Here is a 72,089-nt window from a genome sequence, read left to right on the forward strand (position 1 = left end):
TTTACTGTGCAAGCCGGAGCTTTGTTTCACTTGTTTGTAGCAGCTGCTACCGGACCGTTTATTATCTGCCATGTTGTTGTTACCAAAAGAAGTGGAAATGTTGTAATGTTTTTGTAATTTTGTGTCATTGTTTTGGTAATTTTGTGTGTTTTTGAAATATTTTTGTATCTTTTCTTTGGTCATTTTGTGTCTTTTTTAGTAATTTTGTGTATTTTTGGGGTCATCTTGTGTCTTTTTTAAGTAATTTAGTGGGTTTTTTGTCTTTTTGTGTCATTTTGTGTATTTTTTTAAGTAATTTATTTTTTTCTGTCATTTTGTGTCTTTTTGTAATTTTTTGTCTTTTTTTGGTCATTTTGTGTCTTTTTTGGCCTGCAGTGGCCCCCAGGCAATTTGAGTTTGAGACCCCTGGTCTAGAGACATCCTGTTGGCTGAGGAGAACACATGAACCGGCCACTGAGATTCAGATATAAATTTATTTAAAATGTTATTGTTTTTATCATCAATACAGCACTAGCTAGCTTATAGGATCACCAGAAAACAGAGAAATATCCAGCTCTGTGTCATCCACTCATGAATAATAGAATATACTGTTTGTTTGAAGTTATGCCAAGTAGTCAGTGTGTGCAAATTAAAGATCAGAGGTCCAAGAACTGACCCATGTGGAACGCCTAAAAAGTAATATTAGTTTAATCAGATTTAAAACCACTGGAGGAAACATAGAACATCCTGTCATTGAGGAGGAAATAACAGGACCAGATTTTTTTGCTCATTCTAGTTCTGTTATATATTTTGTTTCCTTTCTATATAGACCCTTAATGACAGTAATGTACTGAAACATTTGCTTGAAAGAGCAATTTAAATTATTTTTAGTTATTGTTAGTTGTTGCAGTGTTGTTGTTTTTATCATCAATACAGCACTAGCTAGCTTATAGGATCATCAGAAAACAGAGAAATATCCAGCTCTGTGTCATCCACTCATGAATAATAGAATATACTGTTTGTTTGAAATTACGCCAAGTAGTGAGTGTGTGCAAATTAAAGGTCAGAGGTCCAAGAACTGACCCAAGTGGAACGCCTAAAAAGTATTATTAGTTTAATCAGATTTAAAACCACTGGGGGAAACAGAACATCCTGTCATAGAGGAGGAAATAACAGGACCAGATATTTTTGCTCATTCTAGTTCTGTTATATATTTTGTTTCCTTTCTATATAAACCGTTAATGACAGTAATGTACTGAAACATTTGCTTGAAAGAGCAATTTAAATTATTTGTACTTATTGTTATTTGTTGCAGTGTTGTTGTTTTTATCATCAATACAGCACTAGCTAGCTTATAGTATCATCAGAAAACAGAGAAATATACAGCTCTGTGTCATCCACTCATGAATGATAGAACATAGTGTTTGTTTGAAATTATGCCAAGTAGTGAGTGTGTGCAAATTAAAGATCAGAGGTCCAAGAACTGACCCATGTGGAACGCCTAAAAAGTATTATTAGTTTAATCAGATTTAAAACCACTGGGGGAAACATAGAACATCCTGTCATTGAGGAGGAAATAACAGGACCAGAATTTTTTTTGCTATATCTAGTTCTGTGATATAGTTTGTTTCATTTCTATATAGACCCTTAATACCAGTAACATACTTGAAACATTTGCTTGAAAGAGCAGCAATTTAAATTATTTTTACTTATTGTTAGTTGTTGCAGTGTTGTTGTTTTTATCATCAATACAGCACTAGCTAGCTTATAGGATCATCAGAAAACAGAGAAATATCCAGCTCTGTGTCATCCACTCATGAATAATAAAATATACTGTTTGTTTGAAATAACGGCAAGTAGTGAGTGTGGGCAAATTAAAGATCAGAGGTCCAAGAACTGACCCATGTGGAACGCCTAAAAATGATTATTAGTTTCATCAGATTTAAAACCACTGGTGGAAACATAGAACATCCTGTCATTGAGGGGGAAATAACAGGACCAGATATTTTTGCTCATTCTAGTTCTGTTATATATTTTGTTTCGTTTCTATATAAACCCTTTATGACAGTAATGTACTGAAACATTTGCTTGAAAAAGCAATTTAAATTATTTTTAGTTATTGTTAGTTGTTGAAGTGGGTTGTTTATTTCGTGGATTGCTTTCTGTATACATCTACAGAACAAGTAAACCACTCATCATAACATGTATGTGTGCCACTCCACGGGCATCCTCAAGTTACAAAAAGATGGAAGATGGGAGTCCAATTATATTTGATTTGATAGCATGGAGAGTAGAACTAAAGAAATACAAGGCTGAAATGAGACAGGAAACTCCTGAAAAATAAACAGTGGTGGTACTTGAATATTGTTTTGACATACGTGACTCTCCTTGTGAGTTCATGGAACCTTCAGCACTTTTCATAAGTAAATATTGTACTTTTTGCTCCACCACATTAGTTTAATACATTTTGTTAGCAGTTGGGCTACTTTGTAGATTCAAATTCTTTATTAAAAATATGACACTAATGAATTATAATATGCTTTTTATGGATTAACCTAACCTGTGGTGTATAAAGTGGTTGAAATAAGCTCCACCTTTAACATTAATGATGCTTAAACATTAATGCATGACTCATTTAATTCCAGAAATATCATGTAGATGGTTCTGAATGGCCACTTCTGCAAAACATGCTTTTATTTTTTTTGTTACTTTACATTTGTTTTAATGCTAATGCTTTGGTTATTTTAAAAGCAGGACTTTTAATTGGAATTGAGTATTTCTGCTCCTTTTACCTTTTCACCACTGAACAAAAAGTTGTTTCAAAGATCTCCCATTTTTTAGATGTTTTAGGAAATGAAACTTCAAAAGATTTTGCGACTCCACACCAAATTAAAAAACCTGAAGAAACATATTTTTCGGGACACCATTGAACACACCAGCACATGTATCTAGGCCATGTGAGGTATGTGAAGGCCTCAGTTTGAAGTTCAACAAGTCATGACAAAGCTCTTTGTTCTGCGCTGTTAGTTAATGGTAATCTTGCAGAATTAGATTTGCATTCTTTACCAAATATGCACAAATGTCCTTCAAATGGCTGATGGGTGAATTATTGATGTTTTAGAGGAAAGTGTCAGTGAGCTGCAGCCTGCACGTTGCTCGGGTATTAAACCATCTAAGGGTGCTCCAGTGCAGAGTGCATGCAGACAGCGTGCATATGAAGCTTGGTACATTCGATATATGGAGACGCTGCTTTTTTATTTTTATTTAATTTTTCACAAGGTCCCCTTATGTGCAGCACAAGCTGTTGACTGCTGGACACGATTCTTCCGTTTGCTCAGTAGAGGAGCTGTGACGCGTTTGGATCACCAATGCAATTGAAAAACCTGAAGATGCGTATTTTCAGGACCCCCTTGAACACACCAGCACATGTATCTAGGCCATGTGAGGTATGTGAAGGCCTCAGTTTGAAGTTCAACAAGCCATGACAAAGCTCTTTGTTCTGCGCTGTTAGTTCTCCTTGTTCATGGCTGGAGCGCTGTCCGTGGTGCTGAAACGCAGAGACGTCAATACGATCTGACTGATGCATCATCCATGACTCATGACACAAGTCCACTCACTTGGTGAATTGATGTGAAAAGACTGAATTCAAGTGAACAACTATAAATAAATTGGTCAGTGTGATGGATGATTGTGGATCTCCAAACTATCAGCTGCAAAATAAACCTCCACCAGTGTATTTGCCTGGTCCTTGCCCTTCATTATAATGACAATCTTGCAGAATTAGATTTGCAATCTTTACCAAATATGCACAAATGTCCTTCAAATGGCTGATGGGTGAATTATTGATGTTTTAGAGAGAAGTGTCAGTGAGCTGCAGCCTGCACGTTGCTCCAGTATTAAGCCATCTAAGGGTGGTCCAGTGCAGAGTGCATGCAGACAGCGTGCATATGAAGCTTTGTGCGTTTGATAAATATATGATGCTGCTTTTTTTATTTTTCACAAGGCCCCCGTATGTGCAGCACAAGCTGTTGCCTGCTGGACACGATTCTTCCGTTTGCTCAGTAGAGGAGCTGTGACGCATTTGGATCACCAATGCAATTAAAAAACCTGAAGATCCATATTTTTCGGGCCACCCTTGAACACACCAGCACATGTATCTAGGCCATGTGTGGTATGTGAAGGCCTCAGTTTGAAGTTCAACAAGCCATGACAAAGCTCTTTGTTCTGCGCTGTTAGTTCTCCTTGTTCATGGCTGGAGCGCTGTCCGTGGTGCTGAAACGCAGAGACGTCAATACAATCTGACTGATGCATCATCCATGACTCATGACACAAGTCCACTCACTTGGTGCTCCAGTTAAATTGATGTGAAAAGACTGAATTCAAGTGAACAACTACAAATAAATTGGTCAATGTGACGAATGATTGTGGATCTCCAAACTATCAGCTGCGAAATAAACCTCCACCAGTGTATTCGCCTGGTCCTTGCCCTTCATTACAATGACAATAATGGCAATCTTGCATAATTAGATTTGCTTTCTTTACCAAATATGCACAAATGTCCTTCAAATGGCTGTATTATTGATGTTTTAGAGGAAAGTGTCAGTGAGCTGCAGCCTGCATGTTGCTGGTATTAAGCCATCTAAGGGTGGTCCAGTGCAGAGTGCATGCAGACAGCGTGCATATGAAGCTTGGTACGTTTGATATTTATATGGAGACGCCGCTTTTTTAAATTCATTTTTATTTTTCACAAGGCCCGCTTATGTGCGGTGCAAGCTGTTGACTGCTGGACACGATTCTTCTGTTTGCTCAGTAGAGGAGCTGTGACACGTTTGGATCACCAATGCAAATGAGACTGACCAAATTAAAAAACCTGAAGATCCATATTTTTCGAGACACCCTTGAACACACCAGCACATGTATCTAGGCCATGTGAGGTATGTGAAGGCCTCAGTTTGAAGTTCAACAAGCCATGACAAAGCTCTTTGTTCTGCGCTGTTAGTTCTCCTTGTTCATGGCTGGAGCGCTGTCCGTGGTGCTGAAACACAGAGACGTCAATACAATCTGACTGATGCATCATCCATGACTCATGACACAAGTCCACTCACTTGGTGCTCCAGTTAAATTGATGTGAAAGACTTTCAAGATTCAAGTGAACAACTATAAATAAATTGGTCAGTGTGATGGATGATTGTGGATCTCCAAACTATCAGCTGCGAAATAAACCTCCACCAGTGTACTTGCCTGGTCCTTGCCCTTCATTATAATGACAATCTTGCATAATTAGATTTGCAATCTTTCCCAAATATTCACAAATGTCCTTCAAATGGCTGATGGGTGAATTATTGATGTTTTAGAGGAAAGTGTCAGTGAGCTGCAGCCTGCACGTTGCTCCAGTATTAAGCCATCTAAGGGTGGTCCAGTGCAGAGTGCATGCAGACAGCGTGCATATGAAGCTTGGTACGTTTGATATTTATATGGAGACGCCGCTTTTTTAAATTTCCACAAGGCACCCTTATGTGCAGCGCAAGCTGTTGACTGCTGGACACGATTCTTCCGTTTGCTCAGTAGAGGAGCTGTGACGCGTTTGGATCACCAATGCAAATGAGACTGACTTCCCCTCCTCCTCCTTCTTCTCCCCATCACCTCCTCTCTCTCTCCCTCTCTCCCTCTCCAACACACATTCTGTGCTTTATATCGCCGTGCCAGCCTTTCAGAGCGACGGAGAGAGAGAGCGAGAGCGAGAGAGAGAGCGAGAGAGAGAGAGAGAGAGAGAGAGAGAGCGAGAGAGAGAGTGAGAGAGAGAGAGAGAGAGAGAGCTTATATAACAGCAGCTCTGGGAAATGCTGGAGAGCCGAGGAGACCTTCAGTGGACAGTAAGCGGAGGAAAACAGCGATCGTTAGGGCCATAAACAGATCGGCGGTGATCGGCCGATACGAGGATGCCAGCCGTGCCGATCAGCGGAGAAGGTAAGCCGCATGTCCTCAGCCCCTCTACTGTAAATGGAGGAGGCTCAGTGAGAGGGGGCTTTAAGATGGAAGACCTCGGATTCTTAAATAGGTGATGCGTGTTTACTCTCGCTGTTTATTATTGATTTATATTTCAACATCCACTCCGCGCGCACGGAAACACACCAGGCGTGGATACTGTACTGTCTGGTGATTATGCGTAAAAATAAAAATAGGAGTTGAGGGTAACTTGGGCACTCGGACTTGATCTGAGAGAGACTCATTGTGCAAACTGTTGCTTCTGTATCCTCGGGAGCACTACCGCACCCCTACTTTTTTTGGGTGAAGGAGGGGGTGCACAAGACTGGAGAGCTGGAGAGGCCTGAGATGAAAAGTGGAGAGCTGAAGGGCATGACGGTGTGTGACGGCCACCGAGACATCAAGGCAGTAATGGATCGCATCGGATGTGAAGGAGGAGAGTGTTTCTGTTGTGAGGTGTACACACACGAGACCCTCTATAGGTTGAGAGTACAAACAGCTGTATGGAAGAGAAAAAGGGGTTTGAAAGAGACCATGGTGGCAGAATAACACATGAGAGGGTCACTGCTCCTCTCCTCACTCACACTATCAGCTTTCATGAAACACTGGGGTGCTTTACATCCTAATTATTCACAATATCTCATCTTTGCATGCTTTTTTTTCCTTCTTTTTCTTTTTTTTTTTACTCATCACTTATTCATCTCTCCACAGATCCTGTGTCTGCATACCGCTATGATAATCCCCGTTTCATAAGCGTCCATAATACGCTCTCCAGACACTTTTTTTTATTTATTTTTTTATCACATGATGTCATTTGACAGAGATAACTGAGACTTAGATATTGCCTGTGTTCAAATAAATATAATCTGACAGCGCAGGGATTGGATGAAAGAGGAGTATGTGTAGTAGAGTAGGTGATATGGGGAAATAATCTGTCCTGGTACAGATCATTTCATATTCTGATAACGATATATATCACCATATAGTATATTTTCTAATATACTATATGGCCAATGGTGTGTGTGAATTAAATACTCAGTTATAAGTCATAGTACTATTTTATTTAATTAAGAACTTTAGTGCAAATTAAAGAGTTTGAAGTGAAATTATGGAGAAAAATAAATAAAAATTCTATCCTGATACAGATCATTTCATATCCTGATAACGATATATATCACCATATAGTATATTTTCTAATATACTATATGGCCAATATAACCACAGGGAAAAAACATTTTTTTCTATAGTCCTGTGTGAATTAAATACTTAATTATTAGTAATAGTATTTTTTTTTTATTTAATTAAGAACTTTAGTGCAAAATAAAGAGTTTAAAGTGAAATTATGGAGAAAATAAAAATGATATCCTGATACAGATCATTTCATATCCTGATAACGATATATATCACCATATAGTATATTTTATGGTAATTCAATAAATTGAAATAACCACACGGAATAAAGTAAAAGTATTTTTTTATTTAATTAAGAACTGTAGTGCAAAATACAGATTTTGTAGTGAAATTATGGAGACATTTTTTTTAAATTCTATCCTAATACAGATAATTTTATATCCTGATAACAATATATATCACCATATAGTATATTATCTGGTAATTCAATAAAATTAAATAACCACACGGAAAAAACTATTTTTCTATACTCCTGTGTGAATTAAATACTTAATTATTAGTAATAATATTTATTTTATTTAATTAAGAACTTTAGTGCAAATTAAAGAGTTTGAAGTGAATTTATGGAGAAAAAAATTTCTATCCTGATACAGATCATTTCATATCCTGATAAAGATATATATCATCATATAGTATATTTTCTGGTAATTCAATAAAATTAAATAACCACACGGAAAACCTATTTTTCTATACTCCTGTGTGAATTAAATACTTAATCATTAGTAAAAGTATTTTTTATTTAATCAAAAACTGCAAAAATATGGAGTTTGTAGTGAAATTATATAGAAAAAAATAATCCCAGCTATACACTAACTAATGTGTGATGTACAGACAAAACCACAATCTTAAAATTATATTCCCAATGGTAATATTATCAATGTAGACAATGTTATTGTGTATCATGACATCTCCATGGATATGTTTCCATTGAAAGATGATACATTATCATACTGAACTATTGCCCAGCCCTACATATCGGCCCAAAGGTTGGTGTCATCTCTTAGCTTGCCCTTTCTAAAAGCCATGACTGTAATACAAGAGCACAAACCCAGCACACACGAACAGGAATTAGAGGAATCGCAGAACACAACTCGAGGCAGGGTTTTGAATTAAAAACAAATGGCAGGAATGAACGCAACGAAGCAGCAGACACCGAGGGGATGTGTTGCAAGATGCTGCAAGACAGAAACACAAGCCCATATGTCAACATGAGCTGTGCATCTAATCCGCCAGGCATATAGTTCCCTTCCCCTCGATTGTGCTCACATACAGAGAAACACACTTGTGCTTTAAATCCGAATGCTTGTGTGTTTTTTTTTCTTCCTTTCTCAGCCTCAGCTTTTCCCCAAGGATCATCCAGGAGTCAGTGACCACAGCCTTGGATATTAAGCTCCTCTCTGTTGTGACACTTCCATTGTTCCACTGCTGCTACTGGACAATGAAGGACCAACACACAATGTCTGCAACATTACCCCATGCTGCAGGTTTTTCCAAGATTTCAAAGTTGTAAGTAGGTTGCAGATCTTTTATAGGGCTGGGACTCGATTAAAAAAAATTAATCGAATTAATTAGAGGCTTTTTTTGATTAATTAATCGCATTTTAATCGCATATAAATATTTGACCTGAGAACAGTGAGAAGTATTTTTTCTCACATGGATTTTTAGTATACCATTGAATAATGACTGAATACATAAACTTAAGCAACAAAAATATTGTTTATTTTTGTTCAAGTCCAACAGACCAGTGCAATTTTTGCCATTAAGTGTAGCAATAGCATATTTATAAATATAGTACATTTCATAAATCCAGGTAGCCTATAGGTAGGTAGACCTTCTGTAAACTAGAATACTTTGGTTCTTTAAGTAAAACACAATCCACGCTAACTACCACACTAGCCGCTAGCTGCTATATGTTTAGCATTGAGGTGATACTTGAGGCTGGATGTGCTGCGGTGATATGTTAATTCCTTGTTGCCTAGCAACACAACCATGCTCTTATCGACGCTTCCATCCGTTGGTTTTTAGTAACTAAATGTCCCATCATCCACGGGGCCAACCAAAGGTCTCATCAGCTTCTTCCTTCATGTTCACTGTGGTTTGTTGTTGTCTGAACTCATCAACGCTAGTTGGTGCTCCAGTATAATCGGTCCGCCTGAAACTCATCCAGTGAGAAACGTTCCGCGGTGCAAAAATAAGTGCGATTAAAATGCGTCATTTTTTTTAACGCATTATTTTTTGTGTAATTAATTCATCTTAATTAACGTGTTAAAGTCCCGGCCCTAATCTTTTAACTGGTGGAATGGCTTTCTGCTGAGGCGAGAGACCGTGGACAGGATGGCGGCGCCCCACTACAGACTGCACTGCCTCTTGAAGCGGGCTCAGATGCTGCTGCTGTGCCTGGGCATCGCCTATCTGATGGCAGGCAGCATCCTGCTCCTGCAGCGTTCCAGCATCAGAGTGGCCCAGCCAAACCTCGCCAGCCTGCCGCCTCTGCTGTCCCTCGTAGCGCCTCCTACCGCCCTCAGGACTGCAGGCCTGGGCGTGAGGGCACGTTCCAGATGGGCCGCCGTCCAGTCCGTGTCCGGAGGGGGAGGCAAGGCGGGGCGGCACTGGCCTGCTTCTCAAAGCCTGGGGACCCAACACTTGCACCGCCGCTGGTTTCACAGTCTGCTGCCAGAGAGCCCGGAGCAGAGAGTCTCTCTCCAGAGGAACAGCAGACATAAAGGTAAGTAACCACACAGACTCACAGCTGTTGCTTTGAACACATTCAATACATTCAACCAGGGCTGCACGATGAATTGATAAAAGATCACGTTCTTGATTCGCACATACACGTGATCTCATTTCTACACACATCGATTCTATATCAGTGGTTCCCAACCTTTTTCTTGTGGGATCCACATTTTTACCATTGTAACCTTTGGCAACCCCCCCATTGTCCATTGCTTCTATGAAGCCGAACTCAATGTGACTTTCATGGTACCCTCTCTTTTTCTTTTTGAGATATTCAGCATTTCTGTCTCCCTGACGCTTCGCCATTTTTCCATTAGCTCTGTGTTTCTGTTGTTAGGTGAGGTTACCGCTAGGTGAGGTTACCACTAGGTGAGGTTACCACTAGGTGAGGTTACCTGTGTATACTGCAGGAGGGATGTTACACATGTCCTTATTCTCGTGATATAACCTTTATTTTTAAACATTTCTATGGTGATTTTTCTACATAAATAAATGAATAAACGTTTAATGTAGCCCTTATTTAGTTGTTTTTGTACCACTTATGAATTAAATGCTGACTCATCTATATTTAACACATTAGATTTATTACACCCCTTAAAATGAAGAGGGCTTCGCGACCCCCCGTGGATCTTTGGCGCAACAGGCGCTCATGCCAGTTGCTACCACCAGGCTGTCAATCAATCTCTCATTGGCTGAAAGTCTGAAAATGCCAAACCGAAAGACCTCCTTTAACCCAGAATCGGCAAGAGAACACGGGTTTGTTACAAAAAGTAAGAGGGAGTTTCATTTCTTTTTGTACATTATGTCGAAGCGATGTACATGTGAGCAGCAAAGGCAAAGCAGCTATCAACAGACATGCTAGCACTGACAAGCAGCTAATTGAAGTACAACTCATGAAACTGCATAAAACCAGATCATACCAAACAAATATCTGCTTGCTTGTCCTATGTATGCAAAGTGTCCTCCTTTTTGATGTGAAGGAAATGGCCACCCTAGGCACAGTCCTCCCGCAGGAGTCTCTCCCAGCTGCAGTCAGAGCAGGAGGAGAGACTTCTAGCGACTTTTAGGACAGTCAATAGCTACTTTACTTACTGAGGAGTTGGCAACACTGGTTTGGAAAGAGTGAGTTAAAGTAAAGTAGACGGAAAGTAAAGGAAAGTCTGCAGAAGAGAGGGTTGAATGGTCACCCACCCACCCAAACCGACCTACACGACTGTCTGTGGTAGCGAGGAAATACCTGCGACAAGCTCACCTTCTGAACGGCTGTTCAGTACAGGTGGAACATTTCACCGTTCGTCACTGAAGCCTCAACATGTTGACAGACTTGTGTTTCTGGCCAAGAATCTTTAAGCCAATTCTGAAGTGCTATGTTCAGGGCCATACACTCTACGCTCTAAGGAAATCAGACTGTTTCATGCGCAAATGATGATAGGGGGGAGTTGTTATCAGTTGTCAAAATCGTGCCAGAGAATCATGATCTCAATTCTAAGCAAACAAATCGTGATTCACATTTTTCCAGAATCATGCAGCCCTACATTCAACTAAAAAGTTAGTTTAATCAGTTAGACTTGTCTCCAAATGAAGTTGGCAATGTCCTGTTTTTAGTCCAGGTCTTAAATAGGCCGCAGGTGCAAGTAGCTTATTGCAGCCCATATTTACTCTTGTGGTTAGGTGGTGACCTCCAGAGGCAACTGGCAAATTATCTAACACTTCTAAATCTAAGTTTGTTTTATCTTAAGAACCAAATAATTTGCAGTTATAGGTTTACAAAAGGTTTGAAGCAAATAAAAAATAACCACTTACTCACAGCAAATGAATGTCATTGTACTGAGGGCCACTTCAAGTGAGGGTACAGGCTTTATGTGGCCCCCGGGCCTCCAGTTGCCCCCATAAAAAATTATTAGACCACTCTTGTTTTCTTCAGTTTCTTGTTCATTTGAATGCCTGGTACAACTAAATGTACATTTGTTTGGACAAATATAATGAAAACAACAAAAAATAGCTGATAAGAGTTTAATTTAAGAGCTGATATCTTGACATTCCCCATGGTTTTATTGATAATAACCAAAATCATTATCAAGAAAACCATGGAAAATGGCAATGAGATGTTAACAACATGATCGTGATAGTAAGCTGACTACTTTTTTTTAAACCAGCTCACCACATGAATGCAAAATGAACATTAGTCTTTACCACAAACTGCACAGAAATCAAGTCAAAGTAATTCTACCGAGACTGTGAAGTTGTGCTTTTTCAGCTACTTGTTGCCTGCTCTTCTAGACCTCAGGGATCTCTCACATGGCTGCTAAAAGATATTTCCGCTGACAGACTTGTGGTTGTGGCCTCATCACAAGATCTGATGTGGTTTTGCCAATCATTAAGTGACCTTGTATAGGAGCCAGTGGAGAAGCTGTCAGCTCTAACACCCTCGTGTGATCTGAAATGGAGCAGTGAGAAGGAAGATATGTGAGGGCGAAAATATCCCGGTGAAGATTTGTTGACTGAGACGTTGGTTTTCCTAGTGAATAATATATGAAGGAGCAAATACCCAAGTTTATTTTCTATTTTGTGATTTACTTTTTTTAGCTCAGATGGCCTGGAGCCGAGGTAATACACTTCCTGCACAGGGCTCACAACAGGCTCCATTGACATTTATGAACAGATAATCATGACCTTAGAACATTTAGAAGAGTGTCATTATAGATTTATATGACATTTTACTTGTGGGTGCGTCAAATCTTGTAGATGAGTGAAAGTGCTCACTGATCCTCTAAAAAAAGAAAAATCAGAGAAGAAAAAAAAAAAGCAGGCAGACAGGCACCAAAGTAGTTTCTTGAAAATAAATTAGTAATTACGGAGATAAAAGTGATATAATTCCTTACTTGCACTCAATGTTAAGGTGCCTTCGCCATTACTTTAAAGATATTCCCGGAGATTTACTCTATTGTTTCACGGTTCCTGTCAGTGCCTTTGCCATTTTGCTGAAATGATAAATACAATGGAATTACCTCCGGCGGAACATTTGTTCTTCCAGCTCATTCTTGAAAAGCATCCTACAAGAGCTCTTAATCCTTCTTTTAAACAGACACTACATAACCGCTCAGTCACTAAGAAGGGTAATACAGATGAAAAATGTTGGAGGCAGGAAGGAGATCAGTTTCAGTTACAGCCATCTGGCAAAGGTTCCTTCTAAAAAGTATTACCCGGGACTCAGAATTAAATTAGACAGGTCTGTTGTGCCACATGGAAGAGAAACCAGTTTCAGGGAAAAAGCCAGAGCCTACTACTTATAATATGATTCATATTCCTCTATAATAAACCTTTAAACAATGAGTACCTTTCTCAGTCAGTGCTAGAATGACAGAAATTAATTGGCATTTATTATCATAATTGATCAATGTTTTAAACCCACTAGTGCAGGAAGTATGTATTCGTATAGTGGCAGATTGTATTTTGTAGCTAATGCTAATGCCTCTTGCTAGTGTAACTTTAAATAACACAGAAACACTATCTTTCTGTCCGTATTATGCTTAGCTGTCAGTTAATAAAGTTTTGTTTTTACTGTTTTCAATGGATCAAACTGATGCGGAAGAAAGGGCTTAAATCTCCGCTTAGCATGCTAATGGTGAGATAGCACATTACGCAGTATGCTGCACTAAAAGTACATTAACATGAACCCAATTAGCTAAAATACTATATTACATGTAAGTATCTCATATCAAATGATTATAGGCATTACGCTAAGCAACATGAATGTCATCCCTGAATTACATAGTAATGCAACATAAGAAGTGAATAAAGCTAAATCTCTGCTTAGCATGCTAATCGCGCTACAACAACGTCTGCAACTCCATAAAACACTTATTTTTCATAAGGTACCACACCATCCAGCACATACACATTGAACATTGATATTCACTGGAAACTATTTGAATATTATTGGAAAATCAAACCTTGTAGCCACTTTAAAACTCCTAAAGATAGGTAGGCTAAATAGACTTACAGATGCGATGAGTCAGGGTGGAAATCCAGAGCAAAACATGAAAAATGAATTAAAAAATCTTCAAAATCGAGGATACACACCTTCGTGCCATGTGTAAGCCACATGTGAAATCTTCGGTCAGTCCGACTAACAGTCAGAGAGATATGAACTAGAAACACACACACACACACAGACACACACACACAGATGCTTCTTGTTTTATAGACAGATAGGTATCTGAGAAATACACTAATTTACTTTCTTGCTGAGAGTTTGAGCGTGCAAAGTTTTATCCATTAAATTGTGAATCTAAGGCTAGCAGCTGGTTAGCTTAGCTTAGCATAAAGACTAGAAACAGAGAAACAGCCAGCCTGCCTCTCTCAAACGTTTAAAAATCCACCCAAATGCACAAGCTAAGCTAAGCTAAACTTCTGCTAGCGGTAGCTTCATATTTGACTTTGAGAGTGGTATCAATCTTCTCCTCAAACCCCGACCAGGAAAGAAAACAATCTTATTTCCCAAAATGTCAAGCTATTCCTTTTCATCATTTGTCGAGCAAAAAAAAAAGCATGAATCTGCCGGTTCCAGTTTCTCAAATGTGAGGATTTACTGCTTTTCTTTGTTTACATAATTGCAAATATGTTGTTGTTGATTGTTGGTAATACAAAAGCAATTTGAAGACGTTATCTCTGAGCTCTGAGAAATTGTGACTGACGAAATTACTTATTAGTTCATCAATTATGTTTTCTATAGATTCATGAACAATAAAAAATAATGGGTAACTGCAGTCACACATATCTAAAGTCTAGACTTTCTAGTGGTTTAAGAGACTAAAAGAGAAATAAATGCAAAGGGAAATGAAGAGGACAATTACGGGTAAAGTGTTTCTACCGACTGAGAGTCAAGTACAAAAATAAAAAGGTGCTAAATCAGGACTAGCACAAGGTGTTCAGCCGAGGTTTGCAGATATTAAACTGCTTTCATCCATCCAACAGTCTAGATGATTAAGGCCGAGAGGAAAATATTGTGTTTGATTCATGTTTTTTTAATCAAAACAGATATTTTTTATTAGACTCCCTTAAATGTATACTGACTTAAAGTCATTTTGTGTCTTTTTTGGTCATTATGGGTCTGTTTTGGGTCATTTTGAGTCTTTTTTTTAATGATTTTGTGTCCTTTTTTTTGGTCATTTTGTCTTTTTTGGGTCATTTTGAGTCTTTTTTAAATAATTTTGTATCCTTTTTGGTCATTTTGTGTCTTTTTAAAATAAATGTGTGTCTTTTTTGGTAATTTTGTGTCTTTTTTAAAATAATTTTGTGTCTTTTTTTGGTCATTTTGTGTCTTTTTTTAAGTAATTTAGTTTTTTTCCATCATTTTGTGTCTTTTTTTAGTAATTTTGTGTCTTTTTTGGTCATTTTGATACTGCCTCCAGTGGCCCCCAGGTAATCTGAGTTTGTGACCCCTGCTTTTGACCCATGTTGTACATCAAAGGGTTAAAATCCTCTTATTCTATTCAACATGAACGGCGTGCAGCTCTAATCACAAGCTAGTTTCTGTGTTTATTGTATCCTGGTTTGCTATTCGATCTCTAAAATCTTTACCCCGTCCTTATCATCGACTCCTTTGACACACAGTACAGAGCAGTAATAACATTACACAGCCAGGTGGAAAAGATTGCAAATGCATTTTCATTTTCAGATATTCATAGATCCATGAGCCCCGACCTATTCAAACATTTTATAATAAAAGTGGGAGATGCATAACACTTTGTGTCTGCTGCTGCTGAAAACTTAGTGCCTCGCAGGCGATGAGTCACAAATTCCTTGATATGTAAAGTACATATCAGAAGTATTACATGCCCGGAGATGTGCAGAGGGATCGGAAAGAAGAAATATTACAGGAGCCATGCAGCCACACTCTCTGTGGAGATATTTCATGATTCTTATGTAGTTTGTGTTGAATTCATTGCAAAGTTTTATAGTCTGGAAGTGCAAGTGGTTGTGTTGTAGACAAGGGTATAATTTCCCTGGAGGACTTCAATTTTATTGTATCAGGTTTGATTTTCATCCTGAGCACTCTCGGAATATTGTTGTTGTTTATTTTATTTCTTTTTTTTTTTAACTTCTCTTTATTAGTGTTTTTTTTCTTTTGTTCACATAGAAAAATAAAGAAGGTACATGTTCATTTATGCTTGAAATCAACACGAAAGAGCAGAATGATAGTAGAAAAATAAAAGAAACAAAAACAAACAAAACAAACAAAAACCTAGGTGGAGTCGAATTAAATATCAAAACAAAAAAAAGCTTTACAAATAAAAGAAAGAGATTTAAATATTAATAATGCAACTTGGAGGATGTCAAGTTTTCTAAAAATTTACATTTGTTAATTTTTCATGGGACTATATTTGGTATAATAGTCCATAAATGGCTGCCATATTGTGTAAAAGGTATTTATCTTACCTCTCAGGGTGAATTTTATTTTTTCTAACTGCAAATGTTTCATTATATCATTCATTAAAACTTGATTTTTTTTTTCAATTTTATTAATTCCTCTTTTCGAACCGAAAAAATAAACAACACATCAAATAAGACATTTTCTCTATATATATAGCCACTTAATGTCAAATAAATATGTATTATTTTTATGATTCAACTTTTATTGAGTTTTTAAAAAGACACAACATTATTAGAAAAAGACACAAAATTACCCAAAAGACACAAAATTACTAAAAAAAGACACAACATTATTAGAAAAAGACACAAAATTACCCAAAAGACACAAAATTACTTCAAAAAGACACAAAATGACCAAAAAAGACACAAAATTACTAAAAAAAATGGCAGATTATAAACTAAAAGTCTGGTAGCAGCTGCCTTTCTTTTTGTTAACGTCGTCATAGAAACAAGTGAAACAAAGCTCCAATAAAGGGACCTTCCACACACAACACGGTAAAGTGCCATTCATATAAAACTCACATTAAACGTTCATATCAAGGTGGGGGCCACAAAATATCCTCACGAGGGCCGCAATTGGCCCGCGGGCCGCGAGTTTGAGACCCATGGACTAAACCAACATTCTATGCAGCTGGAAGACAAACTACATAGTGAATTTTCCCTCATCGTTGTGTGAACAGTTTGTTCGTCTGCCATTTGGAACAGATCCATTTTTAGTGCTTAAGGCAATAGTACAGTCATGTTTTTTCAGGTTTATTCTCATAATCGAATCAGTTCATCTCTAGTTGGATTCAGATAGTGTTCTCCTGTTCTCCTCTGTGGCTCTTCTTTCTTTTTTGTTATTCTGAAACATTATCCTTTTATTTTTGTAATCCTTGTGTTTGACTCCTATTATAATTATCATTATTGCCAATTAGACCTTGAGGTTAAATTAGAAGCAGTAAATTAAATCTTTATGAATTATTTTTTATCAGCATATAAATAAAATGAAATACTCTCTTTATATGCACAGTAGTGTTAAAAATAATAGCAGTCCAATGTGACTAACCAGATTAGTCCAGGTTTTTAGTATATTTATTATTGCTACATGGGAAACAAGGTACCAGTAGGTGCAGTAGATTCTCAGAAAACCAACAAGACCCAGCATTAGTGATATGCAGCTCTTAAGGCTGTGCAATTGACCTATGGCTAAGCCACACCCCCAAACGCGATGAGCCAATCACAGTGCGCATAGCTAACTCAATACACTCGGACATTCTCTGCTTCCACATCCATTGAAATGCATTGGATTTAGTCCGTTTTCAGTCGTTTTTTATGTGTTTTTTCTTGAGATTTTAAGTTTAAAATGGTCAAACGGTGTGCATGGGGTACATGCAACTTTGACACAACATCTCCTCATTAATGACTGGAGACAAATCCAGCGACTCCGTCTTAACGAGCGCTAACGAGGTCGGCCGGCTGGTTCGTTAGCGGCAGTTAGCTACAGTTAGCTCTGTAGCAGTACAGTGTGTATGTGCTGCTGCTGCAGGAGGTGTTCACTTAGCGATCTCTGTTTGTTTACAACAAGCACTGGAGTGAGCGGTGTCAGTGGAGTGAAAAGACGAGTGAAAACCTCTAACCTGTTAATGAAGGCCCTTTTAGTGACTTCCAGATGATATTTCATTTTTCTGTCTCCAAAAGTGATTAATTGCCTCCTGTGAAATTTCTCCGACTGTCACAGCTGCCATAGCTGCCCGTCACTGAATGTTGACAGTTTGTCCGAGTGAGTGGAGGGGGCGGGGCTTAGCCATAGGTGAATTGGGCAATTAGTTGAAAGGGGTGTGTTCAAAAGGGGTGGAGGGGGCGGGGCCTAGCCATAGGTGAATTGGGCAATTAGTTGAAAGGGGTGTGTTCAAAAATATAGCAGTGTCTGCCGTTGACTTTACAAACTTTACAAAAATGTACTAAAAACCAGGATTAATCTGGTTAGTCACATTGGACTGCTATTATTTTGAACACGACTGTAAATGTACCAAACCCATGTACCTCTTCTGGTGGATTTAGGAGGTATTGACAGTCCCTGTATGGGTATTTATGGTATCTTCTCTCTGACCCGGCCTGGGTCAGCTGACCTCCTCAGCCCACTTTAACGAACACACACGGTGCACATGCTACCCGTGGCTGCAGCACATGTCCTCATACTGGGCCGTCCTGTCATTAGCCTTCTCCATCCCGTCCTGTGGGGGAGAACCGGCTCCAGCACGGCCATCTGTCTTAGTCTTTTTAGGGTAACTTTGTGTCTTTTGTCATAATTTGTTGTCTTTTTTGGGTAATTTTGTGTATTTTTTTGGTCATTTTGTGTATTTAAAAAAAAATAAAATTAGTGTTTTTTCAGTCATTTTGTGTCTTTTTTGTTAACTTTGTGTCTTTTTTTCATAATTTTGTGTCTTTTTTCATAATTTTGTGTCTTTTGTTGGTAATTTTGTGTATTTTTTAATAATTTTGTGTCTTTTTTAGTAATTTTGTGGGTTTTTTGATCATTTTGTGTATTTTTTTAAAAAGAAATTTAGTGTTTTTTCAGTCATTTTGTCTTTTCTTTTGTAATTTTGTGTCTGTTTTGGTCATTTTGTGTATTTTTTTAGTAATTTAGTTTTTTTCTGTCATTTTGTGTCTTTTTTTGGTAACTTTGCGTCTTTTTCAAGTCATTTCCTAACATCTGTAAGGCTCATACCGAGCCAGCAGCGAGGCTGTGAGTCCTCCTCAGCCCACTTTAACGAACACACACGGTGCACATGCTACCCGCGGCTGCAGCACATGTCCTCATACTGGGCCGTCCTGTCATTAGCCTCCTCCATCCCGTCCTGGGGGGAGAACCGGCTCCAGCGCGGCCATCTGTCTTAGTGTTTAAGAAAGCGACACAGTGTCAGACCTAAGTGCAGTGGTTTCTATCATGTCTGGGAATCGGGGCTGCTTCCCTCCATTAACCCTCAGCTGCAGCTGCCTGGGGCATCTCCTTCACTTTGATTAAAGCAATGACCTGCCCCGCTGTGTGGAGGAGGCGGTGGGGGGGGGCTCACCTTGGGTGATGCCTCTTGAGATGCTTCCTGCTGCAGACCTTGGCAGTCTCTTAGTGCTTTCAGGCAGCAGCTGCTGGTGTTCTCCAGTGTTTGTCTCCCGAGGCGGGCGGCTGGTGACTCAGCTCGCCCCGGCACAACAGGCTGGACGAGCTTCAGAGGACATCGCAGACTGATTGAATCACAAATTCGATATGGTGATGCTTCGGCTGCCAGAGATTTCACGCTCCATTGCTCGCACGTCCATCTTTTCTGTGCACCTTGCTGCCAAATCTTTTCAATCCTTGTAGCTGGTATCTCTGACACTTTTCAAACAGTTTGGCATTGGTTTATTTTTATGCTGGTTGTAAAAATAAAAAAAGATGAATCCTTGCTGTGTGTCCTTGAAACGTTTTAAATACAAATTCACACAAGGGCTTTGAATTAAACCCACTAGTGCAGTGCCAGTAGGAAGTCTGAGGGGAATGATGTTGCTGCATGGACAGATAATTTCACTTGATTGATGAAGATTTCTTGAATTAAGATTGTTGAATCTAGAAATAAGCATGTTGAACACTTAAAACAGGAAAATAACTCTTAAAACAAGACAAATTATCTAACACTTCTAAATCTAAGTTATTTTATCTTGGTAAGAAACAAATAATTTGCAGTGTATAAATACCATAATTTGAATATTTGGATTTGAATACATAAGGGAACACTGTATGTTCATGTAGCATACTGAGAAATTCTTGCTTACTGAATAAACATCTGGGCATTTCTTGCACAGACCCACATTCAGAATGTGGCCAGAATTTTGGTATTTATACACTGCAAATTATTTGTTTCTTACCAAGATAAAATTGTTATTGAAGTATGTATTCGTATAGTGCCAGATTGTATTTTGTAGCTAATGCTAATGCCTCTTGCTAGTTTAACCTTAAATAACATAGAAACACTATCTTTCTGTCCGTATTATGCTTAGCTGTCAGTTAATAAAGTTTTGTTTTTACTGTTTTCAATGGATCAAACTGATGCAGAAGAAAGGGCTTCAATCTTAGCTTAGCATGCTAATGGTGAGATAGCACATTACGCAGTATGCTGCACTAAAAGTACATTAACATGAACCCAATTAGCTGATTTACTATATTGCATGTAAGTATCTCATATCAAATGATTATGGGCATTAGGCTAAGCAACATGAATGTGTGTAAAAACAACAACAACAACAACAGCAACAACAACAAAAGTGTTTAATGAAACCTTGATTGTTTTAGGCTGACATTTGGGTTCTTGTGATTGTTTTTAGAGCTTTTTTCCCAACTGAAAGAATTTAATCAGTTCTGGTTTCAGGGGAGAGTTTCTCATAATGGTTTGGTGCTTCACAGGTTTGAGTTTTGCCACAGCTCCATATTGGATTATTGATACTAGTCCTCAGAGACATCAAACCCAACTAGTTTGTAAAATCACTGTAATCAATCTCAAACACCCAGAGTAAAAATAAACAGGAAGTGTGTATGCCTTCGTGAGCCACAGCATTTTAAATTTCGACTTTTGTTAACTTTATTATCCCTAAAGAAAGCTATTCAGATAATCAGAATTTTTCGCTATTTTGAATTATTATAACTCGCGCCCCCGGTTTTAATGGTAGAAATGCAGTAATGCTTTCCCGCCTTAAATGGGTGAAAACTCCTAAAGATAGGTAGGCTAAATAGACTTACAGATGAGATGAGTCAGGGTGGAAATCCAGAGTGAATTGTGTTACTGACCAGGTGTAGGCCTATCACACAATGGGGCGGAGCTCCACTAAAAGGTGTCAGATCAGAAACAGTGCAATGCTGCAACACGTCCTACGTAAATAATGATATTTTGAAAAATGAATTCAAAACTCTTCAAAATCGAGAATGCACACCTTCATACCATGCGCAAGCCACATACGAAATCTGAGGTCAGTCTGACTAACTGTCAGAGAAATATGAACTAGACACACACACACACACACACACACGAGATGAGACAGAAACTGCTGTAGAATTAGTTTTAGTGCAGCATGCTCTTGTTATGAAACTTGTCTCTGTTTGAAGAATGTTCTTGCAAAAAAAAAACAAGTTTCGATAAATAAATACAGATTTTAAAAGCATACATGCTCCGTATAAATTTTAGTCAGGGATTTATATTTGTGACTGCAGATTAGGACGTGATGGGATTCACTTAAGATGATGAAATATGACACTTTGAATTTTTGTGATGAAATTTGTATGTTTTTCTTAACATTTTCTTTTCTACACACACACACAGACATTTCTTGCTCTTATAGATAGAGAAGCCAAAACTAAGGGGTGATCTACATGTACTCCACTCACCAGGAGACTTTAACCTACCTGTTCACAATATACAGTATCTGAATGAATAAGAAAATGTAGCATATAAGCTTAAAATAGAGCCGTCTCAGACCCAAGGGGCCAGATGTAAAGTATGTCTGCACACAAAAGAAATGCATATGCTCCCTGCACACAGAGGCTGCTGTTTCTAAAGAAGACTTTTATGTGTCAGCCGAGCTGAGTTTGATGTAGTAATATGGCAAAGACAAGGATAACATCAAAGGCTGAATTTGTGTGACATTTTATGTGGAGCCTTAATCTTGTCAGCACATCATAATAGTCTGTCGTAGCCTATTAAGCGTTACATCCTTCTTTCTGCAGGAGGGATTCTTATTCTGGTGCAAATAAATAGGTGCACTGTAATGCAGGAATAAGAGTAATCCATAAAAGATGATAAATTAGGCCTCGTCATTGTATAAATTAGTTGGATATTATGTCTCACAATGCATGTGTGTATAATAACTGTGAGTAAGTGATGATGTGCAGGCTGTTTTGGCTCTGTTTGAGTTTCCAGTGCCAGACAAAGACAGAGGAAGGCTGCTTTATGTCCAAATCATTCCTGATTGTCTTCAAGCAGCGTAATGTACAACATGGACAGAATATCTATGATTATTATAGGAATCATCTTGGTTTTTCTTTTGGTAAAAAATGCTCACACAGTGCTCTCTCAAGCCCGTCGTCAGGGCTCACTCTCTAGAAAGGCACTTTATGAAATTAGATTATTTTATTATTCTTTATTTTGCCTAATTTACAAACCCCAGCAATATTTAATTTACGTAATTTCACATAAAACAAAAAGAAAAAAACAAAAGACACAAAATTACAAAAAAAACCTTAATTACTTAAAAATGACACAATACGACCCCCAAAATACACAAAATTATAAGAAAAGACACAAAATTACAAAAAAGCCAAAAACTACAAAAAAAAGACAAAAAATTACAAAAAAAGACACAAAATTACCAAAAGAAGACACAAAATTCTTTTAAAAAGACACAAAATTACCAAAAAAAAGACACAAAATCACCGAAAAAAGACACAAAATTACTTTAAAAAAAAAGAAACTAAATTATTTAAAAAAGACAAAAAAAGACACAAAATCACATTACATAACATTTCCACTTCTTCCGGTAACAACAACACGGCAGATAATAAACGGTCCAGTAGCAGCTGATAAATTAGGCCTCGTCATTGTATAAATTAGTTGGATATTATGTCTCACAATGCATGTGTGTATAATAACTGTGAGTAAGTGATGATGTGCAGGCTGTTTTGGCTCTGTTTGAGTTTCCAGCCAGACAAAGACAGAGGAAGGCTGCTTTATGTCCAAATCATTCCTGATTGTCTTCAAGCAGCGTAATGTACAACATGGACGGGATATGTATGATTATTATATGGATTCATCTTTTCTTTTGGTAAAAAATGCTCCTGAAAATCGACTTTATATTTGGGGAAATCCATGTTATATTATAGGGCTGCAACTGATGGTTATTTGCATGATCAATTAAACTGTCAATTAGTTTGATGGATGAATCGTTTAGTCAATAAAATGCCCCATTGATGTTTTCCAGAGCTCAAGGTGACACACAGTGTTCTCTCACTATCTCCTTTGGTTTCTAGAAAGGCACTTTATCAAATTTAATTATTATTATTATTTATTTTGCGTAATTTACAAACCCCGGCAATATATAATTTCACCAATAATCACATCAAACAAAAGAAAAAATGCCTCATCAATAAATGTTAAATTGTTTATATCAGTTTTTGGTCATTTGTGTGTGATTTTCATGTTATATGTGTTTTATGTTTTTTTTTTTTGTAATTTTGTGTGTGTTTTTGGTTAGTTTTTCATGTTTTATGTATGTTTTTTGGAATTTTTGTGCGTTTTTTGTATTTTTATTATGTTTTTGGTGTGTTTTGAGTGTGTTCGTATGTGTTTTTTGGAATTTGTGTGTGTGTTTTTCATGTTTTATGTGTTTTATGTGTGTTTTTTGTAATTTCTTTGTGTTTTTTATGTGTGTTTTTGTAATTTTTGTGTGTTTTTTGTATTCCTATCATGTTTTTGGTGTGTTTTGAGTGTGTTTGTAATGTGTGTGTGTATTTGTGTGTGTTTTTTTTGTGTTCAAAATGTTGATCCAGTAAGTCAAAATGAAAAAAATAACCAGGTCATATAGTTGAGGTTGTTTTGAAAACAATGATACCAACACGTCATGGTAAAGATGTTTAAGTGGTTTATACAGGCAGAATGAAAAGGAGTCAAAAACCGACAAAATAGCCCCAAACTCCAAAGGGTTAAGTCGTGTGAATGCTTAGACTTCTAAGGATTAAGAAATCTTGAAATTATCTGTCCATTCAGCAAGATCATTTCCCTCAGATTTAATGTTTTTAAGTTGGTTTTAGACACACCTTTTTTGCAGTGTAACCAACACGTTCCTCTTGTGTCTGAACAGTGAATCTGCCAGTCTGAGTGTTTCTCTTTCTGCCCTGCAGGAACCTACATGGGTTGCTTCCTGCACAACGCCAGTGATCGAGCCCTGGGAGGAACCATGCTTTATGACCTGCGCAAAATGACCAGCTCTTTGTGTCAGGACACCTGCTCGGAAAGGTAATGCGTTCGTGGCGGGCTCCTGTGAAGGGACCACAGAAGGCCTGCTGTTTGAGTAAATGCTTTGGATCTCAGTCTCCTCCAATGAATGGCTCCTGTGTGTGGAGCCAGCGGAGAGCCAGGTGGCTGGATGACAGTAAAAGATGAGGGGGGTGAGAGAGAGAGGGGAGAGTGAGGAGCAGGCCAGGACAGAAGGCTTGATCTATTGCAGAAGAAGGAAGGAGGGAGGTGTGTATGTGTTAGAAAGCTGAATGAGCTGACTACAGCACTTAGTGAATAAATCAGAGGTTAGATATGTGCTTTCCTGTGGCCGTAGTGGTGTGAATCTCTTTGATTGGGGCAGTTTAAACCAGAGATGGGCAACTTAAATGCTGCAGGGGGCCACAATTTTCATGGACACTACCACAGGGCCACATATAGGAGCGTGCACTTCACCAGATATGATGAAACTGCATTTTTAAAATATGTTTACAGTGCAGTAACTTATCATATTTCATGCTCAAATGCATGTATAACAGTATAAATAGGAATACAAAAGGTTTGAAGCAAATAAAAAATAACCACTTACTGTGATTTCAGCAGACCAACATTAATTACAAGAAGTAATTTGTGCATTTTTACTCTGGACTTTTAGGATAAGAAAAAAAAGATTCAAAATCACATTTTATGTTGGACTAAAGGACCAAAAAGAGACACAAAATGACAAAAAAAAAAGGCACAAAATGACTAAAAACACACAAAAAAGACACAAAAACATATTTCATGCTCAAATGCATGTATAACAGTATAAATAGGAATACAAAAGGTTTGAAGCTAATAAAAAATAACCACTTACTGTGATTTCTTTTTTTTTTTCAGTGCAAGAACAGCAGACCAACATTAATTGCAAGCACCCTAGTAAGGGTAGCATTTATATATAAAGAAAGAAGAAAAAATTGAACTATATCGATATATGAGATATGGTCTAATTCCATGTCACATTTAAAAATATATCAATATTACCAGACATCGCTCATAGATAGGGAAAAGACTTGAACAATGAATATATTGAGAATGATTGGCTGGCAACTTTACGCCTGATAAGGTCCATATCTACTTGTAACCGGCTGAGAGAAACTAAGTACAAGATGCATTTAAGTGTGAAATAACTGAAAACATGTCTTATATTCTAGTAAGCAAAGGGTGGCTACTTTGAGGAATCTAAAATTCAAGACGTTTTCAGTTATTTCACACTTTTTTGTTAAGTACATAATTCCATATGTGTTCATTCATAGTTTTGATGCATTCAGTGAGAATCTACAATGTAAATAGTCATGAAAATAAAGAAAAACGCATTGAATGAGAAGGTGTGTGTCCAGACTTTTGGCCTGTACTGTATTAGCAGTGAGGAAGCAGAGTAGCCTCTCTCAAACAGAACAGCAGAGGACACAAAGATGCATTCAGGCGTCTCACATCTCCCACTAAGCCCCCCCACCCCTCCCCCACATGGAAAGCAGCAGCCGTGCTCGTTACCTGAGTGGGCCAATTACCGCGATGAGTAAAAGTAAAAAGGCAAAGCAATTTATGGGGGAAGCTTCAAAGGACACATATGAAAAGGTCAGTTTTGATGAGGTCTCTGTCTCTTTCCCAAGGATGGAGGATAAAGAGACGGGATGAGTCACGGCAGCCTTGATATGTAAAGTACAGATCAGAGGTGGCCGCAGTTCAGCCAGGAAGAGCCATTAGACAGTCAGATGAGTGCAGATGGAGAAGCTCTGACAAATATCACAGGGGAGGGACCGCACTGGAGATTTATGGCTGGGAAGTCAAATGATAAGTTTGAAATGTTAACTAATGTCCAGTGGGATAGCTTAGCCTCAGGGCAAGAGCTTGAGGTTATGCATCGCTCCTGGCTAGGGCATTAACTGTGTTTCTGTCTGTGTGTGTGTGTGTGTGTGTGTGTGTGTGTGTGTGTGTGTGTGTTGCAAGTGGGTACCAGTTCGCAGGTCTGGAGTATGGAGCTGAATGCCACTGTGGGAACCGGATCAGTAGCCCACGGGCTCCTGAGGAGGATTGTAGTCTGGTGTGTCGGGGTGAGAGGGGGTCTCCCTGTGGAGGCGTGGGCCGACTCTCCATTTACAAGGTGGAGGAGCAGCTGCCAGGTCACAGAAAATGTGAGTCAACCTCCCCTTCAGGGAAGACACACTGCTATTTATTCTCTACACGGGCTTCTCTGTGAGACAAGTGGAGGAATAACTGAACTTTTTAGACTTAAAGGCACACTATGCAGGAATTGTCGCCTACAGTTTGTAAACAGTATTCAAACTATAGGCTGTTTATAAATAATAGACGTAGTCACCGTGACGTCACCCATTGGTTTGTGGCCCGTTGGAAGCATCGAGTTCAGCGTTACACTCGTCGCCATCTTGTTTCCGATACAGGAAGCAGACCATATTTGGACTGTGGAGGAGGAGAGGGATCTGATCACTGACTACAGCCTCTCTACACCTCAACCTGACTGAGAGAAGCTGCTGCTAATTCATGTTAGCATTAACTGGGATGTTAGTTTTGGCTAGCAAAAAAAACAAAAACAAAATGTATCTTTCTTACCTCAGAAAACTGAGCAGCGACTCCTTGGAGTGTCTGTTAGTCCAACCAAACACTGAACAAGACATTTTTACTGAACAAAACGTTCAAATAAACTGTCATTAAGTGAAAATACAGTGAAAGGGTCAAAGTTATGAGACCAAACTGCTAAACCTCCTTTTTTATATCTATATAACGTTATATATAACTTTATTGACACGTTGCCGTAGATACACATTGCTCTGCTTCTCACCTGATGACGGCTCGCCTTGTCAGTGACCTGTCAATCAAAGGTAGCCCCGCCCCAAATCATACGATTCTTTATCTTCTATTTTCTTCTAAATGGGGCCATTATTTGAACTATTAACAACAAATTGTCTTGGAGATGATTTTTTACTAGCAATTGAGACCATAGTGTTGTCCTGAAAAAAATTCTGAGGTAATAAATCAAGTGAGAAGTTTTCAAATTTTGCACTGAAATTAATGGGCAGATTTTTTTTGCAGCCAAACTTAGCGCCCCCTACTGGAATTTTCGATAGATTGCAGGCTTTATGCACTTCCTGGTTGGCCTCCATGTTCAGACATGGAGATTGCCGCCTGATTCAAACCATAGACTGTTTATAACTAATGCACGTAGTCATGGTGATGTCTCCCGTTGGTTTGTGGTCCGTTGGAAGCATCGAGTTCATCGTTATACTCGTCGTCATCTTGTTTCTGATACGGGGAGCACCAGGCAGAGCCACTCAGCTTGAAAAAAGTTTTTTTAATGGCGGCCGAAATGACAGCGCCTGCAGCTCCCGAACCCTACAGATGTAAGTTTTGTAGTACATATTCATATTTGCATTTTACAATCGCCTCGGAATAGTTTTTTTTAATGTATTGACATGTATTATCTCTGCGCTTATGGTTACAGTTGTTGTTATAGTGCGAACACTCACCTGCTGAAATCTGCGTACTTAGTAAGTGCGGATAGTGTACTGCGTTTAAGTGTACTCATGGAAGTATGGATATCGGAACAAATAATAAAGTCATGGAAAAAATTATTAGACCACCCTTGTTTTCTTCATTTTCTTGTTCATTTTAATTTGTTTGGACAATATAATGATAACAACAAAAATAACTGATAAGAGTTTAATTTAAGAGCTGATATCTAGACATTTTCCATGGTTTTATTGATAATTATTTTGGTTATTGTCAAGAAAACCACGGAAAACGGCTTGAAAATTAAATCCAATTTGTCCAATCAAATGTACCAGTTGAACCAGGCATAAAAATGAACAATAAAATGAAGAAAACAAGGTGGTCAAAGGTGGTCTAATAATTTATTCCATGATTGGAAGTCTGGCCAAACTGTATATGTAATTCCTCTGAGCTCCAATGTCCAAAAACGTTTAAAAACACATTGAATCTGCCTGTGAAAAACCAACATTAGGGTTTGTTGCCGGGCAGATTTTCAGAATAAGAGCCAACCTTCTCTCTCCGTTAGTCGTGAGGTGCACCTGGAGAACTAATGTCCTATAAATCATGTTATTACAGTATTACTATAGCAACCATCTTTTCCAGCCTTTGTGAAAGATCGTTTCTGTTTTCTGTAAGTCGCTTTGGATAAAAGCATCTGCTGAATTTAAATGTGATGTAATGAAAGGTTAATTCCACGTCTTTACTGTGCATGCAATACCTGTCGTGTTTCCAAGAACCCACGACACAAGAGCACTAAATTATAAAGTATTAATCTGCTGCTGAAAATAGTCCACAACCAATTATGACTACTTATTCCTGTTTTATCCCAGTTTGCTCAGAAAATGGACATAAATGCATTTTTGCAACTCATTATGGCTTTGTCCTTAGTGTGAATCAAACAGGATTTCACTTCTTCTTTTGTGGGAAGAAGATTTTTGTGAAAAACTTTGGCTCATAATGTAAAATATTTAGGGCGAAGCGGACGAGTCGAGCTGTGTCTCTGAGTGATGGGGCTCTTTGCTTTGCTGTAGTCCCACTTCATGATTTAGGGATGATTAACAGGTGCATTTTTGCATAAAATCACTTCATCACATCAAAACACTTGATTGGAAACATATTTCAACACAAAACACATTTAAATATGCAAGAATACTGTTAAAACTTACCTCATGCCTCTTTGGGGGCTAAAACATAAAACATTGAACTCCTTGAAGTTTTCTTTATAGTTTAATCTCAGTTGATTTAGTTACAATCGACAGGATCAAGTCTCCTTTTGTCCTTTCAAAATAAAAGCGTCTGTTATCAAAACAATCTTTTATTTTGCCCATGTATGCATGCAGCAATTAATCGATTAATTGATGGTTAACATTATAGATAATCGAGTTTGCAGATTTCTTCCAAGCGCCCATCCCTACTCCTTATATCACATTTGTTACTCAAAGTAACAGTTATGACTTCTTATTCCTATTTTATCCCAGTTTGCTCAGAAACACAGTGCCCAGCTGTTTCAGGACATAAATATATTTTTGCATCTCATATGGCTTTGTCCTTAGTGTGAATCAATCAGGATTTCACTTCAATATTAATAATAAGATTTTTGTGAAAAACTTTGGCTCATAGTGTAAATGATGATGTAGTGGGCCATAAGTGATCACAGAGAGGGATTACTTTTTTTACGAGTCGAGCATTGTTTTTTTTTAGGATAATCCTGCATAGTGTACCTTTAAATTCTTAAAAACAAATAAATAAAAATCAGTCAGTTGATTTAGTTACGATCGACAGGATCAAGTCTCCCTTGTCCTTTCAAAATAAAAGCATCCATTATCAAAACAGGCTTTTGCATTGTACTATATATATATATATATATATATATATATATATATATATATATATATATATAATATATATATACAAGTTTGCAGGTTTTTTCAAGTGCCCATCCATACTCCTTATTTGTTACTCTAAATAACAATTATGCAACTCTTTAAAGCTTTGTTCTTAGTGTGAATCAAACAGGATTTCACTTCAATATTTCTTTTGTTGGAAGTAGATTTTTGTGTAAAACTTTGGCTCATAATGTTAAATATTTAGGCGAAGCGGACGAGTCGAGCTGTGTCTCTGAGTGATGGGGCTCTTTGCTTCGCTGTAGTCCCACTTCATGATTTAGGGATGATTAACAGGTGCATTTTTGCATAAAATCACGCTTAGTGCAGCTTAACACTTGATTGGAAACATTTATAGAGGATGCTTGAAAGAACTGAGTCTGCACACGGCTTCTGACGTACATTTAGTCTGTACGTATATATAAGAAACATATCAGTATTCCTCCTGTGACTCCACTGTCAGAACTGTGTGTTGGCCTTTATAATCCAAAACACCTGATAACAAAAGCAATGTGGAATATTCACTTCTCATTATACAGGAGTGTTTCTCTTATAAAAACTGCTTTCTGCTCTTTAAAGATATGCACCACATTATTGATGTTGGCGAGGTCAAATATATTATATAAGGAGTTTATAACATATACAGTATTAATATTCATGGTCAGAGTGTTCAGTATCTCTGGAGATTTGCAGCTGAATTGTGAATGTATTATACACCAGAATTAATTCAACTATAAGAATGTAATTAGGGCAGAAATACTGTACTATAGGATGGATCATTTAAATTCAACCCTGATGTCGAATATATATGTCTATTTTTAAAAATCGGATCATTTATTTCGCTTTATTTGCCCTCATCTGTGAATAAATTAAAGTGCTTCCAAATGCTGGTTAATGCAGGTGAATCCTACTAAATCTATTCTTGTTATCCTGCCACCAGTGACACAAAATTACAAAAAAAAGACACAAAATTACCAAAAAAGACACAAAATTATTTAAAAAAGACACAAAATGACAAAAAAGACACAAAGTGGGCAAAAAAAGGACACAAAATTATTTTAAAAAGACACAAAATTATTTTTAAAAAAGACATAATTATTAAAAAAGACACAAAATGATTTAAAAAAAGACTCAAAATTACCAAAAATGACACAAAATTACGAAAAAAAAGTAATTAAAGGGACCTTCCACACACAACACGGTAAAGTGCCATTCATATAAAACTCACATTAAACTTTCTGCAATTTTTTTCTAATGTGTTTTTCTTTTTCCAGTCAGAAACGTTCACTACCGCGGCTGCTTCAAGTTACCGAAGAACACCATCAGCACCTTCCCCATCCACTCCCTGCAGCCCAACCTCACCACGCAGTCCTGCATCGAGACCTGCACAGACAAGGTTAGAATCACTTCTCTGAAAATGACAGGGATGATGATGAATTCATAGCAAAGTTATAATAGTTTTGGATTTTTCATTAGCTTTAGTTTTAATTTCGTTGTGAATTTTTGTTTTCAAATTCAGTTAGTTTTAATGAGTTTTTAGAGTGAGTTTGCTAGTTTTTGTTTAATTTTTTTTTTTTTTAAATGCTTTAGTTTTAGTCTAGTTTTTATTAGTTGTAGTTTTTTGTAATGGGGTATTTGTTGGGTGGGAGATTAAAAGAGGTCACAGTAAATTTTGCCTTTATTTCCTTTGTCTTATCCATCTTCATTATGTATGAAAAAAGTTGACAAAGAGGAAAACGAAGGACATTTTCACTATAATTTAAGTTAGTTTTATAACCACACAATACAGTTTCAGTTAGTTACCATTATCATGTAACCTTTAACCCTTAAAACAAAGTCTGAGATCTCAAAAAAGGCTTTAAAGAAGTGAGGACTTGTTGTGGTCCTCACTATGTAGGAAGTACAACAACAACACACACACACACACACACACACACATTCTTGTACTTCTATCTTTGTGAGGACCCTCATTATAATAGTGAATTCCCTTGCAAGGTCATAATAGTTTTGGATTTTTCATTAGTTTTAGTTTCAATTTTGTTTTCAAATTCAGTTAGTTAGGGCCCGAGCAGGTAATTACCTGCGAGGTCCCTATTGTTTTTTTAATTCTTTTTAGAGTGTGTTTGCTAGTTTTAGTTTATTTTTTTATTTGTTGTAAATGCTTAGTTTTAGTTGAGTTTTTATTAGTTTTAGTGTTACTTTTAGTTTTTTGTAATGGGGTATGTGTGTGGTGCCAGATTTTGCGAGCAAATTTAAAGCATAAACTATGCCAGCAACCAGAAGCCAAGTAGATCCTCAAAAATTAAGAATGCACTGGAGATTTACAGCTTATACTATAGTTATAAAGGCACAAGACCGCACCCCCAGAAACTATAAAACAAAGCCTTAGAACAGGCCAATTTGCACTTAAGTGACTCAGGCCTGTCAAGTGAAAACCCACTAAATAGAATAAAATACAAATACAGCAATACCAGAGCAAGCAGAAAAGCAAATTTAAAGCATAAACTATACCAGAAAGCAGTCGATCTTCAAAAATTAAAAAAGCACTGTTTGACTGGTTCTAGTGTAGACATCCCAGTCTCAGTGAACATATTTACCATGTCTTCCTGCATGTTCACTAACCAGCAGCTGTTTAGTTGGAGCTAAATAAATACATTTCATATCAACCAAAAAGGATTATGTAGTGTTTCCCCTACATGTATTCTGCAGCCACTGCTGGATTTTCAGCGCCGCCGCAAAAAAAGTGATTTGTGGTTGAATTGAAGACTTTCACATTAACACAGTGAAAACACAACATCCAAAGTTTACAGAGTGACACTTTTACCATAATAACTAAACGGTTTGGGCTATCGGTAAAATTCCAATGTTTTCTGAAAGCTGAGAAGTTTCTCTTTACAGCCAACATGGTGTCATTACGGTAATTTCACTAGCGCCTCTCCTGGAACCGCACTCAGCAGCGGAGAAATAGAAACACTGGATTATGTATGAAAAAAGTTGACAAAGAGGAAAACAAAGGACATTTTTACAATAATTTTAGTTAGTTTTGTAACCACACAATACAGTTTCAGCTAGTCATTGTTGTTGTTTTTTTAAAACTCTCGTTTTTATTTTTATTTCAGTTAACGAATTCTAGTTTTCGTTAGTTTTTGTCAACTATAATCACCTTGATTTATAGCACACATCTTTCTATAGTGTGCCGGCCGTTCTCCAGCAGAGAGGAGCCTCTATAGCTCAGAGAGCCGGCTCCTCTCCCAGGAGATCACATGTGGGAGATTTCTGCTGAATATTAAAAGGTTTAATGTGCCTCTAATGAGAAGTAGATAGTCTGGATCTTGCACTGAGATCTCACTGGATGCAGCTGTGTCTCCTCTGAACACAGAAATGGCTGGAAGACATATTGCACTTCATCAGGCGGCGACTGCTTTGTGATTAATTGTGTGGTGTGTGTGCATGCATGTGTGATTATGCAGAACTTTTTGCTCAAATGTTTACTGCAGCGTCTGTCCTTGTGCTTCGACATTGAGCATTCTGACCTCCCGTAAGTGGAAAAAAAAAAATGAGTTTCCCTCTGCAGCGAGCTGACACATCAGCCGTGGGTCGAACACAAGTCTTGGGAGGAGATGAGTCATAGAGAGACGTGGAGAACACTTGTGCTTTTTGCTTTGCAGGAGCTCCTGCTGGCTGTGTTCAGGAAGCCCCACTGCTTCTGTACGTGGACGTCCTCTCTGTTCAGCCTCACCCAGCAGGCTGACAACCAGCAGTGTGTGGGGAGCACCGGGCTCAATCACACCGCCAACTCCACACACACACCACCCACCGGACACGACCACTACCAGGTGTATCACACACCTGTGCTTGGTGAGATATTTGTTATACAAATACAGCTACGTGTCAATCATCAGGATGTAACTATTAGACAGGGCTGGAAGCCTGTAGGACAGGGGTCTCACACTCTAATTACCTGGGGGCCGCTGGAGGCAGGATCTGAATGACCAAAAAAAGACACAAAATTACTAAAAAAGACACAAAATGACAAAAAAGAAACAAAATGACCAAAAAAAACCACTAAATTTCTTTAAAAAAAGACACAAAATGACAAGAAAGACACAAAATGACCCAAAAATACACAAAATAATGGAAAAAAACTAAATTACTGAAGAAAGAAACAAAATCAACAAAAAAAGACACAGAATTACCAAAAAAGACACAAAATTATTTTAAAAAGACACAAAATGACACAAAAAAGACACAAAATGACCAAAAAAGACACAAAATTGCTAAAAAAAAAAAAAAGACACAAAATTGTTTTAAAAGGACAAAAAATTATTTTTAAAAAAGACACAAAATTATAAAAAAAGACACAAAATTTCTAAAAAAAAAAAAAAGACACAAAATTATTTTAAAAAGACACAAAATTATTAAAAAAAGACACAAAATTATTTTAAAAAAGACACAAAATTATTAAAAAAATACATAAAATTACAAAAAAAGTAATTAAAGGGACCTTCCACACACAACACGGTAAAGTGCCATTCATATAAAACTCACATTAAACTCTCATATCAAGGTGTGGGCCACAAAATATCGTTACAAGGGCCGCAATTGGCCCGCAGGCCGCGAGTTTGACACTCATGCTGTAGGCATTTTGGGGTAAAAGTGTTTTCTTGGTTGTTCCTGTAGTATTTTTTGTGCTGAATCCATTTCTACCAGATGTGAAGCTGTAAAAGTTACTGTTGAGTCATAATTATGATTCATTAGCATAATGATTGATTAATCGCCCAATATTATAATACTGAAAATTCACTGAAAACTAAATATAAAATCTGAAAGAAGACAACAACATTGTGTCTAATGAGCTGGGAGTGAGACAGTGCTGCTGTTTTGCTGTGATTTAATATCAAGAAACATATTGAAAGGATGTCGAAATAACTACAACATGATGCGGATGTATAAAAAGTCTGAGTTCATGCTTTGTCAATGCTTTTTTTCTGCAGAATTCGGAAAGATCAGAGCAATTTCTTTGCAGGAGATTCTCAACACTAGTGTAATTTGAGATGGGACAATGTAATAATTACCTGCCATGGCATTCAGTTTTTACGAATCACGCGCAGCAGTCTCCTCCTGTAAAGTGGTCTGTAAAAATATCCTCAGCTGAGACGAGTCTATTGCCTGACACTGTCCCTGAATATAGTGTCGTTTCCTTGGGGAAACTCTGAGTGCATGATTGATGAGGAAATTGCTCTTGAAAGCAGTGTGCATCCTAAACTTAGATCAGACACGAAATCTCAACTCGGCTCTATTTTCACTCTTGCAACCAAGCTGCAATCCGTGTCACGTATGATTTGTTCTGCGTTACTTTTGTTCTGAAATGTAATCCATTGTAGGCCCTCCACATAAGACATGGGTAGTCCTTGGGGGTCCTTGTCCGGCCCGCGTGAGGTTACCCAGAAATTAGAAATCAACACAACCACAGTGAATATTATTCATAGGGAATTATATGAGTGGAGCCCCAGATGTTCCCCATCTTATAAACCAGGGGTCTCAAACTCAAATTACCTGGGGGCCGCTGGAGACAGTATCAAAAAGACCAAAAAAAGACACAAAATGACAGAAAAAAGACACAAAATGACAGAAAAAAACAAAATTACTTAAAAAAAAGACACAAAATGACCAAAAAAATACACAAAATGACAAAAAAAAGACGCAAAATGACCAAATAAAAGACACAAAATGACTGAAAAAACACTAACTTATTTAAAAAAGACACAAAAAGACATGCAACTTTCAAAATAAGAGCACTGAATTTACATGAACATGGTTATTTTTTTATTATTTGCTAATACTCAAGAGTCAAGAGTAATTTTTGTTGTATTTGGCAACTGTTGAGATTTGCACTTTGTTCTACATTTTAGATTTTTGATTGATTTATGATTTGTTTACCATTTTTTATTTATTCATACGGACAAAAAAATATATATTTTTTATATATTTTTCAGTATTTTGTTATATCGTCAAAAAATTGTTATCGCAAAAATACCCTGAAATATCGTGATAATCCTTTAGGGCCATATACACTCTCTGCATCCACACTTTTCATATATATTCTGATGTGGTGCTGCTTTGTTGCTAAAACTGACAGCAAAATCTCCTTCCAGACTCCAGGTGCAAGGAGAGGATGTTCCTGCCTCAGAGGTCCAGCTCCCTGGTGGCTCTCTCTAGTTTTCCTGGTGCAGGGAACACCTGGGTTCGACACCTGATTGAACTCGTGACGGGATACTACACCGGCAGCTTCTACTTTGACGGCACGCTGTACAACAGAGGTACGGAGGGCACATCGACGCCATTCAGACGAGCGTTTTGAGTGAGTGCTCTGTGAAAAATATCGGCTCGCAGCTGACCATTATCCATTCATTTATTCATTGGTACCAGGTTTCAAAGGGGAGAAGGACTACTGGAAGAGCGGCCGCAGCATCTGCATAAAGACCCACGAGAGCGGTCAGAAGGAGATTGAGATGTTCGATTCTGCCATCCTGCTGATTCGAAACCCTTACCGCTCCCTCGTGGCTGAATTCAACCGCAAGTGTGCCGGACATTTAGGACACGCCACAGATGCACAGTGGAAAAGCAAAGGTAAGTCAGTTCAGTGCTTTCATGCCATTATGCACAACGATTACAGTGAAGCAGACAGGCACACTGCAGCAGCGCTCATATAAAATCAGGCGGCAACCTCCGGGTCTGAGCAGGGATGCAAACCAGGAAGTGCCTACCAAAAATTCCAGCAGGGGGCGCTAAGTTTGGCTGCAGAAGCGTTTTGGTCCATTCATTCCAATGCAAAATGAGAAAACTTCTCACTTGATTTATTACCTCCGAAATTTTTTTGGACAACACTATGGTCTCAATCGTGAGTAGAAAATCTTCCTCAAGACAATTTCATGTTAATAGTTCAAATAATGGCCCCATTTAGAAGAAAATAGAAGATAAAGAATCGTATGATTTGGGGCGGGGCTACCTTTGATTGACAGGTCACTAACAAGGCGAGCCGTCATCAGGAGAGAAGCAGAACAATGCATATCCACGGCAACGTGTCCATAAAGTTATATATAACGCTATATAGATATAAAAAGGACGTTTAGCGGTTTGGTCTCATAACTTTGACCCTTTCACTGTAATTTCACTTAATGACAGTTTATTTGAACGTTTTATTGAGTAGAAATGTCTTGTTCAGTGTTTGGTTGGACTAACAGACACTCCAAAGAGTCGCTGCTCATTTTTCTGAGGTCAGTAATGTACATTTAGTTTTTGTTTTTTTGCTAGCCAAAGCTAACATCCCAGTTAATGCTCCAGTTAATGCTAACATGAATTAGCAGCAGCTTCTCTCAGTCAGGTTGAGGTGTAGAGAGGCTGTAGTCAGTGATCAGATACCAAATATGGTCTGCTTCCTGTATCGGACACAAGATGGCGACGAGTGTAACGCTGAACTCGATGCTTCCAACGGGCCACAAACCAATGAGTGACGTCACAGTGTAAAGAATCTAAAATATAAAACATAGTCTGCTTTGAATGAGGTGTGTCCAAACTTTTGACTGGTACTGTATATAGAGCTGGATGATGAAACATAGGATATGCAGCGTAAAGGAACCTGGAAACACACTATAAACACTACTAAAAAATCTTCTTTAAGTTAATAGTTCAAATAATGGCCCCATTTAGAAGAAGTGGTCTAGACATATGGCATTGCATCAGTTCCATATACAGCTGATTATGTCTTCAATGCTTGTTTTTGCCTGTTTCTGCTACAAGAAACAGGGAAACTATTGAGGAAAAAGTGATTAAGGCTGCAACAAGATGTTCACTTCTAGCATCAGGACTGATATAAATGTGTTCCAGCTGTCCTGATCTCCTTCCTCACGTTACTAATCACATTATTGTCAATCAGTCAGTGATGCACCGTATGAATTCTGCTGGAATATCTCCATTGCCGTAACCAAGCAAAGACCATTTGCAGATGAATAATTGTCGTCTACAATTACTGTCTGTTAAAAAATGATTAGGAAGTGTTTGCAAAGATGTTTGTAATTCGTCTTGTGAAAGTGGTTTCTTCTTATAAAGTGGGTTAATGTGGCACTCTGCCACGGGTTCGGTTTAAAGTTTTTAGATTAATTTAATTTAGTGATCATGGCATGTGAATTTGTTTTTAGTCACGGAAAAAATGATTAGACCACTCTTGTTTTCTTCAATTTCTTGTTCATTTTAATGCCTGGTACAGATTAAATTTCCGCTTTATTTGTTATTTTGTCTTCAGAGTTATATAACTTTTTGCACATTCATGTGACATATGACAGAAGCCATATATTCTGGTAGCACAGGTAGTCCTGAAAAAAATGGTGTATATTACTTTATTCTGCATCAAAGGGTTGAAGAAATACATGCATTTAACAAAAAATAAACAGCGGAAATGAACAGGAAAATTTGGCTCCCTAGGGTTAAGGAACATTTGTTTGGACAAATATAATAGTCAGGTGGTTTAGGACCAGATTTAAGAAGAAAGGGAACACGCTGGACAAAAGCATCACATTTTTTCCATATTCTCTCTATCACCATAGGTTTAAATTTTTGGTAGATGGCATTTTTCGGAGATGGCAGCCATATAAAGTCTATGAGAACCAATATATCTTCCAAGCCACTTAAAAGGTCAATCTTGGTGTCAAAATATACATTTTCCGTTGGGAAAATGTTTATACAAGATCTGACATGAGTTGAAAACATTCCCTTGATTTTTTTGAGCAGTGTGCATGGCAGCTAATCCACACTCTCCTGTGAACATAGATTTCAAACATTTTTAGCTCAGGATTCCCTGCTGCAGGGAGTTGCCTACCAGTCTGGGTGAAAATGAACATATCTATTTGATCAAATAATCATCTAGTGATATTCTCAATAACTTTAAATGATTCCTTGACCCACCAAATGTATATTTTGACACCAAGATTGACCTTTTAAGTGGCTTGGAAGATTTAATGGTTCTCATAGACTTTCTATGGCTGCCGTCTTCGATCCTCAATCTTGATGAAGTGGCTCCTACCAGAAATTGAAACCTATGGTGATAGAGAGCATGTGGAAAGAATTTGGTGCTTTTTTTAGCTGATAAGAGTTTAAATTTTTTTTTTTAAAAGGCACAAAATGATCCAAAAAAGACACAAAATTACCAAAAAAAGACACAGAATTACCAAAAAAAGACACAAAATTATTTTTAAAAAAGACACAAAATTTGCAAAAAAAGACATAAAATTACTAAAAAAGACACAGAATTACCAAAAAAGACACAAAATTATTTAAAAAAGACACAAAATTATTTAAAAAAGACACAAAATTATTTTAAAAAAAGACACAAAATGACCAAAAGAAGACACAAAATGACTGAAAAAAAAACTAAATTACTTAAAGAAGAAACAAAATGACCAAAAAAAAGACACAAAATTATTTTAAGAAGACACAAAATTACCAAAAAAGACACAAAATTACCAAAAAAAGTAATTAAAGGGACCTTCCACACACAAAACAGTAAAGTGCCATTCATATAACTCACATTAAACTTTCATATCAAGGTGGGGGCCACAAAATATCATCACGAGGGCCACAATTGGCCCGCGGGCGGCGAGTTTGAGACCCATGTTGTAGAGGGTTCTTGGCTGAGAACGTCTGATAACGATCGAGTGGGTCTGATTGCCCACCGCCTCACCTTTAGCACCATGGAAACGTTTTCATATACAGTAAATGTCAAGAGCAGCTTCAATCCAGCATCCAGCGCAGATAGTCGCTGCAAACGTTTCTCAGGATACAATGGTCGTATTTACTTGATGCTTTTGAATGCTTATGGGCACTTTAATAAAAATCCATCAACACATTTATATGCCACATTGTATCGTCAGCTCCTTTCAGCTGTTTACATCTACTTGACAGCGCTGCCCTGCACATACACTCATATTTACATCCAACAACACTTGAACCTGCACTATTGAAGATAATGAGAAAATAAACAACATCCACTAGCATCCTTTATGATTTTAAAGTCTGTTCACTGATGACATTTTACACTATCTAACCCACACCTTTCAAAACCCATTATTAATAAGATTAATACGCAGATTAATAAATGTGCATTCTGCATAACTTCACTCCATGCTAATGTATTTATGTACTGTAGCATCCTATAATGTAATCATTTCCTGATAATGTAATAATAACGCCTGCAAATGTGATAAAATCTGCACTTAACTCGATCGAAAATGTAATAAAACCCAATAATGTAATAACTTTACCAATAATGTATATCCTAACTGATATTGTAATAAAAATTTTACCGATAATGTAATATCTTATTACATTATTGGGAATTTATTACATTTTCAGGAGGAGTTTTTACTCTGATCAGAGCGTCGTCCCTAGCAACGGTGTGTTACACTTAGCAACGGTCTGGCAACCGACTGCTGGAATTATTTTTCTGTTGTTGTTGTTGTTGTCTATCTTGATTAATACATGGTGGTATTCTGGTAATTTTCCATATTCAATCTTTAAGTTCACCTTTTCAAAATAAAAGCATCACAACATTGTAAAACACCTAGAAAATTTACAAACATGAAAAACAAGCTTTATATAATACAAAAACACCCATAGGAACTTTGCAAAAGGTTCTTATTAGTAGAAGCTCGAAACCAGATAATTTACTGTATTTAATAAAGCGATCAAATTAATATTGAGCAGAATTTAGTTCAGAGTTTTGGTTCGGCCCCTGCAACCTTCGTGGTATTGGTCATGTGGACCCCTGGGAAAATTAATTGCCCACCCCTGCCCTAGACACACACACACACACACACACACACTTCTTGCTTTTATAGATAGATTGGGTTTTATTACATTTTTGATCAAGTTAAGTGCAAATTTTATTACATTTTCAGCTGTTATAACATTATCAGGAAATAATTACATCATAGGGTGCTACCAGTACTATAATAAAATGTCCAATTTTGGGTTAAATGGTCTCCAAAACAACAAATGAAACCTGAAGAGATGGTTTTGCTTCTATCATTATGGGAGAGCAGTGATGAAAATGAATGTCAAAAAAATACAAAATAAACTCATTTTTGTGGCTGATTTCACACCGTTTAGCTTCAATTTAAGTCATATTAATTGTTAAGAAAGTAAAATCCAACTAATTTGCTCATTTCAAACATTTTATATTAATTTATCAAGCTTGCAGATTCTGAATCAAGCTTTGTGGCCCCTGGGAGGCTGCACGTACGCACACTGACCAGCTGCCACAGACTGCTCTGAGATCAGTTCAACACGACAGCACTGAGAGACACAAAGTGACTTTGGTACGAGCAGCTGCAGCTCAGACTCTGTTTACCTCCATCAGCTACTGCTGCAACTGACCAACGTGTTGGCGACCAAATCAACGAGCCAAACTACAAATAAGTAACGCAAACTCCCCGTGACACCGTGTGCTGCTATGATCCTGATATTCCTCTCTCCAGGGACCTTCCAGCTAAATGTTGACAGGATTCATCTGTGGATTATACACAGTATGGAGACTTTGTTCAAGGATTTGTGTTGGTTTCTTCGTTTGTTTTGTATTGCAGCAGTATTAGTTTGAGTGAACTGAGTTTATTATGTGCTTTATGGCCTTGGTATGACACCTGTCAAACTTAATTCATTCATTTTTGAATTTTGTTCCCTTATCAACCTAACGAGATCAGAGATGTTAATCCTTAGAAGTCTAAGCATTCACATTACTTAACCCTTTGGAGTTTGGGGCTATTTTGTCAGTTTTGGACTCCTTTTCATTCTGCCTGTATGAACCACTTAAACATCTTTACCATGACGTGTTGGTATCATTGTTTTCAAGACAACCTCACCTATATGACCCGATTATTTTTTTCATTTTGACTTACTGGATCAACATTTTGAACACAAAAAAACACACAAAAACACAAAGAAATTACAAAAAACACACATTAAACATGAAAAACAAACCAAAAACACACAAAAAAACATACAAAAATTACAAAAAACACACATAAAACATGACAAACAAACCAAAAACACACACACAAATTACAAAAAAACACTTACAAGCACACTTAAAACACACCAAAAACATAATAAAAATACAAAAAACACACAAAAATTACAAAAAACACATAAAAACAAAAAAAATATATATTGAAAAAACAGTAAACACAAAAGATTGCATTACAAATGCTGAATGCACAAAGCTAAATTAGAAAAAAAAGTCAAATCATGTTATTACACTTTGAGGTAGATTCACTGTTCACACACTCAGCGAGTTAAAACACATAAAACATGCAAAACAAACCAAAAACACACACAAAATTACAAAATATACATACAAACGCACTCAAAACACACCAAAAACATAATAAAAATACAAAAAACACACATAGAAAAACACAAAAAACATTACAATTAAGTTAAGTTAATTGCTCTTAAGAGTGCTTTGTGAATCTGGCCCCTGCTCTTTTGGTACCAAAAGTGAAGTTAAGTCGAGCAGAGCTGCACCATGCTGTTTTAAACAGCCACTCATGCTAAAACGTCTCTTTCTCCTGCAGAATGGCCAGAGTTCGTGTCCAGTTACGCCCCCTGGTGGGCGTCCCACACGCTGAGCTGGCTGAAGTTCGGGCGCCGCCTGCTGGTGGTGCACTTCGAGGAGCTGCAGCGGTCTCTGGTCCCTCAGCTCCGCCTCATCACGGCCTTCCTGAACGTCACCATGACCGAGGAGAGGCTGCTCTGCGCCCAGAGCAACCAGGACGGGCATTTCAAACGCTCGGGGGCCACGCGGCCCTCCTTCGACCCCTTCACTCCGGACATGAGACAGATGATTGACCCCTTCATCCACTCTGTGGACGAGGCGCTGCAGAGCAGGAACTTAAGTGGACTTCCAGAGGAATACCTTCCCAGATGATGATATGAAAAGGTCACTTAGTGCTTTAAATGACTGCTCCAGCAGGGGTTTGTGAGGCAGAGGTACTTTCCCAGAAGTGGACCAGCTGACCCTTTGATAAGCCAGTGAATGGCTGCAGAGTCAGAGAACACACAGGGGGAAACATGACAATTCATGGTGAAATCTAATGGTGAACAGTGATGGACGCCTCGGGGCCAGGACGGCCTGAGTATCCGTCATGTTTGCAGCTCTCAGAGAGGATTTGACATGATTTGTTGGCCTGCAGAGTCGGGATTATCTCGCAAATAAAGTGCCCGACTGCACAAATATGAGTGGCTAAATCCAGGATGGACTGGTTTTTGGTTGAAGAGGGTTTTCTGTGGCTCTTTATAGTTTCACTTTAGTATACATGTTGTGTTTTTAGCATACAGCCATGTTAATAAAACAGTCCTACTAACACAGACGACAGCCACAGCAGGAGCCAGATTACACTGGATGTTTGTGGTAACTACAGGTTTGAGATCAGGTGGATAAAAGCCTCAAAGCTGCTCCATGTGGCTGTAAAGACTCTCCATGGACTTACAACATGTTGATCACAATGAAAGTGCTTTAAACTGAAATCCAGCCGATTCTATGAATACTTTATTTCATTAAATGCATTCAGTTTTAATTGATTGAAGTTGTTTCTTGCCTTCACACCGAGTCGGTTCATGGTTTTTGTAACCATAAACAGAGGCTTAACCCTCTGGGATGGATGGAAAATAGATGGATGGATGGAAAATAGATGGATGGATGGATGGATGGATGGATGGATTGATGGATGGATAGATAGATAGATAGATAGATAGATAGATAGATAGATAGATAGATAGATAGATAGATAGATAGATAGATAGATAGATAGATAGATAGATAGATAGATAGATAGATAGATAGATAGATGGTATTTTTTGTCATTTTACATTTTTTACATCTTTTTTTAGTAATTTTAAGTATTTTGGGGTCATTTACGTCTTTGTTTAGTCGTTTTATGTCTTTTTTAGGTCATTTTAAGTCTTTTTCTTGTCATTTTAGATATAGATAGATTAGATAGATTTAGCCCAAAGGAACCAAATGCTCTTTTTTTTAGTGTACAAATCTGAGCAAAATAACTTGTCGAGACATTGTTAACCCTTTATAGGGCACTCATTGAAATACTTGCAAATTCCAAAGTTCAACCGTGCAGATTTATCAGATTTAAAGTGGTGAATCTGCAAGAAAAAAGTTGCTTTTTTCTGACTGAAATCTGACTTTTTTGTGCAGATTTGCCATTTTAAATCTCTTAAGTCCGCAACTTTTGTCTTGTAGATTTGCCACTTTAATCTAGTAAATTTGCAACTTTTTTCTGGAAATATTACCTCCCCTCCCCCTGGGTTTGTATTTTTATTTTTATTCATATTTGGCCCTTATATGCCGTCATAGTCAAGTTCTCCTGGTACAAGTCACTGAAGAATAACTCTTGCAGAATTTTTTTTCCAAATTTTTCATTTTTACATTGGAGGTCCAGATCAATAAAGTTAATATTATTATATTATTATCATACTGATTGGTCAGATGTCATGGTGCCTGATCTTTGCTGATTAGCTGGAAGAAATCCATGAGGTTCTACGACCAAACAGAGAGACATGGGGACCTCATTCTGATATCCACTGAAGTTACCAAATATAGTTCTTCGCCCAGTAAAGGGTTAATGTGCAAACCTACCACTTGCTGGTGTAGACTGGAAGAATATTGCCATCTGATGGCTGAACTGCAGTAAAACATTTTAGACTGAGGCATCCACACGTCCATCTGCTTCCATTAATTGAACTTTTATAGAAAAAACAAATGACTGATTTCTTAAAAATCCATAACATTGTGACCAGGCTTTAGCACTGATAGTTAAAGAACAGTTATATTAAAAAATGTAGGAATAACCCTGAGAAAAAGTGCACAGAGCCATGACAACATAAAGATATGTCACTGAGGACACTTCTGCAACAAATGCTTCCTTTCTGAAGTTGTTTTGGTCGCTTTATTGAATCAGGGTTTATTGTACACAACATAAAAGACACTTGGATATCATAAATTCAAAGAAAAATACCATAAACTCTGGTGTTAAAATGCAGCCTGCAGGTAAATTAACACCTCTCTGACACAATGTCAACAGAGCCGAACGTTAAAGTTTCACACAGGATTCATTGCAGGGCTGTTATATTGGATCACACAGCTTTAATGATATTGTGTTCACCCGCTGTCACCGGGCAGATTCTGGCTGTAAGCCACAAGGATGAAGTCCTCCCTGAGCTACAAGTACCAACACTGAATCTTACACCAAAATCAAATCCCTGAAAGCAGCCTAGATCTCTGGATTCATGAGCTGGATCACAACCCTGCTGAGAACTAGATCCTTCTAACACGTCACGTCTGCAGCAGAGTCAGAGGCATCAGGTATGCACACTCTGTCTCTGCTCAACCTTTTTCTAGCTCACCTGTCAGAAACATCTGGAGCAGAGGAGTGTGGACTTTTATCACCTGAATGCAGAGAAGCTATACGATACGATACGATACATTGTGTCCATTATTTACATACAGTTATACGATAATGGCAGCACTTCTACTTCTAGTTAAATCATTAAATTCAAAAGTACAAAAGCACCAACACCAAAATGTACTTAAAGTTACAAAGTAAAAGTTCTGGTTAAGCAGAATGGACCCACTTGCATTGTTTTTTATGTTCTATATATAAGTAGATTTTGTTGGATAATTATTTTTGATGCACTCATGTAAGCAGCATTTCACTGTCGTCAAGGTAACCGCTCATTTAGGTAGTTTTACTTCTACTCAGTGAAGTAGAAGTATAAAGTTACATAAATGAAAATACACAAATTGAGTGGATGTATCTCAAAATTGTACTTAAGTACAATACTTGAGTGAATGTACTTAGTTACATTCTACCACTGACATTTGTATAAGTTTTTTAATTATTTTCTAATACTTCCATTTTGCACTGAACAGTCAAGTGTATTTTTTTTTGTATTTGGCAACTGTTGAGACTTGACACTTTACATTACAATTTAGATTTATGGTTGATTTTTTATTACAGAATACAAAAATGTATACAGAATATTTATTTTTTTAATCATATTTTCTAAAGATATTTCTCAGTATTTTGTCATATCGTCAAGAATATTGTTATTACAAAAATACCCTTAAATATCATGATATTCTTTTCAGACCATATCGCCCAGCCCTATATCAGACATGATCATTAAGTACTCGGGGTGTGACAAGATCTCGTGGCACGAGATCTCGCGAGATTAAACTTGCTAAAAATCAGTCTCGCGAGATTTGTGAGTTATCCAAACTTCTATTTACCTGTGGGGGCAGTAAAATGAAAATAAGAGGAGGATGAGAAGGAGCAAGCTGCCAGAATGACGGAGCAGGGGCCGGCGGCTCGTTAAGAAGGGTAAGAACGAATGATGCGGCAGTTAGCAGTTAGCAGTTAACAGTTAGCTCTGTAGCAGTACAGTGTGTATGTGCTAACAGGCTAACAGTTAGCTCTGTAGCAGTACAGTGTGTATGTGCTAACAGGCTAACAGTTAGCTCTGTAGCAGTACAGTGTGTATGTGCTGCTGCTGCAGGAGGTGTTCACTTAGCGATCTCTGTTTGTTTACAACAAGCACCGGACACTCTGTGCAGTTAGCGATGCCGGTTAATTCAAGATAGCTATGTTTATGATAATTAGCCATGCTGCTTTGTTTTGATCAGCTGCTGATGTTGTGCAGTTAGCGACTGCGGCAGTTGTTGCACAGTTGAGTCTCCCGTGTTTAATCCATCACTTATGTGATCACGGTCGAAACTGTCGCTAAGCAATTACGCGAGGATCGAAAACCATAAGTCACCTATAGAGTCTCATTAATCCCTCTGGGGTTTTTTATTTTTTATTTATCTTATTTTAACTTTTATAAATTTTAGTTTTGGTTTCAATTTGTGGAAGAAGAAGTTAAAAACTCATGCTTGCATCATGCATGTAAAGAGTTATAATAAAACATTTCAAAATGCATATGCAACTCGGTTAAATAAAAGTCTGTTGGTCCAGTCATATATTGTGTCATTGTAGTTTTCTTAAAATCTCGTCTCGTTCTCGTTCTCGTGAACCCAATATCGTGTCTCGTCTCGTGAGCTGAGAGTATCATCACACCCCTATTAAGTACAGAATGTAAATCTGCTGGTGAACACTGTAAGTTGCTTAAACTGAAGCCTGATGGTTGACAAGCATGCGAGCATCATGTTGATTTCTTTAACAGTCCTGTAATTCCCAGAGGGTGGAATGAGTGTGAGACTGAGCCTGATTTGTGTAGCAGAGCCATAAGGCCTCAGTCAGGTGTCTGTCATAAACAGAGAACGGACTGACAGCTAGTCTGCAGTATATCAAACCACCAAACACCATCTGTTTCAAAAAATATATATATATCATGTCTTTACTGCCTTCTTTCTTCAGTTGGTTTGCAAACACAAAATGATTTAGACAAAAAAACACTTTTTTTCTCCTAACTGGCATCATAATGCATACCATATCCCCCAGCCTACCCTTCATCTAGGGTTGTCACAATACTAACATGTTCAACTCGATACCGATACTCAGGAAAATATTCAATACTCGATACCTTTTTCGATACCACAAGGATAAAAACAAAGACCCCAAAATTTTACAGAAATATTTTTATTAACAAGAAGAATGCAACATGTAAAAATGAACAGAACCACAGGTTAAATATTTATAATAAAAACAGTTGTGCAAAAATAAACTGCAACTATGATAACAAGCTTCAGGTCTGAGGTAGTGCAAAAAATAAATAAACAATAACAATTAGAACAATATTTTTAGGTTGTATGCTGTGCACAATATTAGGCAAGATTGATAAAAAAAAATAACAACTTAACTTAAGTGTTCATTCCTTGGCTAGGTATCGATAGATAGATAGATTACTTTATTCAACCCCGAAGGGAAATTCGGTTGTCACAGCAGTCCGGTATTCAAGTACAATAAAAATAAAATACAATAGAATAAAATAAAATACTGAGGTAGCATAAATAAAAACAACAATAGAAAAAAACACAGAATAGAACAGAACAAGGACACTTAAGAAGTTAAAAAAAGCAGATCAGTTGGTAGGATGGTTGACAAGATGAAGGTAATTATACTGATGATATGATGGCAACAATGCTATAGTGACTAGAGGGTATATAATAATAATAATAACAATAATAATAATAATAATAATAATAATACAGTATATAATATATAATATATATAATATAATATAATATGATATGTAATAATAAATAATAAACAATATAAAATAAAATGAAAAATATAAATAATTATAAGTAAAATAATATAATTATAAAATAATATGATATGTAATATATAATAATAGTAACAATAATAATAAATAAGGCTGGTAAGGCTTGTGAAAATGAGTATTATATCCGGATAAAATGTTTTAGTATCGATACTTTTTTGAGTATCGATACTTTTGACATCCCTACCTTCATTGCAGGCTTTTTGGACCTTTCTTTTCCATGCAGTATTATGAACCTGTAACATGATGTAACAGCCTGTTCTCCCTCTCCTCTGTGATTAGACTGAAGCCTCACTGATGCTGACATTGCGTGTCCTTTGAGATCTCTCCTGAGCTGTCAGGACCGGCTCGTCTCACTGTCTGCTGCTCAAGTAACAAGCCTGACTGCTGTCCATGTGACAGGAGGGAGACGAGGCTCGCTCAGCCTCCACATCATCTCTATCCTCCTTTTCTCTGCCTCCCTCTGCTCCCTTCAGCTGCTACTTTATGTAGAAAAATGCTTTTTTTTTATCATGTTTAAACCTCTGAAGTCCAGGAGATTTAGGTTCAATTATGTCAACTTCCTCTGCATTAATTTCTGTCTCTGTTTAGCATCTTTCAGTCTGTCCTTACATCACATGCATGGCTCCTTTTTCTCCACACAAACTTGGCTATCAGTCAGATTTTTCATTTTATTTTGATTAAAGTATAAAGCTGCCAGGAACCCAAAATACAAACAAAAGACACAGGTGTCTATGGAAATGTACCATTTAATTTTTTTTACCATTTATATACACAAAAATAGCAGAAAAAATAAATAAATAATAAAACTACAAAACAGTCTTTTTGCACGTGAATTAAAAATTAGAGATGGTCCTATCAGGTTTTTTGGGACCGATACCGCTCACCGAAAGCTTCACCGATCCGATTACCGATCCGATTACCGATCAGAACCGATCGTTCACGTGGGACGATATTAATATTTTTATTTTTTTACGATTCATTTAGTAATCGATTATTGTTCCATTAATCGAATAATAGTTGCAGCTCTAGTACAATACATAACATGCCTGTAGGCAACATTGTACCATTAAACCAACGACCCATTGAAATGAATGTCTTGAACAAAATGCACAAAATGGCAAAGTTGTTTCCTTTGGAAAAGTCTGCAAGTCGGCATTGCACTGTTTCCGATCGGACGACTTTTAGTGGAGCTCCGCCCCATTGTGTGATAGGCCTACACCTGGTCAGTAACACAATTCACTCTGGATTTACACCCTGACTCATCTCATCTGTAAGTCTATTCTCCAATAATATTCTAATAGTTTCTAGTAAATATCAATGTTCAATGTGTATGTGCTGGATGGTGTGGTACCTTATGAAAAGTGTTTTATGGAGTTGCAGACGTTGTTGTAGCGTGATTAGCATGCTAAGCAGAAATTTAGCTTTATTCACTTCTTATGTTGCATTACTGTGTAATTCAGGGATGACATTCATGTTGCTTAGCGTAATGCCCATAATCATTTGATATGAGACACTTACATGTAATATAGTATATCAGCTAATTGGGTTCATGTTAATGTACTTTTAGTGCAGCATACTGCGTAATGTGCTATCTCACGATTAGCATGCTAAGCGGAGATTTAAGCCCTTTCTTCTGCATCAGTTTGATCCATTGAAAACAATAAAAACAAAACTTTATTAACTGACAGCTAAGCATAATATGGACGGAAAGATAGCATTTCTGTGTTTATTAAAAGTTACACTAGCAAGAGGCATTAACCAACACTATCGTGCATGGATTTGTTTGGCCAAATGACAATTCGCACCGCAATGCTCAATTTATGATGCTACTTTCCAACCTGCAGTGAGCACTAGCTGACAGGTATGTTGTGTTACAGAAATAGCACATTGACCTCCATCCTTAATGAGCAGCACACTGTTCAGACGACCATGCTGCCTCCTTCCTTCTGTCATCACTGAGGAGACGTCTCACTGCTCCATATACTGCACATAACACAAAGTACTCCTTAAATATTTCAGGAAATATTCAACGGATTGTCAAGAACACTGATGAGTCATAATCTGAAATATGCATCTACATTTTTTACATTTCAGTTCTTGACTAATTAGGAGAAACCTGAGGATGAACCTGTCTATCTGTACCTGCCATTTCAATCTCATCACAGTATATTAAGCTCCCGAATCATTTGATGACAGTTTATTTTGCTGTAAGGATTTTTAGTTTTATTTTCTATGGTATTAAAAGTTCTCTGTTTTTGGTCTCTAGCATCATTTCATTAAACCTACAGCAGCTATTCTCAACCTTAGGGTCGAGAGATGATTTCTCATCATGTTTTTTTTAGTCATTTTGTGTCTTTTTTTGTAATTTTGTGTCTTTTTTTAGTCATTTTGTGTCTTTTTTGGTAATTTTGTGTCTTTTTTTGTCATTTTGTGTCTTTTTTTTGTCATTTTGTGTCTTTTTTGGTCATTTTGTGTCTTTCTTTTAGGTCATTTTGTCTTTTTTTTTTGTCATTTTGTGTCTTTTTTGTGGTAATTTTGTGTCTTTTTTTGGTGGTAATTTTGTGTCTTTTTTTTGTCATTTTGTGTCTTTTTTGTGTCATTTTCTTTTCTGACAAATCCCAAAGTATCAAGTTCTTACTTTCCAAGGAGTCTCTGGCTTGAAGCTGACTGTTACACACTCAGGAGGTCAGAATGGACCTTTAAACTTATAGCAAAGGACTTAGATTAAAGGTAACAATAAAATATAAAAAAATATATAAATGCACAGACAGAGAGATGTTTTAGTTGTTGTCTGCTTCATTATTTGTCCAAAATTCTTTGTATCAACTGAGTTTGTCTGATCTGAACTGTGAGCGTGAGCGCATTTCTCTGGTTTTCATTTCATTTATTTTCCCCGAAGCGTAAAGCCAGGGAACAGAACTCTGAGACAGCTAGACAGGATATACTTCTCTAAAAACATAGTTACATAATGATTGTACTGACATCCAATTAGTTCAGTTAAAATCTTGCTCGGCAGCAGTCTGAAGTGCAGCTTGCATGAAACAAAGCGTTATATAACGCATGAGTCATCCCGTCCCTCACGTGAGATGAGCTTATACTGAATATTGTCATCTTTTACTTTTTAACAGCATTCTATGAAATGTTTTCACTCCAATTTCATCTGAGATAACTGCAGGTTTGAATTAATGCACCAACATTAGAAAGTGAAGAAGAAAAAGAATTCGCTCAGTCTTCCAGAGAGCTCAGAGTGCTGTGCTCTTAGGAAATCTGACTCCGAGCATGCTGGGAAAAAAAAAAAAAAAGTGACCAGCTGCTGATGCCTCTAATGAGAGGTTGAATCAGTCCTTCAGACTGGACTCATGTTTGTCCATTTCTCCTCACTTGGACAGACCATTTTAATAGGGATGCACGATATTGGATTTTTTGCCGATATCCCATATGCCGATTTTTTGCAACTCATTTAGCCGATTACCGAAACCGATACCGATATTTTTTCCCACAATTTCCCACATTTTGTGTCTTTTTTTGGTCATTTAGTGTCATTTAAGGTATTTTTTGTATATTTTAAGTCTTTTTTTGTCCTTTTAGTTTTTTTGGTGTAATTTTGTATCTTTTCTTGTCATTTTGTGTCTTTTTCACGATATCCTGACGCTCATGCACGATATTGGATTTTTTGCCGATATCCGATATGCTGATTTTTTGCAACTTATTTAGCCGATTACCAAAACTGATAACGATATTTTTTTCCCACATTTTGTGTCTTTTTTTGGGTCATTTTGTGTCATTTAAGGTATTTTTTGTACATTTTAATTTTTTTTTTTTGTCCTTTTAGTTTTTTTGGTGTAATTTTGTGTCTTTTTCACGATATCCTGACGCTCATGCATGATATTGGATTTTTTGCCGATATCCGATATGCCGATTTTTTGCAACTCATTTAGCCAATTACAGATACCGATATTTTTTCCCCACACAACTAATTGCATTGATCTTCATCTCTCTTCTGTAGTAGAATTAGCATACAGTATTGCGGAGCATACTCTTATCATATTTGTTATGTAATATGATAATATGATAGGAAGTAAATCTGTGTCATCAGAGTTTGAAATAAAAAAGACGTTGAATTTCTAGCACTGAATATTTTTGCATTGAAATTATGTATCTGAATGTTTTTCAACGTAAAAAATTCAACTGCAAAAAATGAAACTGCAAAAAAATTAAACTGCAAATAATTCAACCTAAAAAAATGCTTTCAAATAAAATACAAAAAGATTCATCCTACTTAAAACTTGGATGATGCTCTTCCTGAGATAATCAATAACAATACCAACAATCAGGCCCTCTCTGATGTCACAGAGGGACATCAGAGTCAGAGTGACATTCCTCAACCAAACTGCTTGTCTTCCTCTGTTCACTGATGGATGTTTAACAAAACAAAGAAACCAGAAAGACGTATCCAGTATGGGAAGTCATATGAATAGGAAAAAGAAAAGAGGTCTCTGAATGAAAAAAATTAAACTGCAAATAATTCAACCTAAAAAAATTACACCTCAAAAAATTGAACTGCGAAAAATTAAACCGCAAAGAATTCAACTGCCAAAAATTCAACCGCAAAAAATTAAACAGCAAAAAAATTTAACCGCGAAAAATGAAACCGCAAAAAATGAAACCGCGAAAAATGAAACCACAAAAAATTAAACCTCAAAAAATTAAACTGCAAAAAATTAAAACACAAAGAATTCAACCTCAAAAAATTCAACCTCAAAAAATTCAAACGCAAGAAATTCAACCGCAAAAAATTAAACCGCAAAAAATGAAACTGCAAAAAATTCAACCTCAAAAAATTCAAACGCAAGAAATTCAACCACAAAAAATGAAACTGCAAAAAAATGAAACTGCAAAAAATTCAACCGCAAATAATTCATGACACAGATTTACTTCCATAATATTCATTCCTTGTGCAAAATAAGAAAAATACTTGATGCTTAAAACTGCATACTTATTTTTGACAATTGCTTTCAAATAAAATACAAAAAGATTCATCCTACTTAAAACTTGGATGATGCTCTCCCTGAGATACTCAATAACAATACCAACAATCAGGTCCCACACAGAGGGACATCAGAGTGAAGGGGACATTTCTCAACCAAACTGAATGTCTTCCTCTGTTCACTAATGGATGTTTAACCAGACAAAGAAACCAGAAAGACGTATGCAGTATGAATAGAAATAAAAAAAGAGGTCTTTGAAGATGAGTTAGAGCTGATATGATAAATACAGCTCTGCTGGTTGACATCAGGGTTTAATATAAACCTGTCCAGCACAGACTGCTCTGACAGATAATGAAGAGCTGAAGATGAATATTGACTTACAGCGCTGCTTCATTGTGCTTCACATGCTTTTAATGGGAGCGTGTCTATGTTTCCTCAGATTAATAATAGAATAAAGAATTTCACCTGTCTCTCATGCAAAGAAAATGATTATTATTATTATTTTGTGTGCTTGCTTGCAAAAGCACACTAACTACTATTCACCGGGACTATTTTTATTATTCTTCCGTTTCTTCCGTGTCATTTTTCGGTCGACTACTCCTCCCAGAGTTTTGGTCGCACATACACAAAAAAGGTATCAAACCGACCGGCTCGGCCATGACAAGTGTGCTATGACTTTTATAAGGGTTTCGACAAACGGTTTTCAAATTATTGGGCAAAAACACATCAAAAAATCCCCCCAATGTAACCCTATGGAGAGTCTAGAGTGGTGATGAAATCAAACAGAGTGTAGAGGGAGAGAACGAATTGTCAAAAAATAAATTTGAAAACTGCGCTCCAGGCCGCAAATTTCACTCTACAGAAATAATTTATACATAGAAACGTAGGAAAATTTGTCCTCTCACTCACAATCCTCTGGTAAAGCTGTCAGAGTTATAGTTTTGGCGCAGGACGCACAGATGCACAAACAAAACACATCAACTGCCTCATTGGCTCCCATATTAAAAATGCAGGAAGATTTCTCCCCAAAATTTTTTTTACAGTTTTTTAAAATCGCTCTAACAAAGCTATTTTTTCATCTTTCTTTAAAAAAAATATATGTAGATGTTCAGGAAGAACTCAGGACGCTCAAAGTGAAGTCGGATCAATGATAGGTATTATGGTTTTGCCAAAAATGCTTTCTGTTCGAGGCCAGAAATTTCAGTTTGTCCACCTCTGTCTGCGGAACTTTCTCCAACAGCAGTTAATTTCAGTTGATTGCTCTGCTCTTATTGGTCGACTCCACCTGGCCACGTGGTTGCTTAGCTACCAAAGCCTCCCCCCTCCCCCCTCCCTCCTCCAACACAGACATTCTAACTGATAACTGTCAGTTTACTCTAAGTGAACAGACTTCATAAAACATGAGACCTTATAACTTGACCATACATTGTCCAATCTTCCTCAAACTTGTCAAGCATGATGATGGTTCATCACTGACCACTTATACATAACAATATTTCATAAATTCCCGCCCTTTTTGATTAGCCACGCCCCCTTTCATAACCAATGAACCGTTTGTCCTAGAGACTTGTATAAGGTGTCAGATTACTCGGCATAGAGTCCCTGTTTAACTGGTGATTGATTACCCCGCCCATTTTTATTAGCCATGCCCCCTTTTACTAACTAGTGAACCGTTTGTCCTAGAGACTTGTACGAGGTGTCAGTGCACTCAGCAGAAAGTCCCTGTTTAATCCCCGCCCCTTTTGATAAGCCACGAGAATGATGGTCCAGAGGCAAGCACACAATCAAAATTTCTTTAGAAATTTTCTAGTTATTATTATTATTATAATGTAGGTCTGAGGGAACATAGGGATGACCCGCCTCTTTGGGAATGGAGCAGACAGAAGAAATCCTGATGAAATGAAAACAAAAGGTGGTTATAGTGCAGTACTGGAGCATTGAATCATTCATAATGTCTAACCTATGGGTCTCAAACTCGCGGCCCGCGGGCCAATTGCGGCCCTCGTGACGATATTTTGTGGCCCCCACCTTGATATGAAAGTTTAATGTGAGTTTTATATGAATGGCACTTTACCATGTTGTGTGTGGAAGGTCCCTTTGATTACTTTTTTTGGTAATTTTGTGTCTTTTTAAAAAAAAATTGTCTTTTTTAATAATTGTATGAATTTTTTAATAACGTTGTGTCTTTTTTTTTTTAAATAATTTTGTGTCTTTTTTAGTAATTCTGTGTCTTTTTAAAATAACGTGTCTTTTTTAATAATTTTGTCTTTTTTAGTAATTTTTTGTCTTTTTTTAGTAATTTTGAATCTTTTTTTAGTAATTTTGAATCTTTTTTTAGTAATTTTGAATCTTTTTAAAATAATTTTGTTTCTTTTTTAAGTAATTTTTTTTCCTGTCATTTTGTATCTTTTTTTTAATAATTTTGTGTCTTTCTTGGGTAATTCTGTATATTTTTTTGTCATTTTGTGTCTTTTTTTGTAATTTTGTGTCTTTTTTGGTGATTTTATGTCCTTTTTTTGGTCATTTTGTGTCCTTTTTTTGTCATTTTGTGTCTTTTTTTGGTCATCTTGATCATGCCTCCAGCAGGCCTCCAGGTAATTTGAGTTTGAGACCCCTGCAATAAAACAAACAACTCTACACAGCACAATTGCCCATTTGGCTCGTTTCGTGGCTGCCAGTTACATCGCTCCTCCTCAATACTGGATCAATATGAATGTCCCTATTAGTCACTTAAGGACAAAAACATTGGAAGATAGAGGAAAAACTCAGAATTTACCCATTAAAAAGCAGTTGATAGACTTTTATGGTCTCCCAATGATTTCAGAGAGCTGCAGAGGTCTCTTATGTCAGCTAGAAATGACCAACAGAGGGAGCAGCTGCACATCTTTTCTCATCTAGCACAAATTTGCCATTTCTGCCTATTGTATGTGAATATTTGTGCACACTGAGGTCCCTAAACAGGCTTTGAATCACATAAACTGGGTATCAGTGGAAAGCTGAGACTCAATGAGTCCAGTTCTCTTCATGTGGGATGATGTTAGTCATCAGTAGTAGCCAGTTCATTGCAGTGAGGGCATTTCTTCAGTCTGGACCTCAGTGTAATAAAATGAGCCGCTGTGGCCTCTAGGATAATCACAGCCTCATGAGACCTGGAGTATTCAGAGGATTTGCAACTTTCCTAGGTTTATTGACAATAAGAGGGTTTCTCAGCAGTTTGTAGAACAGAAGTTCTCGTCACCCAATCGCTGAAAATACAGAAATCTCCAAAATTACCAAAGATTTTGAAACCAATCTCATGATCTCAGCATGGATTCTTCTCTGTTGTTCCAAAGGTCTTGGCATATCGATGTGATATTCCAGAGGGTTTTTCGGACCATTTTTTGTAGTATTTGTAGTTTTTTCCACCTATTTTCCGTCTCTTGACCAATGAAATGCATCAGAATACGTGTGGGAGTGACGCAAAGCAACATGGACTTTTCCAAAACTTTGAAATCGTCACCTAAAAAAGACACAAAATGACTAAAAAAGACACAAAATGACCAAAAAAGACACAAAATGACTAAAAAAAGACACTAAATGACCAAAAAAGACACAAAATGACCAAAAAAAGACTCAAAAATACACAAAATGAGAATACATGTGGGAGTGTCGCGATGCATCATGGGACTTTTCCAGAACTGAAATCATGGTGGAAGACGACTATAGCCGAGGGAGCTCAGATATAACAGCTATAAGCTCTCAAATACTTTTTGAATTTCATTTCTATCTGCTACAGAGGCTGAAAAATCTATTATTTAGTAGGAAGAGTTGACACTTCTGTTGAATTTCCATAAAAACTTCAGGTTTTAGGGGATTATTTTAAAATCACCCAGAGGTTTTACAGGCATTTTTTACAGCCGTTTTAGGCCTAAATGTGTTAAAGAAACAATAGAGCTAACTCTGAAGTATCACTGTGTGTCTAAGCAGATGTAACTGTAATCTCTCCGTCTCCATCCTCTGTGGACACATGTTCACACATATCTAGATGAAAAAGAAAACACTATAATACAGTTTCTGTCTTGCCTGGCTGTTCCTCAAATATATGAGCATTTGTAAAGTATGTGACAGTCAACAGCTGAGTCAGGTTCCAGGACAAACAGAGCCGCAGGCTGCTGGGAGGCGACGCTGTGCTGTTTGCCACCGCTATCCCCCGGCTGCCCGACCTTTCTCTTTATTGTTGTTGTTATGCGGAACAGATAAATCAGCAGGAGCTACAGGAAGGATAAACCACAAACAGAATAATCATAAAACCTTCAGCTGTTGACTGGAGTTTGGGTGTTGTAGCTGCGAGTATTATCGCTGGACAGGTAATGTAATACTTTACGATAAAATGTCTAGAAGGGCACTGAGGTGTGAACTCTGCCGTCTGCGAGCTGATATCAACGCTGTCGTGGTCACTCTGATATCACATTTCACTTCTTTAACCCTCTGGACGTAAAAACGAAGCAGCATGTTTCCTGCTGTCAGCTGAACTCTAAAGTTTTGGCTTTTCCACAAGTTTCCATGTCCAATTAAGCACATCAACTCTTTTTCAGCAAAGGTAAAAACCACCTCGACCAAGTGTAACATGATATTACTGAAGTTTTTGCAGAGATTTATTGAATTTTGTTGTGTGCATTCAGCATTTTTAATGCAATCGTTTGTGTTTAATGTTTTTGTGTGATTTTTGTGCGTTTTTATGTGTTTTTCTCTGTGTGTTTTAATTGTTTTTGTTTTTTCAGTTTTTTTTGTAATTTTTTGTTTATTTTTTGTTTTTTTCATGTATGCTTTTTGCCATTTTTTGTGTTTTTGTGTCTTTTGTGTGTTTTATGTGTTTTTTCAGTTTTTTGTGTCTTTTTGCCATTTTTGTGTCTTTTGTGTTTTTATGTTTTTTCAGTTTTTTGTGTATTTTTTTCGTTTTTTGTGTATTTTTTGTTTTTTCATGTATGCTTTTTTTGGCCAATATTTGTGTTTTTGTGTGTTTTATGTGTTTTTTCTGGGGTTTTTTGTGTGTTTTTTGCCATTTTTGTGTCTTTTGTGTGTTTTTATGTTTTTTCAGTTTTTTATGTAATTTTTGTGTTTTTCAGGGGTTTTTTTTGTAATTTTTTGTGTATTTTTTGTTTTTCATGTAAGCTTTTTAGCCATTTTTTGTGTTTTGTGTGTTTTTATGTGTTTTTTTTTGTTTTTTGTGTGTTTTTTGCCATTTTTGTGTCTTTTGTGTGTTTTTATGTTTTTTTGTGTATTTTTTTCATTTTTGTGTTTTTGTGACTTTTTTGTGTTTTTCAGGGGTTTTTTTGTAATATTTTGTGTATTTTTTGTTTTTTCATGTATACTTTTTAGCCATTTTTTTGTGTTTTGTGTGTTTTTATGTGTTTTTTCAGTTTTTTGTGTGTGTGTTTTGACATTTTGCCAGCGGGAGAAACAACGATATTTACCTACAGTACTAACTCGTGTGGCTAAACTTCAAAATACAGGTGTTGTGTCAAAATCTGTTACCCATCAAACTGAACTTAAAGCAACTTAAAGGAGGACTGGTTGGGGTCAGGGGTCAGCTTGGTGAAGGTTAAGGTAAGGGGGACACATATCGACGGGGGAACAGACTTTGACATAACACCGGTAAGACACCTGGCTGATAAAAGAGGCCGGCTTTTATTTACTAAAAATTGTTTTTACACCCAGTTACTAAATGAGGCTGGTCATTAATAGGGGCCCGGCTTTAAATTGAGGAAATACGGTATGTGTTACATACATATATATAAATATTATCGTTGTTATATAACTGAATATAGTAAATTAACATAGGGAGGAGGGATTTAATAAGCTCTGGCTTCTTCCCACTCCTTTTGAACACAAATAAGTGTTGTCTTGTTGTTCGTTTGTTTTTAATTGTTCATCTTTTATTTTGTGTTCAAATAAATTCTCAATCAATCAAACTTTGATAAAAAACTGACTGAGGTTCTCTTGTTCAAATGGAAAACCCTCTGCGTTCCCTTTAGCTTGTGTACGAGGTCTACCTGCACACAAACAGTTCCAAAAAACACAAACAAGTGCAGTATTTCAGGCATAATTCATCATTAATGTAAAACCCAACTTAACATCATCCGTCCCTACATTCCTACAGACGTGTCTGACTTTTAAAGGTTGTTGGAGTGACCTTTCTCACACAAGAGTCAGCGAAAGGTTAGAAACAAAGTGCTGCTCCACACAGCCAAGACAGATTATATTAGCAGCATTTGGCTTGTTACCCAAGAAATGAAACAAGTAATTAGTCATTTTAATGATGATGACAGTGACGTATAGCTCGGAAGTAATCAAACTTGGCACAGTTGCTAGGTCAACAGAACCGAGTCTACAGCATGCTAACATGTGTCCACTGGCTCTAAAAGTCATTAGATGATTAGAATAAAAACTACTTTTGGGTTGTGGTTAAAGTTAAAGTGAGAGAGCAAAAGGACAACTTCTCCTGTGTTACAGTGTTAGCTTTAATGTCCACTGAAATGGTGGCAAAACAGAATACTGACAACAAATGTGATGCATCTATTCATGGTGAACCAAAACCCTAGACAAGGTGGGCAATATGGGCAAAAAAAAAAATCTTGATTATCTATCTATAAAAGCAAGAAGCATCTCTGTGTGTGTGTGTGTGTGTGTGTGTGTGTGTGTGTGTGTGTGTGTGTGTGTGTCTATTTCATATCTCTCTGACCGTTGGTCAGACTGACCTCAGATTTCGTATGTGGCTTGCAGCTGGCAAGCCGGTGTGCATCCTCGATTTTGAAGATTTTTGAATTAATTTTTCAAAATATCATTATTTACGTAGGACGTGTTGCAGCATTGCACTGTTTCCGATCGGACGCCTTTTAGGGGAGCTCCGCCCCCTTTTAGTGGAGCTCCGCCCCATTCTGTGATAGGCCTACACCTGGTCAGTAACACAACTCACTCTGGATTTACACACTGACTCATCTCATCTGGAAGTCTATTTAGCCTACCTATCTTTAGGAGTTTTAAAGTGGCTACAAGGTTCGATTTTCCAATATTATTCAAATAGTTTCCAGCGAATATCAATGTTCAATGTGTATGTGCTGGATGGTGTGGTACCTTATGAAAAGTAAGTGTTTTATGTTTTATGAATTTTGACCAAAAATGTAGTTACTGCAGTTAGACTTTGTAGGGCAGTATAGATCCACTCAGCTAGTATATCTGAAAAACTGGTCACTTTTTATGCACCAATACTGCAAATACATTTGCAAGTTTAACTTCCTTGCAGTGCATCTAACTTTGAACAGCTCTCTGCTTCACTTCTTTGAGGAAATACTCAGTAATCAGTGAAGAGATGGCACACTTGTCATTTTGCACACTGCATGCTGATTCCCAGACAGGCTAGTTTTGGATACACAACAGCAATGAAGCACAAAGTTAATAGGAAATATCTTCATACACACTCCCATCAGGCTGAGGGAGAGGAAGGGCTCTTCAGGAAGGTATTTGCATAAAGCGACTAAAGAAATCCAGCTGCACTGACCTAAAAAGAACCCTGAAACACTGCAGGCTGCCAAGATTAAAAACTGTGTCTTACTGTCACCTGCTGGTAGATCTCTCAGAGCAATGTCACACTAATACACACTGACAGCATGGCAGCCAACTTGTAAACACAGTGGTTCTGCAAATTAACCTCATTTACATCTTTATGCTGTTGTGGTTGCTCACTCCAGCCAACAGCTGGCTGCAATCCCACCATGTTTATTTACTCTGCTGCAGTTCATGCTGTAATGTGTTGCATATTATACGTATGGTAATCATAGAACTTCACCAGGAGTCCAATCATAACAAAGGGAATATTTTGCTGTGAGATAATGCAGCAGGATTTGTCTGAGAGTTGCCATTACAGTCTTTACTGCCATGATTTAAAGGAACACTGTGCAGGATTTAGGATCGGTTGGCCCTAAATGGAATTATGATAGCCACTAGGGCTGGGGATAATTAATCGATGATTGATTAATTGTCGTTAATAATTTGGTTGATCACATGGAATTTTTAATCGATCTGTGTATTTTTTTATTTTAATTTTACTAAAACATGGCTGATCGTTCAGTTCTGTGGCCGTATGTCAATAAGCCAATGAGCTAAGAATTAAGTTGGATGAAGCTACAGTTTGCAAACTGAAAGTTGCAATAACAATTATAAAACACACAGAAATACAAGAGTAGTAATTAAAGCAAAACTAGCTTACTGTATCAAACCTTGCTAGCATGAATTTCTAGGTTTAATTTTAACCCAAACTTATTTAAAAACAAAACACACTTAAATATGCAAGATTACTGTGAAAACTACGTTATTTTTACAATAAATTCTGTTCAGGATCAAGTCTCTTTTCGTCCTTTCAAAATAAAAGCGTCCGTTATCAAAACAGACTTTTGCACAGTACTGTATATATATATATGTATATATATATATATATATATATATATTTATTTATTTTGCCCATATATGTATGTTTTTATACATACTGGAGTATGTGGTAGTATGTGTATATGAGGTAATAAATCAAGTGAAAAGTTTTTTCATTTTGTATTGCAATGAATGGACAAAAATGTTTTTGCAGCCAAACTTAGCGCCCCCTGCTGGAGTTTTCGGTAGAATGCAGCTTTAGGCACTTCCTGGTTTGCCTCCCTGCTCAGACCTGGAGGTTGCCGCCTGGTCATAATTGGGAGGTATTGACAAACAAATTATGTCATTTAAGTGGAGATCTTGCTGCTCTAAAGACGGTCTTTTGTGGTTTTACATTTAAGTAAAACACACCATAGGTTCTCTACATGCTTGGAAAGGGAGATGTGAGCGAAGAGTATTCATGTGGTTGCAATACGTAACCTCACCACTAAAGGCCACTAAAACCTACATAAAAAAATAATTACTGGTTACATTTCAGATTCAGAGTTAACATTAATACTTATAAAATGCACTACATTGGCTTGTTTTTTGGCTTGACAGTTTGGGGCCTCTTGTCACATTTCATATGTCTGGTTGTTTCAGTTGTTTGTTTCAGAGAGACATTCACACTTTAAACTTCTCATAAATTAATAAAAGTTTAGTTTTTTTCTTCACTTCTGCCTCAATAATCATCTCATGACTCATAGGTGGATATAGAAACTGGACTGATCCAGTAAATAGCTATAAATAAACAACAGTAAAATGTTGCTTGATGCATCAGTATGAACAATGTGTCATAAATAATAATAATATACCAGTCACACGGTGTCATCTGTCTTCAGTAAAGGATCTGAACGCTGTTCTCAGGACTGTGTGGGCGGATGCAGATGTGCATGATTGACAGCTCCATCACTCTCCTGTTAGTTTTGTTGCATCTGCTTGTGTCACAACTTTGGGACATTATCATCTTTTTAAGTTTACTTTTCCAGTTCCAGTGTCTTTATTGTTATATAACCAGTATGTGAGGTGAGCTGTGGTGAGGTCACATAACTGCCACCGCTGTTGTTAAAGTGCTACAGCTGTGTGAGAAAAACATGGCGGAGCAACATCTCTGTCCATGTTTCTCAGGATAATTGATGCTTTTTCACTGAAGACATTTTGACATGTTGCAGAAGGAAAAGCACATGTTATTGTTTATAATGGCTCACTGTCACACTGCCACGGCTTACTGGGACACCAGAACAGAAAAGATCCATCAGTGATGTTCAGACAAGAGTAGAAGGTGCTGAAAGTTTTCAAAAACAGCACATGGAACAATATTTTTCCCAAAAATGTCAAACTCTTGCTTTAATAATAAAAGTTCTGAATTATTATTATTATTGTAAAAACATCTCCAATCAACATTTTTTTTTAAATTTATTGTTGTTTGCACTGAAAAAACACGTCTTTTTAAGATAGCTTACAACAGCTATTCTCAACCTTGGAGTCCCGGCCCCAATTGGGGTTGTGAGATGATTTCTGGGGGTCGCCAAATCATTTTGGAGGTCAGCTCTGTCTCCACTGTGTTAAAGTGTTCATGTGTTTTAGTCTTTTTGGTCATTTTGTGTCTTTTTTTGGTCATTTTGTGTCTTTTTTGGTCATTTTGTGTCTTTTTCTGGCCATTTTGTGTCTTTTTTGGTCATTTTGTTTCCTTATTTTGGTCATTTTGTGTATTTTTTGAGTCATTTTCTGTATTTTTTTCGCCATTTTGTCTTTGTTGGTCATTTTGTGTCTTTTTTTTAATCATTTTGTGGTCAATTTGTGTCTTTTTTGGTCATTTTATTTCCTTTTTTTGGTCATTTTGTGTATTTTTTGTCATTTTGTGTCTTTTTTTCACCATTTTGTGTCTTTTTTGGTCATTTTGTGTCTTTTTTTGGTCATTTTGTGTCTTTTTTGGTCATTTTGTGTCTTTTTTTTTATCATTTTGTGGTCAATTTGTGTCTTTTTTTGGTCAGTTTGTTTCCTTTTGTTTTGCAGACAACATGCATGTTAAATTGGGGGTCGCGACTCAAAAAGGTTGAGAACTACTGGCTTACAAGACCTGAGTCCCACCGCCAAACCTCAACCCATAAACTCTCATCCCTTTTTTTGTTTTCTGTATTTTGTATTTGTTTCAATGTGTTATGTTAAGCGACTTTGAGTACCTTTAAAAGCGCTATGATTCAAATTTATTATTGTCATTATTATTATTATATGCCTCCAGCTCAGCCTTAAGAGCAGCTTCGCGCAGCTGTGGAGCCCCTTCTTAGTCTTTGCATGGCCTTGTGTTAAGTGTCTCTCGTTGTTAAAGGTATTTCAGAACCTGTATGTATAAGAAATCAAGGCACTCGAATTGTGATTGTTTGTTAACTGGGCATTAGGTTTAGTTTTTCTTTTTCCCATTTCTTCGCACCACACTTAGATTATTCCATTTGTTAGGTTCACTAGTTTATGGGTGGTTGCACTTATGTATTTTTGTTAGTGTAGATTAAATCAGCGTAGACAGCCAGAGTTCTTTTGTTTATTGTGTTTTGAATAGAAAGATAGTGTGGGGTGGGGGGGGCAAGACAGAGTAGGAAGATTGTTTTAATTTGTTTGTTTTATGTGTTGGCGCCACCCACCGCCCTTTGTTCATTGCCTAACTTTGAGTCACTCTATTAGCCTGAAGAAGGTTCTCCTTTTGTTACTTTTTGTTAGCTTTGCTGTTAACCAATGAATATCTTTATTTGCCTGTGTACACCGGTGTTGTGTTACATTCCCTTTCCCCTAGACTCAAACTGGGTTGTAACATTATTGTTATTATTATGTTAAGGACCCCCATGTAGCATTACCCTCAGGCGGGGACCCCCCTTGTCATTCATTCCTTTTGTCTTAATATTCAACAGGAATATTAACAGTAAACATATTTTCTTTTAGAATTTTTCTCTTTTGTTAGGCCTAATTATTCATTACATTCAGTGTCTTCTGTTATAAAAGACATATACAGGACGGAGGTGGAGGATGGAGGTGGAGGATGGAGATGGAGATGGAGATGGAGATGAAGGATGGAGATATAGGATGGAGATGGAGGATGGAGATATAGGATGGAGGATGGAGATGGAGATGGAGATGGAGATGAAGGATGGAGGATGGAGATGGAGGATGAAGGATGGAGATGGAGATGGAGGATGAAGGATGGAGATATAGGATGGAGATGGAGATGAAGGATGGAGGATGGAGGATGGAGATGGAGATGGAGATGAAGGATGGAGATGGAGGATGAAGGGTGGAGATGAAGGATGGAGGATGGAGGATGGAGATGGAGATGAAGGATGGAGGATGGAGATGGAGGATGAAGGATGGAGATGGAGGATGGAGATATAGGATGGAGGATGGAGATGGAGATGAAGGATGGAGATGGAGGATGGAGATGGAGGATGAAGGATGGAGATATAGGATGGAGGATGGAGATGAAGGATGGAAGATGGAGGATGAAGGATGGAGGTGGAGGATGGAGATATAGGATGGAGGATAGAGGATGGTTCAGCTGCTAATATGAAATGTGACCTAAACAGTTGATGTCCCCACATCCACCACAAATAGAGGATGGAGGGTGGAGGATGGAGGATAGAGGTGGAGGGTGGAGGGAGGTTTACAATACAAACAATACATTAAAACTTTATTATCCACCATGGTGGGAATTTTATTAGCTGCTAATATGAAGAGTGGTCTAAACTGTTGGTGTCCTCACTTCCACCACTAGATGGCAGCAGAGCTCTGTGTGCCTGTCTGCTGGTGAGGAAACACTGCAGCTCTTTGGTCCAATCAGCTGTAGAGCTGAAGATATCAGGCCACAGAAACATCACAACACTCACTCACTGTTACTGTCACTCTGATCGATCATCTACAGACGACACACGTACTTTGATCCATTTTTAGAGATTTCTACAAATTCTACATGTGTTTATTGATACATAGGCCGGCCTGCATCATGTTAAACCAGCTCCAGCATCTCGTCTCTGCTCCAGCAGCTAGTTCTGACACAAGTCTGTCCTCTCCAGTCGTTGACATCATTGAGACGGAGCCGCAGTGAAGCGTCTGTCTCCTCCGTCTCCGCCGTGATGGATGTCTGTCTGACAGGCTGTTGCCGGAGCAGCAGCGGTGCTGTGTGTTTGCTGTCTGGTGTGCAGGCACCAGTGAGCCTGTGAGGGACGGAGACATCTGTATATTCAAGTTTTCTACTCCTGCAATGTGCTGCTCAGTGTGCATGGCGGGACACGAGGAGGAGCACGCTCGCCTGGCTGCGTGGCGAGCCGTGGAGAGCCGCCATCATTGTTGTGTGAGACTGTGAAATAAAGATGGATCAATAAACTGAAGATGTGTGTTTGTGTGTGTGTGTGTGTGTGTGTGTGTATTCAATTTAGGGAGCCGATGGAAAGTTTGTGGTTTATTGTATCCGGAAATTCAGAGTCCGAAAACAATCTGAGCAAATTTAATTATTTCATGTTGATGTCCAGAAGTTGGATTACATGACAAACTAGAAAATTTCCTCTGGGGAAATTCTGAAAGGGCCAGGGGGCTACTGCCGGTGTGTGTACACTATGATGAGATTCTTCAGAGATTTCAAACTATGCCCTTTAACCTTAAAATGTGTGTGTGTGTGTGTGTGTATGTGTGTGTGTGTGTGTGTGTGTGTGTGTGTGTGTGTGTGTAGCGAAAATCGCATAAAGTTACCTGTGTGTGTGTTTGAAGCATATGTATGCATGTGTGAGGAGTGTGCGCGCTTACGCGCATGTGTATTTTTAACTGTAATCACATCAAAGATCAAAGGCAATCAGATCAAAGCAATCGACAGAATTAACTGGCACCTGTTCCGGCTCAGTGACAGCAGAGGTGGACAGACTGGAATTTCTGGCCTCGAACAGAAAGCATTTCTGGCAAAACCATAATACCTATCATTGATCCGACTTCACTTTGAGCGTCCTGAGTTCTTCCTGAACGTCTACATATGTTTTTTTTTTAAGAAAAATGAAAAAATAGCTTTGTTAGAGCAATCTAAAAAAAACTGTTACATTTCCCTTATTCCGAAATCTTCCTGCGTTTTTAATATGGGAGCCAATGAGGCTGTTGGTGCGTGTTGGTGGCGCATCTGTGCGTCCTACGCCCAAACTATAACTCTGACAGCTTTACCAGAGGATTGTGAGTGAGAAGACACATTTTCATACGTTTCTATGTATAAATTATTTCTGTAGAGTGGAATTTGCGGCCTGGAGCGCAGTTTTCAAATTTATTTTTGACAATTTATTCTCTCCCTCTACACTCTGGCGATGATGTCACACACTGTGACACGAACATTCCGTGCAATACACACCCATTATAATCTCAGAATTTCTCCCAAAATGATCGTGGTCATTGAACAGGGATTGATAAAAAACTATATGACCTATCGAAACATGGATTAATACACCGATACACAAGACTTGTGTCTACTGTTTAAAGTTTAAATGGAGTCTCTAGGTGAAATTATGCCGGAGGAGTAGGCGTTTGAAAATCTCCAATTATTGTTCTTTTTCGCTCATTTTTTGTCGGCCGTCCCATTCATTTCAATGCAAAATTTTGGGCAGTTTTTCGCAACTTTCGTCATCAATTTATCTTAATTCTATGGAGTCTTATAGGGCTATTTTGTCCATTTTTTAATCCTTTTCATGTCTTTGTAAAGTAATTTTGTGTCTTTGTTGGTCATTTGTGTCTTTTTTGTGTCTTTTTTTGTCTTTTTGTGTAATTTTGTGTGTTTTTTTGGTCATTTTGTGTCTTCTTTTAGTCATTTTTTGTCTTTTTTTAGTCATTTTGTGTCTCTTTTTTTTGTCATTTTGTGTCTCTTATTAGTCATTTTGTCTTTTTTTGGTCATTTTGTGTCTTTTTTTATCATTTTGTGTCTTGTGTCTTTTTTTGGTCAATTAGTCTTTTTTTAGTCATTTTGTTCTTACTTAAAATAAGAAAAGAACTCTTAAAACAAGATAAATTAAAGTCATTATGTGTCTTTTCTTAGTCATTTTGTGTCTTTTTGTGCCTTTTTTGTCATTTTGTGTCTTTTTTAGTCCTTTAGTCCAACATAAAATGTGATTTTAAATCTTTTTTATAAATTTCAAAACACTATCATGCTCAATGAAGAATTTTAAATGTTGCAAAAGTGAACAAAGGTGTCAAATCTAACATGTAAGAGGGTTCCATCCAGTTCTATCATTTTATACTAAATATATTTGAGCTTGTCTCCAGTTTTACTTGGTATATCATCATCAAACTGAAACTGGCCTCATGGAGTTTACAGCCAGAACTTTAGAGGTAAATTTACAGTAGGGCTCCACGCTGCTTTGTTTTCTAGTCTGGATGGAGTCAACAAGTCTGGATTATTTGGAGCTTTTGGAGACTCCAGAGGGTTAACTTTTTATGTTTTCTGTCAGCGATTTGGTTTCTCTGCCTGTGTCTGTCCTCAGTTGGTTTGGTGGATTTAAAGCTTACATTTCAATACGTAGACTCCACACATTTTGAAGAAGTGAATACAGGTTTGATTTCAGCTCTAAGATGTGGATGAAGCTTTAACATATGGTTTCATCTAAACTAGATGTATACTGAAATAAATCTGTCTGAGTGGCCAGCTGGGCTGTGGTATCTATCACAGTATGTTGGTCTTGATGAACAAGGCGAGTTAAATGGAACAGAAAATGAAATGCATTATGTTTTTATTGTCATTTAACAAGGTTCCACGGTACAACAAGACAATAGAGGAAACAAGGCAGCTTCACACTACACAGCCATGCTACACTGTAAAAAATGTTTGTAGAAATTAAAATAAAACACTGTCAAAGTACATTAGAAATAGGGTGTAAAATTAAAAATTGTATATCACCATAGTAGACACTGCTGCCGGTATTTTACCGTAAATTAAACAGATTATATTTTTTGCAGTGTAGCAGCTCTGAGGCAGCAACTTCATGCTAACATGCTAACAGTGACAAAGCTAATAATGTGGAATAATGTTTACCATGTTAAGGTTTTGGTTACATTTGGGAAAGTAATTTGTTTAACTAAAACCAAAGTAAGATGAAAACTGAAATCATCTCCAGATGAAAAAGTCACTCGGATTCATTCATTATTAAAGGGGACGATGTTTGCTCATTTTTAGGTTCATAGTGTTATTTTAGAGTTCTATTAGTACATGTTAGCATGCTTTAATGTACAAAAATCACATTATGTTTCTCATACTGTCTGTCTGAATATTCCTGTATTCACCCTCTGCAGTGGTGGAAGAAGTATTCAGATCCTTTACTTCAGTAAAAGTACTAATACAACACTTTGAAATTACTCCACTACAGTAAAAGTCCTGCATTCAAAACTTACTGAAGTAAAAGTATCAGGATCAAAATGTACTTAAAGTATCAAAGTGAAAGTACTAATTATGCAGCTTGTTTTATATATTCTAAATATATGTTTTTACAATAACAATAACAACAAAAATAGCTCACAAGAGTTTAATTTAAGAGCTGATATCTAGACATTTTCCATGGTTTTCTTGATAATGATTTTGGTTATTATCAAGAAAACCATGGAAAATGTCTAGATATCAGCTCTTAAATTAAACTCTTATGAGTTATTTTTGTTGTTATCATTATATTTGTACAAACAAATGTACCTTTAGTTGTACCAGGCATTAAAATGAACAATAACGTGAAGAAAAAAAGGATGGTCTAATGTTTCCCACAACTGTATAAGAAACCTGTATAATTCTTTTGCTAATTGAATACTGAAAAGCATAAAACCTACATGCATATATCCATCTGCTGATGATTTTACTGCTGAAACCACACACACACCCACATGGATTTGGTAATTTTGTGTCTTTTAAAAAAAAAAAAATGTGTCTTTTTTTCAGTCATTTTGTGTCATTTTGTGTGTTTTTTGGTCATTTTGTTTCATTCTTTAAAATAATTTTGTCTTTTTTAATAATTGTGTGTCTTTTTTTATATAATTTTGTGTCTTTTTTTGTGTCATTTTGTGTCATTTTGTGTCTTTTTTGTGTCTTTTTTTGTGTCATTTTGTGTCTTTTTTTTGTGTCATTTTCAGTCTTTTTTTGTCATTTTGTGTCTTTTTTGTGTCATTTTGTGACTTTTTTGTGTCATTTGAATGAACAATAAAGTGAAGAGAACAAGGGTGGTCTAATAATTTCTTCCATAACTTTATAAGAAACCTGTCTAATTATTTTGCTAATTGAATATTGAAAAGCGTAAAACCTACATGCATATATCCATCTGCTGATGATTTTACTGCTGAAACCACACACACACTCACATGGATTTGTGGGCTGTAAATAAACACACACACACACATGCATACTTTGGGCCGTACTCTGTGGCTCAGTTTATGTGTTTTCAAGCCTCATTTGCAACATTTGAGAAGCTTGTGTTTTTCCTCTCAGCGTGAGACGCCCGTGGGCCACTTTCAGAGAGCGAGTCAGCAGATTCTGCTAACATGTACGAGCACGATGTTTATTTTACTCATCAGAAATCAAAGTCGTCTTTGTGCCCAGCGAGGGTTGGATTCCCAGGCTCAGAGAGCTCTCTTTGAGCTCAGCGGAGCGTCTGCAGGCCGGCCTGAGTCACAGACAGTCACAGGGATTTAAAAAAAGCAGCCAGGAAGACTCACAATGATGGAGGTTTATAATGATGGAGGAGTTTATTATGTGCTAACTGCTGATCAGGGGAGGCAGGTAGCTGTAAACACTGGCCGCTGGGTAAGTGACTGCAGCTTCTTTCTCTGGTGTTTTATTCAGTCTTCATTATTTGCTTCTTTGACATGTTGAGATGAAGAGGCAGTTTAAAGCATGGGGCTCAAACTTGGGGCCCGCGGGCCAATTGCGGCCCTCGTGACGATATTTTGTGGCCCCCACCTTGATATGAAAGTTTAATGTGAGTTTTATATGAATGGCACTTGACCGTGTTGTGTGTGGAAGGTCCCTTTAGTTACTTTTTTTGGTAATTTTGTGTCTTTTTTTTGTAATTTTGTGTCTTTTTTTGGTCATTTGGTTTCTTTTTTAAGTAATTTAGTTTTTTTTCTGTCAATTTGTGTCTTTTTTGTAATTTTGTGTATTTTTTTGGTCATTTGGTTTCTTTTTTAAGTAATTTAGTTTTTTTCTGTCATTTTGTGTCTTTTTTGTCATGTTGTGTCTTTTTTTCTGTAATTTTTGTGTCTTTTTTCAATAATTTTGTGTCTTTTTTCTGTCATTTTGTGTCTTTTTTGTCATTTTGTGTCTTTTTTCAATCATTTTGTGTCTTTTTTCTGTCATTTTGTGTCTTTTTTTAGTAATTTTGTTTTTTTTCTGTCATTTTGTGTCTTTTTTTGGTCATTTTGTGTCTTTTTTGGGTGATTTTGTGTCTTTTTTTGTGTCATTTTGTGTCTTTTTTGGTCATTTGGTTACTTTTTTAAGTAATTTAGTTTTTTCTGTCATTTTGTGTATTTTTTCTGTCATTTTGTGTAATTTTTGTGTCATTTTGTGTCTTTTTTCAATCATTTTGTGTCTTTTTTCTGTCATTGTGTGTCTTTTCTTGGTCATTTTGTGTCGTTTTTATGTTATTTAGTTTTTTTTGTCATTTTGTGTCTTTTTTTAATTTTCATTTTGTGTCTTTTTTTGGTCATTTTGTGTCTCATTATGTTATTTAGTTTTTTTTCTGTCATTTTGTGTCTTTTTTTAGTCATTTTCTGTCTTTATTTGGGTCATTTTGACACTGCCTCCAGCGGCCCCCAGGTAATTTGAGTTTGCGACCCCTGGTTTAAATAAAGCGTGTAATGAAGCTTAAAGATAAAAGGCTCATGCTGCGTTCACGTCCTGTCGGGAATGATAAAAGTGTGCATATTTAAAGCACTTTGAAGCTCACGGTGATTGTGTGTAGATTTTGGCTTCTCCTCATAAGCGTTTTCACATGTGCACTTGGTTATGGAGTTGATGTTTTACAGCAAGCCAAACATAGAATGTAAACCGCAAATGACAAATCCAGAATTGTGTATGCTCGTGTCAGCAAAACACAGCTGAGGTCATACGGTTCCTTTGGTTTATTTAACGGCAAATGTATCATTTTGTATTTTGCTGGTGAGTGACACCAGGATTCAGCAGGAGAAAAGTCTTTTCTTATGATTAAACATTTCAACTACTGTATAAAGCTCACATCCAGTCTCTTATTTTGGTAACTTCAAACATATGCTTAGCATTTGTTAGATGGTGAAATACTCCCAGCTGACAGGCAGCTTTAAAATAGTTTTATGTTTGTGATCAAAGTTGTTAAGTTTGAAGAAGATTCAGTTTTGACAAGAAATTCTTAACCCTGTGGAGTCTCCAAAAGCTCCAAATAATCCAGACTTGTTGCCTCCATCAGACTAGAAAACAAAGCAGCGTGGAGCCCTACTGTAAATTTACCTCTAAAGTTCTGGCTGTAAACTCCATGAGGCCAGTTTCAGTTTGATGATGATATACCAAGTAAAACTGGAGACAAGCTCAAATAGATTTAGTATCAAAT

The 72,089-nt window shown here is 37.2% G+C and overlaps 1 protein-coding gene across 1 annotated transcript; it reads left to right on the top strand.

The window, feature by feature from the left end:
- Positions 1 to 5,833: 5,833 nt before the first annotated feature.
- Positions 5,834 to 43,377, top strand: wscd1b (WSC domain containing 1b). The gene is made up of 9 exons (XM_059351968.1): positions 5,834 to 5,946; positions 8,488 to 9,880; positions 24,227 to 24,341; positions 26,310 to 26,494; positions 31,024 to 31,145; positions 33,418 to 33,607; positions 35,905 to 36,069; positions 36,179 to 36,379; positions 42,376 to 43,377. Exons 2-9 carry the CDS (start codon positions 9,490 to 9,492, stop codon positions 42,726 to 42,728), a joined length of 1,722 nt encoding a protein of 573 aa, XP_059207951.1. The 5' UTR covers positions 5,834 to 5,946; positions 8,488 to 9,489; the 3' UTR covers positions 42,729 to 43,377.
- Positions 43,378 to 72,089: the final 28,712 nt, after the last annotated feature.

The sequence above is a fragment of the Centropristis striata genome, chromosome 15 (assembly GCF_030273125.1).
Source record: "Centropristis striata isolate RG_2023a ecotype Rhode Island chromosome 15, C.striata_1.0, whole genome shotgun sequence".
NCBI classification, from domain to species: domain Eukaryota; kingdom Metazoa; phylum Chordata; class Actinopteri; order Perciformes; family Serranidae; genus Centropristis; species Centropristis striata.

Coding starts and splice junctions, on each gene's coding strand:
- wscd1b (XM_059351968.1), top strand. CDS start 9,490: ATGGCGGCGCCCCACTACAGACTGCACTGCCTCTTGAAGCGGGCTCAG. Junction 9,881..24,226: donor GAGGAACAGCAGACATAAAG/GTAAGTAACCAC, acceptor TCTGCCCTGCAG/GAACCTACATGGGTTGCTTC. Junction 31,146..33,417: donor TCGAGACCTGCACAGACAAG/GTTAGAATCACT, acceptor TTTGCTTTGCAG/GAGCTCCTGCTGGCTGTGTT.